The following is a 72089-nucleotide window of genomic DNA, read 5'->3' as shown; positions in this document are numbered from 1 at the left end:
ATGAGAGGTCATAGCAGTGTGTTGCTTGATGCTTGGAGGAGACTTTCTAGGCCTAAATGTCAATAAGAAGTGAGTAGCTACATATCTGCATAAAACCCCATGAGCTACCAATAATACTCTGCTAGCATAAACATCCTCTTCCATTTCATTCTTTTTCTCAATAAATTCTTTTCTTGCTTGGGGACAAGCAAGCTTTAAGTTTGGTGTTGTGATGACAAGTCATCTTAGCCTAGTTTTACTAGTCTTTTTTTTTATTCCAATAAGTTTTATGCACTTTCTTGCACTATAAGTTAGTAATTTGGATTGGAAGTGCATGGTTTCTTTGAATCAATCAACCACCCTTTAATTGATACAAAATCATGAGGTTTAAGCTAAATTTAATTGATAATTAATTGATTTATAAACCTTGTGAATTTTGTGATACTTTGATTGGTTGTTTTGATTACTTGTAGGTGAAGAAAAGAAAGAAACAAGAAAAGCATGGCCTAAGGAAGGAAAAAGTGTGGCCCATGATCATAAAATCTTGGCACATGCATCAATAACATATGCATGCATGCATGAAAAGTTTAATGCAATTGGCATTACGTTAATGCATTATAAGTAAATGGATGCATGCATGAAACAATTAATTACTAATGCTAATGAATGAAATGCATACGGCATTACTAATTAATTGAATCATGAAGCATGCATATTATATTATTAATGCAACTAAAGCCAATTGATTATTAAAGCATGCATGAACCAATCATTAAGCCAATGAAGGCAACGTTGGAGCCAACGTTTGACCTCAAATGTTGAGGCAAACGTTGGCTGAAGAAGAAGCTCCTGGAAGGCAACGTTGGAGCCAACGTTTGACCTCAAACGTTGAGGCAAACGTTGGCGACATAAAGAGGAAAAATGGCACTCCTGGAAGGTGAAGTTTGCGCCAACGTTTGACCTCAAACGTTGAGGCAAACATTGGCACCTAAGAGGAGGCAGAGTGAGCTTTTGGCAACGACGTTTGAGCCAACGTTTGACCTCAAACGTTGGGTCAAACGTTGGCTACATTTTGGCAAATAGGAGCATGGAAGAACACCCCTGATTGATGAGTTAATTGAGTCACGTTTGCGCCAACGTTTGACCTCAAACGTTGGGCCAAACGTTGGCCAAAAAGAATGCATGGGGGATCCACGTTTGAGCTCACGTTTGACCTCAAACGTTGAGCCAAATGTGGATGACAGCAAAATGAGGCCTGATGCACTATTTCACAAGGCAACGTTTGAGTTAACGTTTGACCTCAAACGTTAGCTCAAACGTGAGACTTGCATGGCCGGTTCATAAGTGGATTTCTTCCCAACACCAAGAGCAATCAACGGAGGCTACTATCAACCCAATTCCATCAAGGCCAAGGCCCAATTCAAGGCTGAAGATCATTAGAAGAAAGTGTATAAATAGATTAGAATTTAAGTTTTAGAGGGTTTTGGATTTGTGATTTTTGTTGAGAAACTTTTGAGAGAGCACTTGACATTTGAGAGAGTTTCTGGGAGGAGAATTGATTCTCTTCCTCTGGGTTTTCTTGTTTATTTTCCTGCAAAGTTTGTTTGAATCTTGGGTGTTGGAGAATTGAAGAAATTCTGTTTCAATTCCACCCTGAGATCTCTCTGTTTTATTTACTGCACTCTTGAGAAATTGAGATCTGAATTTAGTTCTTCTTCTGTTTGATTTTAATTCCTCTTGAAATTGAATTGTGGTTTTGATCTAGGAAGGCATTGAGATCTAGAATTGGTTATCTAGTCTCTTGGGTCCTGAGATCTATTGGTTTCCATTTTAATTTCCTTGTTTAATTTCTGCAATCCCACATCCCTGACCCATTTACAATTCAAGTCATTTACATTCCTTGCACTTTAAGTTTCTGCAATTTACATTACTTGTTCTTTAAGATTCAGCACTTTAAATTTCAGTTCTCTTTAATTTCATGCAATTCACCCATTCCCTTTACATTCTGTGCAATTTAAATTCTGTCAATACAAATTCACACAATCAACACTTATTTGCTTGACTAATTCAACCACTAAACTAAAGTTGCTCAATCCTTCAATCCCTGTGGGATCGACCTCACTCCCGTGAGTTTTATTACTTGATGCGACCCGGTATACTTGCCGGTGAGTTTTGTGTCGAATCGTTTTTCGCACATCAAAAGTGCAAAAAAAAGTCAACTGTCTAGGTGTAGCATTATCTGGTGAATAAAAAATAAAAATATTTTTAAAAAAATAAAAAATTTTAAAAAACTAAATTTTTTATTTTTGAATTTTTAAATTATATTATTAAATGTTTTTTATTTAAATAATAAAAATAAAATAAAGTCTACCAATATCTAATAAATAACAGATCTGTAAATTTATTATTTTTTTAAATTTTTAAACTAAAAAAATATCTTTTTCTAGTTGTAAAAATATTAAAAATTCCATATAATAAAAACTTAAAATATTAAATTTTTTAAAATAATTTATTCTTAATTTGTGAACAAGTCAACTATCTAGGTGTAGTATTAACCGGTGAATAAAAAAATAAAAAATATTTTTAAAAAAATAAAAAATTTTAGAAACTAAATTTTTTATTTTTGAATTTTTAAATTATATTATTAAATGTTTTTTATTTAAATAATAAAAAAATAAAGTCCAGCAATATCTAGTAAACAATAGATCTGTAAATATATTTTTTTTAATATTTAAACTAAGAAAAATATTTTTTTCTTATTTTAAAAAAATAAAAAATTCCAAAAATATCCATAAAATAAAAAAATTAAATTTTAAATTTTTTAAATTAATTTTTTTCTTAATTTGTGAACAAGTGCAGCAGAAAAGAAGTCAACTGTCTAGGTATAGCATTATCCGGTGAATAAAAAAATAAAAAATATTTTTAAAAAAATTAAAAATTTTAAAATAATAATTTTTTATTTTTGAATTTTTAAATTATTTTATTAAATGTTTTTTATTTAAATAATAAATAAATAAAGTCCAGCAATATCTAGTAAACAACATATCTGTAAATTTATTATTTTTTAATTTCTAAAATAAAAAAATATATTTTCTAATTGTAAAAAAATAAAAATTCCAAAAATATCCAAAAAAATTAAAATTTGAATTTTTTAAATTAATTTATTCTTAATTTGTGCACAAGTGCAGTAGAAAAAAGTCAATTATTTGGGTGTAGAATTATCTGGCGAATAAAAAATTAAAAAATATTTTTAAAAAAAACTTAAAAATTTTAAAAAACTAAATTTCTTATTTTTTAATTTTTTAATTATATTTTTAAATTTTTTTATTTAAATAATAAAAAAAGTCTAGCAATATCTAGTAAACAACAGATCTATAAATTTATTATTATTTTTTAATTTTAGACTAAAAAAATTTATTTTTCTAGTTGTAAAAAAAAGAATTCCAAAAATATCCAAAAAATAAAAAATTAAAATTTTAAATTAATTTATTCTTAATTTGTGAACAAGTGCAGCAAAAAAAAGGTCAACTGTTTCGGTGTAGCGTTATCCGGTGAATAAAAAATAAAAAATAACTTAAAAAAATTAAAAATTTTAAAAAACTAAATTTTTTATTTTTGAATTTTTAAATTACATTATTAAATGTTTTTTATTTAAATAATAAAAGAAAATTCTAGCAATATCTAGTAAATAACAGATTTGTAAATTTATTATTTTTTCAAAAATTTTAGACTAAAAAAATTTTTTTCCAGCTGTAAAAAAGTAAAGAATTCCAAAAATTTCCAAAAAAAATTAAATTTTAAATTTTTTAAATTAATTTATTCTTAATTTGTGAACAAGTAAAGTCAACTGTCTAGGTGTAGTATTAACCGGTGAATAAAAAAATAAAAAATATTTTTAAAAAAATAAAAAAATTTTAAAAAACTAAATTTTTTATTTTTGAATTTTTAAACTAAATTATTAAATGTTTTTTATTTAAATAATAAAAAAATAAAGTCCAGCAATATCTAGTAAACAATAGATCTGTAAATTTATTTTTTTTTTAATATTTAAAGTAAGTAAAAGATTTTTTTTCTTATTGTAAAAAAATAAAAAATTAAAATTTAAAATTTTTTAAATTAATTTTTTTCTTAATTTGTGAAAAAGTACAAAAAAAAGTCAACTGTCTATCTGGTGATAAAAAAATAAAAATGTTTTTAAAAAAATCAAAAATTTTAAAAAACTAAATTTTTTATTTTTGAATTTTTAAATTATATTATTAAATGTTTTTTATTTAAATAATAAAAATAAAATAAAGTATACCAATATCTAGTAAACAACAGATCTGTAAATTTATTATTTTTTAAATTTTTAAACTAAAAAATATCTTTTTCTAATTGTAAAAATATTAAAAATTCCATATAATAAAAATATAAAATATTAAATTTTTTAAATTAATATATTCTTAATTTGTGAACTAGTGCAGCAAAAAAAAGTCAACTGTCTGGGTATAGCATTATCCGGTGAATAAAAAAATAAAAAATATTTTTAAAAAAATTAAAAATTTTAAAAAAATAATTTTTTATTTTTGAATTTTTATATTATCTTATTAAATGTTTTTTTATTTAAATAATAAAAAAATAAAGTCCAGCAATATCTAGTAAACAATAGATCTGTAAATTTATTATTTTTTTAATTTCTAAAACAAAAAAATATTTTTTTCTAATTGTAAAAAAATAAAAAATTCCAAAAATATCCAAAAAAATTAAAATTTGAAATTTTTTAAATTAATTTATTCTTAATTTGTGAACAAGTGCAGCAGAAAAAAAGTCAATTGTTTGGGTGTAGAATTATCTAGTGAATAAAAAATTAAAAAATATTTTTAAAAAAATTAAAAATTTTAAAAAACTAAATTTCTTATTTTTAAATTTTTAAATTATATTTTTAAATTTCTTTTATTTAAATAATAAAAAAGTCCAGCAATATCTAGTAAACAACAGATCTGTAAATTTATTATTATTTTTTAATTTTAGACAAAAAAATTTATTTTTCTAGTTGTAAAAAAAAAGAATTCCAAAAATATCCAAAAAATAGAAAATTAAAATTTTAAATTTTTTAAATTAATTTATTCTTAATTTGTGAACAAGTGCAGCAAAAAAGGTCAACTATTTCGGCGTAGCATTATACGGTGAATAAAAAATAAAAAATATTTTAAAAAAATTAAAAATTTTAAAAAACTAAATTTTTTATTTTTGAATTTTTAAATTACATTATTAAATGTTTTTTATTTAAATATTAAAAGAAAAGTCGAGCAATATCTAGTAAATAACAGATTTGTAAATTTATTATTTTTTTTAAATTGGAGACTAAAAAATTTTTTTTCCAGCTGTAAAAAAGTAAAGAATTCCAAAAATATCCAAAAAAATAAAAAATTAAATTTTAAATTTTTTAAATTAATTTATTCTGAATTTGTGAACAAGTAAAGTCAACTGTCTAGGTGTAGTATTAACCGGTGAATTAAAAAATAAAAAATATTTTTAAAAAAATAAAAAAATTTTAAAAAACTAAATTTTTTATTTTTGAATTTTTAAATAATATTATTAAATTTTTTTTATTTAAATAATAAAAAAATAAAGTCCAGCAATATCTAGTAAACAATAGATCTGTAAATTTATTTTTTTAATATTTAAACTAAAAAAATATTTTTTTCTTATTGTAAAAAATAAAAAATTTCAAAAATATCCAAAAATAAAAAATATTAAAATTTTAAATTAATTTATTCTTAATTTGTGAACAAGTGCAGCAAAAAAAAGGTCAACTGTTTCGGTGTAGCATTATCCGGTGAATAAAAAATAAAAAATAACTTAAAAAAATTAAAAATTTTAAAAACTAAATTTTTTATTTTTGAATTTTTAAATTACATTATTAAATATTTTTTTATTTAAATAATAAAAGAAAAGTCTAGCAATATCTAGTAAATAACAGCTTTGTAAATTTTTTTTTTAATTTGAGACTAAAAAATTTTTTTCCAGCTGTAAAAAAGTAAAGAATTCCAAAAATATCCAAAAAATAAAAAATTAAATTTTAAATTTTTTAAATTAATTTATTCTTAATTTGTGAACAAGTAAAGTCAACTGTCTAAGTGTAGTATTAACGGTGAATTAAAAAATAAAAAATATTTTTAAAAAAATAAAAAAATTTTAAAAAACTGAATTTTTTATTTTTGAAATTTTAAATAATATTATTAAATGTTTTTTATTTAAATAATAAAAAAATAAAGTCCAGCAATATCTGATGACAAGTCATCTTAGCCTAGTTTCACTAGTCTTTTACTTTGTTTTCATTAGGTTTTATGCACTTTCTTGCATTCTAAGTAAGTGATTTGGAATGGAAATGCATGACTTCTTTGAATCAAACAACCACCATATAATTGATGCTAAGTCATGAGGTTTAGGCTAAATTTAATTGAGTTTTAATGATTTATAAACCTTGTGAATTTGGTGATACTTTGATTGGTAGTTTTAATTAATTGTAGGTGAAGAAAAGAAGAAAAGAAGAAAGCGTGGCCTAAGAAGTGTGGCTCAAGGAAGAAAAAGTGTGGCCAAGAAAGGAGGGAGTGTGGCGCAACAAACCATGAAGCTCTCCCCAAGAGCACCAAGCTCACTAAGTGAGCGCTATACTTACTCCAATGGAACCAAGGCACAATGCTCTGCTCACTTTGTGAGCTGAGCACAATATGAAGCCAAGAAACAAGGAAAGGAAAAACAATGCTCAGCTCACCAAGTGAGCATTATCGAGAGCACTAAAGAAATAATTCAAAGAAAATAAGTTGCAAGTGCATGCTCCAAGGCTTGAACTCATGACCAAGGGGATGAGGGAGGCGCTACTCAGAAGGAAAAATAAGCCAAAAATGGCCAAATGCATCCCCCAAGGTTCGAACCCCACACCTTGAGGAAGCAAGGAAGCAACGCAATCAAAGAAATGGGTAGCGCATGCTTCCCATGGGTTTCGAACCAAGGACCTCCCCTTGGAAGAGCCAATGCTCAGCTCACTTAGTGAGCAGAGCGCTATTCTTGGTGCAAGGGGGCACATCTTGGCACGGCCAGGAAGGAATGGAGCGCGCATGACACGGTCCAAGGGCAGCGCACAAATTGGAACCAAGGCACCAATGCTCAGCTCACAAGTTGAGCTGAGCATTCCCCTGATGCATTGCACGTTACAAAGGAATCAACACAAGGCCTCAATGCTCAGCTCAACTTGTGAGCTGAGCATCATCCTGGAACCACATTCTTCATGGGCTGAAAAATCAATCAAAAATCCAATTAAATTCAAATCTTCACCAAATCAAAAGCCCATCCAAATTCCAAAATCCAAGAATAGAAAGTGTATAAATAAGAGCTAGTTTGATGTAATTAGGACATCTAGAATCACTTTTGAATTTTCCTTTTTACTTCATTTTCATTTTAAGCTTTTACTTTTGAATTGAGATCTGAGAGAATTGGGAAGGAGAATTGATCTCTCTTCTTCCTTGTTCTTGCTTGAGCACTCTTTACTTTTTATTTTGAATCTTGGGTGAAGAATTGAAGAACTTCTGTTTCAATCTCACCTTGTGATCTCTGTTTTACTTTTCTGCATAATTGAATTTCAATCTCTATTTACTGCTTCATCTTCTACTCTTTCTGCAATCTACTTTCCTTAATTTCTTTTGCAATTGTTCTTGTTGGATCAAGGAAGGATTTGAGATCTAGACTTGTTATCTAGTCTCTTCCACTCCTGAGATATTCAATCCTCTTTTAAATTGCTACAAATTAAGCATCGCTCATTTTTTGTTTTTAGATCTTCAAAGCATTTTTACTTTTTCTATTGAGATCTATTTCCATTTAATCAATCCTATACTCTTCTGTTTGTTGCAATTTACCTTTGCTTGTTTAAATTCTGCAATCCCAACTTCCAATTCCTTTTATGATTCAAGCAATTTACATTTCTTGCACTTTAAGCTTCAGTTATTTACATTACTTGCAATCTAAGTTTCTGCAATTTACATTACTTGCTGATGTGTGGAAAATGATCCAACACAAAACTCACCGGCAAGTGTACCGGGTTGCATCAAGTAATAATAACTCACATGAGTGAGGTCGATCCCACAGGGATTGAAGGATTGAGCAACTTTAGTTTAGTGGTTGAATTAGTCAAGCAAACAAGTGTTGATTGTGTGAAATTGTGTTGACAGGAATTAACTTGCAGAAAATGTAAAGGGGGGTGGGTGATTTGCAGGAAATTAAAGGGAATAAAAAGAAAAAGAGATGAATCTTAAAGTGCAAGTAATATAAATTGCAGAAACTTAAAGTGCAAGAAATATAAATGACTTGAAAAATAAAAGGGGAATGGGAATTGGATCTGCAAGAATTAAACAAGGAAATTAAAATGGAGACCAATAGATCTCAGGACCTAAGAGACTAGATAACTAAGTCTAGATCTCAATGCCTTCCTAGATCCAAATTCAGAGAGCAAATGCCAAATTAAAGAAGATAGCAATGTAGAAATGTAAATCCAAGTTCAATTTCCAGAAGTTGCAGTAAGAAAAACAGAGAGATCTCAAGGTGAGATTGAGACAGAATTTCCTCAATTCTTCAACACCCAAGACTCAAGACAAGTGTAGATGAAATTGACAACAAGAAAACTAAGAGGAGGAGAATTCAACTCTCCTTCCCAAGACTCAGAATTCTGAAGGCAATAACCAAAAATGTAAAAGTGAGCTCTCTGCAACTATTCTCAAAATTATCAAAAGAAAACTCTTAAAGGAAAAAAACTCTCTCTAAAATTTCAAATCCTAAGCTATTTATACACTTTCTTCAAATGATCATAGAGCCTTCAATTGGGCCTTGGCCTTGATGGAATTGGGTTGATAGTAGCCTCCGTTGATTGCTCTTGGTGCTGGGAAAAAATCCACTGTGAACCGGGCCATGAATCATTCACGTTTGAGTCAACGTTTGAGGCAAACGTTGACTCAAACGTCCCTTGTGCTAATCATCATGCAGAAGGCCATTTGCTGTCATCCACGTTTGAGCCAACGTTTGAGGTGAAACGTGAGCTCAAACGTGGGTCTTCCCAAGCTCCTTTTTGGCCAACGTTTGGCCTAACGTTTGAAACAAACATTGGCGCAAATGTGGCTCATCTAAATCATCAATCAGGGGTGCTTTGCCATGCTCTTTCTTGCCAAAATGTAGCCAACGTTTGACCTCACGTTTGAGGCAAACGTTGGCTCAAACGTTGCCGTGCCCAGGAGCTCCAATTTCCTTCTTTTTGGCGCCAACGTTTGACCTCACGTTTGAGGCAAACGTTGGCGCAAACGTTGCCTTCCCCTGCTTTTTTTCTTAGCCAACATTTGCCTCAACGTTTGAGGCAAACATTGGCGCAAACGTTAAGGCTTCCCTGGGCTTTCTTGATCTGTTTCTCACGTTTGAGTTAACGTTTGAGGCAAACGTTAGCTCAAACGTGAATCCCTCTTTTTAAGCCTATTCTTGCAACCTTCTTCCAAGCTTTATTTCACCTATCATCAATCAATAATTGTATCAAAGCTATGCCATAATCATGAGAGTTATTCTTCTTCTTGTCATGTGAGCAATTATGGCACAAAAACTCATGAAAATGCATCAATTTATCCATGGTTGATTGAATCAAAGGAAACATGAATTTCAACCCAATTGGCTTACTTATGGCTTAAGAAAGTGCATGAAACTAAATGAAAACAAAGGAAAAAGACTAGTGAAACTAGGCTAAGATGACTTGTCATCACAACACCAAACTTAAAGCTTGCTTGTCCCCAAGCAAGAAAGGAATTATGCTCAAAGGTTCTTTCAATTAAGATGGATTGAAGAATAACTTGTAATGTGCTGTGAGTGAAGTGATTAAGTGACAGTGGGGTGAACTCTAAATTATATGCTCATGCAAGGGCTTCAGTGCTTACTAGTCCTTACATATTGGAAGTCTTAGGTCCTAGGACTTTCATCCAAATGATATCATGGAGATCTCTTTATAGGTAATCACCTTGAAGCAGCTTATAGTTGATGTGCTTTGACTTTGACTCTAAGTGTCATGTCTCAAAGCAGCTCTTTAGATAAGCTTTCAATCAATACTCCTAAACCAGTTGGTTTTAAGGTATTAGGTGTTAAAGCACCCCTAAGGATTTACTTACTCAAGCCTCTCTCTTTGACACAATTCGACCACAAGCATTTTACTAGGATAATAACTCTTTGAGTTCTTGTTTCTTTTTTTCTTTTCTGCCTAGTAATTGATGCTCAGAGCCTTGGGCCATGTTCTCTTTTCTTTTTTTTTTCTTTTTTTTTGCAGCTTCTTGGATCAATAGATGTTTGAGAATCTCCACAATACTTCTTTGAACTCTATATCCCCCCTATGAGCTCCCATGCAAGTTTTCATAAGCATGCAGCCTCAATACATAATCACACAACTAGAACCACCACTTCTCCTAATCTTTTGCTTGCCTCTAAATTGTTTAATTCCTCAATCTTTCTTTTCAAAGAACTGTCATGTGATGCCTTCTTGAGAAATTGAGTGCAAGCAAGTTTGGAGAGTATAAGGTTGTGATTATTCAAGCATCTCAGTTATTAGATTATAGAAAAACTATATTATGCAGACAGACAGGGGTACAATATCACTTCCAATCATAACAGTTTTGAATAGAAGACAGTCACTTAACAATACAACCTGTTGGAGTTCACTTGCTTCATTCCTTCTCAGCGCCATTGATGATCTTTGTATCCTTCTTTGTCTCTTTGGTTGATGGTGCTTAATCCTTTCTTAGATTCAAGTGACTGCCTACAATAAACTTTGAAAGTTGCTTGTTCCCCAAGCACTCTAAAATGGTTAGCATGCATGTATGTTTGTAGACTCTTGAACTTAGATTGGTGTGCGAACACCAAACTTAGTTCCTTGCCTTATATAGCAGTTTGTTCATATGCAGAAAACCACATGTGCTCTTAGTAAGAAAACACACTATAAACTAGAAAAGCAAGCTATGAACTAGAGAACAGATTTTGAACTAAAAACTAAACAATTGCTAAGTAGCTTCTCTGGTGTTTAGAGCTGGCACTGATTATGCAGAAGGTGAAAATGTGTTTTCAAATGAGATTTTTGGTGGAACACCAAACTTAGCATCCTTCACTCTTCCTCAAATTATTTTGGTGTGAAACACCAAACTCAGCTCTTTGCACTACAGATAAAACTACTCTACATTTTTTTATTGAAATAGCTATGAAAAGAAAACTACCTCAGGTTGGGTTGCCTCCCAACAAGCGCTTCTTTACTGTCACTAGCTTGACATCTTCCATTCTATGATTATGGAGGCTGAAGATCACAGTGCCTTAGCTTATCTTTCTTCACTGTGAATTTTCTTCCGGTTTCTTCTTTGATGATCTCTATGAGTTCTCGTGGAAGGATTCCAGTCACAATATAGTGATCAAACAGCTGTGGATACACCTTCGTGGATTGAGTGTTTAGCAGCACTTTATCCCCTAGTGCAAATTTTTCAGTAGGGATTTTCTGTTTCTCTCCAATTCTATCCTCTGTCCCTACTTGTGAAACTTCTTTGTTGTGTTTTTCTTGGTTGGTACCCTCTTTCTCCCTCATTTGTGAAAACTGCTTAGCCAACAGCAATACATGTTCTTCAAGCTTCTTAAGCGCTTCCTCATGGTGTTTGGTCTCCTGGACTTGAATTTCCATGAGTTTTTCCATCATCGATTCTAAATCAGTGATCCTCTTAGAATGGTTTAAATGTATGAGGTGGGTTGGTGGCTGTGGAAAACCTTACGAAGGACTTCCATATGTATTGTGTGGGTAAAATGTGGGTGTTGCAGAGGTGTTCTATTGATTTTGTGAGTTGTTATGAGATTGAGGGTGCATGTTTTGTGAGCATTGGTTTTGATTGGCATTATTGGATGGGTGATTTTGGTTGTTTGTGGTCATGAATTTGCCATGGTTGAAACTTCTTTGTTCTTGATGTTGGTACTCCCTCATTCTTAGATAAGAATGTAGCTTCCATGGTGGAAATTGTGTATTCACTGTAGCAGAATGTAGACAATCAATTTTTCCAGCTATCAACTCCAGTTGTTGCTGAGTTTGATAGTGTAGATGCTTGTTCTGATTCATGGCTGCTTTCACTCCTTCAAGATTCATCACTTCCTTTTCTGAAATTATATTCTCTGGTTTCTCAAACGAGTGTTGGTTGTTGACTCCTTTGTCATTGAAATTTGCAGTTCCTTGAGCGGTTGCTGTCGCTTTGAGTAGGCCATCTGAGAAGTAATCCACCGCTTTTCTTGTTTCTGGGGTTAATCCTTCATAAAAAGCTTGGAAACCCACTTTGTCACTTGCTTTCTTGTATCTTTCCCATGCTTTGAAGAGTGGTTCTTCCTCTCCTTGTATGAATGGATGTATTCCCTCTTTCATCTTGATGTTTTATTGGGATGAGGAGAATTTGGCTAGAAACTTGGCAACCAAATCATCCCAACTAGTGATACTTCCTTGGGGAAAGGTTTCAAGCCATTGTGCTGCTTCATCCCTCAGCGAGAAAGGAAATAACAAGAGCTTATAGGTATCCTGATTTACACCATCGAGATTAACAGCACCACAAGTCCTCAGAAAAATGGATATGTGCTGTTTAGGATCTTCCAATGGATTTTCACCATAGGAACAATTGTTCTTGATTAGTGTAATGAGTTGCGGCTTCATGTTGTGGTGTTCTTCTTTCTCAGAAACTCCTTCTTCAATGATAGCCTTCCCTCTGGCCTCTCTTCTTTCCTGTGACATATAAATCAACAAACGGAACACACAGTGGTACTTTTGAAAATTGAGTGTAGTCAGTTGAGACAAAACTTCAAACAGTTAGTGGGTTAGTAGAAGCAAATCTTCAAACAGTTAGTAGGTTAGTCAAAAATAAAGAAAAAGCGCTTGATCTAAACTACCACCTCACTTAATCATTGTCAATCTATTCAATCCCCGGCAACGGCGCCAAAAACTTGATGTGTGGAAAACGATCCAACACAAAACTTACCGGCAAGTGTACCGGGTCGCATCAAGTAATAACTCACATGAGTGAGGTCGATCCCACAGGGATTGAAGGATTGAGCAACTTTAGTTTAGTGGTTGAATTTGTCAAGCAAACAAGTGTTGATTGTGTGAAATTGTGTTGACAGGAATTAAATTGCAGAAAATGTAAAGGGGAGTGGGTGATTTGCAGGAAATTAAAGGGAATAAAAAGAAAAAGAGCTGAATCTTAAAGTGCAAGTAATGTAAATTGCAGAAACTTAAAGTGTAAGAAATATAAATGACTTGAAAAATAAAAGGGGAATGGGAATTGGATCCGCAAGAATTAAACAAGGAAATTAAAATGGAGACCAATAGATCTCAGGACCTAAGAGACTAGATAACTAAGTCTAGATCTCAATGCCTTCCTAGATCCAAATTCAGAGAGCAAATGCCAAATTAAAGAAGATAGCAATGTAGAAATGTAAATCCAAGTTCAATTTCCAGAAGTTGCAGTAAGAAAAACAGAGAGATCTCAAGGTGAGATTGAGACAGAATTTCCTCAATTCTTCAACACCCAAGACTCAAGACAAGTGTAGATGAAATTGACAACAAGAAAACTAAGAGGAGGAGAATTCAACTCTCCTTCCCAAGACTCAGAATTCTGAAGGCAATAACCAAAAATGTAAAAAGTGAGCTCTCTGCAACTATTCTCAAAATTATCAAAAGAAAACTCTCAAAGGAAAAAAACTCTCTTTAAAACTTCAAATCCTAAGCTATTTATACACTTTCTTCAAATGATCATAGAGCCTTCAATTGGGCCTTGGTCTTGATGGAATTGGGTTGATAGTAGCCTCCGTTGATTGCTTTTGGTGCTGGGAAGAAATCCACTGTGAACCGGGCCATGAATCATTCACGTTTGAGTCAACGTTTGAGGCAAACGTTGACTCAAACGTCCCTTGTGCTAATCATCATGCAGAAGGCCATTTGCTGTCATCCACGTTTGAGCCAACATTTGAGGTCAAACGTGAGCTCAAACGTGGCTCTTCCCAAGCTCCTTTTTGGCCAACATTTGAGGCAAACATTGGCGCAAACGTGGCTCAACTAAATCATCAATCAAGGGTGCTTTGCCATGCTCTTTCTTGCTAAAATGTAGCCAACGTTTGACCTCACGTTTGAGGCAAACGTTGGCTCAAACGTTGCCGTGCCCAGGAGCTCCAATTTCCTTCTTTTTGGCGCCAACGTTTGACCTCACGTTTGAGGCAAACGTTGGCGCAAACGTTGCCTTCCCCTGCTTCTTTTCTTAGCCAACGTTTGCCTCAACGTTTGAGGCAAACGTTGGCACAAACGTTGAGGCTTCCCTGGGCTTTCTTGATCTGCTTCTCACGTTTGAGTTAACGTTTGAGGCAAACGTTAGCTCAAACGTGAATCCCTCTTTTTAAGCCTATTCTTGCAACCTTCTTCCAAACTTTATTTCACCTATCATCAATCAATAATTGTATCAAAGCTATGCCATAATCATGAGAGTTATTCTTCTTCTTATCATGTGAGCAATTATGGCACAAAAACTCATGAAAATGCATCAATTTATCCATGGTTGATTGAATCAAAGGAAACATGAATTTCAACCCAATTGGCTTACTTATGGCTTAAGAAAGTGCATGAAACTAAATGAAAACAAAGGAAAAAGACTAGTGAAACTAGGCTAAAATGACTTGTCATCACTTGCACTTTAAGATTCAGTCTCTTTACTTTCTTGCTCTTTGATTTACTGCAATATTTCCTTCTCCCTTTACATTCCAAGCAATTTAGCTTCTGTTAATGATAAACCACTCAACCAATACTTGATTCGCTTGACTAAATCAACCACTAAACTAAAATTGCTCAATCCTTCAATCCCTGTGGGATCGACCTCACTCATGTGAGTTATATTACTTGATGCGACCCGGTACACTTGCCGGTGAGTTTTGTGTTGGATCGTTTTCCACACATTAAGTTTTTGGCGCCATTGCCGGGGATTGAAATAGATTGACAATGATTAAGTGAAGTGGAGGTCTAGATCAAGCACTTTTTCTTTTCTGTTTCTTTAATTTTTGATTGACCCACTAACTGTTTGAATTTTTGCTTAAACTAACTAAAACTTCACTTTAGCAATAGATTGAAGTGTCACTGGTTTTGTGTGTTTCTTATGTTTTGTTTATATGACAGATACAAGAAGAGCTACACCCACCTTTCATGAACAAGACGAACGAACCCTCAGGAGATTAAGAAGAGCTGAAAGAGGGAAAACTATTGTTGGAGAGGAGGAGTCAGAAGAAGAATTTCAAGACATGGAGGAACATTCAACCAATCCACCAGGAGGAGGAGCCAACAACAACAACAATCCACCACAGAGGAGAGTTTTGGCCTCCTATACTTTTGCAAATCCTAGACATTGTGGAAGCAGCATCTTAACTCCAAATGTCAATGCAAACAATTTTGAACTAAAGTCACAACTTATCACTCTAGTTCAAAATAATTGCTCTTATAGAGGAGGACCACTTGAAGACCCCAATCAACACTTGTCTACCTTCTTGAGAATTTGTGACACGGTTAAAATCAATGGTGTGCCTCCTGACAGCTACAAGCTACTACTCTTTCCATTCTCTCTCAGAGACAAAGCTACTCAATGGTTGGAATCCTTCCCAAGAGACAGCATCAACAATTGGGATGATTTGGTAACCAAGTTTCTTGCCAAATTCTACCCACCTCAAAGGATCATTAGGTTGAAGACTGAGGTACAAACATTCACACAAATGGAGGCTGAACCCATATATGAGGCATGGGAAAGATACAAAGCTCTAATCAGGAAGTGTCCTCCTGAAATGTTCATTGAGTGGGATAAGTTGCAGAATTTTTATGAAGGCTTAACATTGAAATCCCAGGAAGCATTGGATCACTCAGCTGGAGGCTCTTTGCAACTCATGAAAATTGCAGAGGAAGCCCAAAATCTCATTGATATGGTGGCCAACAACCAGTACTTCTTTGCTCACCAAAGGCAATGTCAACCATCACAAAGGAAAGGAGTGATGGAGTTGGAAGGAGTGGATTCAATCCTAGCTCAAAACAAAATGATGCAACAGCAGATTCAACAACAATTTGAGCAAATGGCTAAGAGGATTGACAATCTCCAAGTTGCAGCAGTCAACACAAGCCAACCATCAACCACTTAGGGGCAAAATGAAGAAATTTAAGAGGAGCAACAGCAAGAGCAAGTCCAGTACATGCACAACCAAAATTCTGGATCAAATGAAGTCTATGGTGATACTTACAATCCCTCTTGGAAAAACCATCCCAACCTCAGATGGGGAGACAACCACAATCAAACTCAGCAGCCATGGCAAAGAAACTCAACTCAAAACAATTGGAAAAACACAAACCACAACAACCAGCCAAACACTAACCAAAACACATACAGAAAACCACAAAACACTTACCCCAACTCTAACCATCATCCATCCAATAACCAACTCACTAACCAAAATACTTACCATCAATCATCAACACCCCACAACCAACCAATCTCCCAAGACTCTCAGAGAATCACTAATCTAGAGATGCTCATGGAGAAGATGATGAAGAACCAAGAATTGACCACAAAGAACCAGGAAGCCTCCATGAAGAACCTAGAGAGGCAGATTGGGCAAATCTCCAAGCAGATTTCTGTTGAGAAACCATCAAGCTCACTACCAAGTGATACCATTCCTAATCCAAAAGAGGAGTGCAAGGCAATACAGTTAAGGAGTGGAAAAATCTTGTTGAAAAATGAAGAAGCTACCATGAAGCCAAAGGAAAGTGACGAGAAACAAGCTGAAAAAGAGGCAGCCAATGATGAAGATGCAACAGCAAGCAATCAGCCTCAAGAAAAGGAAGATCAGGCACCAAAATTTAGAAAAGAGAAGGAAGCAATGGGAAAGTCAACAAAGGAACAAAAGCAGGAAGTGAACTTCACACCTCCATTGCCATATCCTCAAAGGTTCAGCAAAGAGACTAAGGACCAACACTTCCCAAAATTTCTTAAAGTCTTCAAGAAGTTGGAGATCAATATCCCCTTAGCCGAAGCACTTGAGCAGATGCCCCTATATGCAAAGTTCTTGAAAGAGCTTATCAACAAGAAGAGGAGTTGGCAAGTTAATAAAACCATACTGCTTACTGAAGAATGCAGAGCACTAATCCAGAAAGGACTTCCCCCTAAACTTGGAGATCTTGGAAGTTACCTTTTACCTTGCACCATTGGAAGTATGACTATCAACAAGGCGATGTGTGACTTAGGAGCTAGAATCAATCTAATGCCTGCCTCTCTAGTGAAAAAGCTGTGCATAAAAGAGGTGAAACCAGTACAAATGTCTCTAGAATTGGTGGACAAGTCAGTGATATATACCAGGGGTGTAATTGAGAATCTTCTAGTCAAGGTAGACAAATTCATCTTCCCTGCAGATTTTGTAATCTTAGAATCAGATCAAGACGAGGGTGACTCTATTATACTGGGAAGACCATTCTTGGCCACTGCTAGGGCCATTATAGACGTAAAGCAAGGAGAAGTAACCCTCAGAATGCATGATGAAAGTGTAACCTTGAGTGTACTGCCAGAAACACAGTTCAACAATGAAAAGAAGGAAAATACAGAAACTGACAGAGAAAATCTACAATGGAAGGAGGGAATCAGCAAGACAAACAACAGCTGCATCCCCAAGCAAGAGATAGATGATACAGCAGGTCAAAAAGAGAGAGAGCCTGTGCAAAATAATGAAGAAGTTCAAAAGGACATTGGAGTGTTGGCAACCAAGAAAAGAAATCTCAAGAAGAAGCATGTTGTAAAAGAAGAAGGATCGACAAAAGGAGGGAAGAAAGACAAGAATAGAATCAAAAAGGGATGGAAGAATAAAAAAATTCCAATAGTAGGGCTTTCCAAAGGTGACAAAGTGCAATTGGTCTATCAACAACTGGGAGCAAGTCAACAGACTGATGATTACTATACTGTGAGCAAAATATTCTCACTAGAGCATGCTGAAATAGAGCACCAAGGAACAAAGAAGAAGCTCACAATCAGAGGGGACAAGTTGAGGCATTACAGTCATCAACCACCTTAAAAGAGGGAGTCAATGTCAAGCTATTGACAATAAAAGAGCGCTTGTTGGGAGGCAACCCAACCTGAGGTAGTCTTCTTTTCATAGCTATTTTAATAAAAAGGTTAATTAGCTTTATCTGTATTGCAAGAAGCTAAGTTTGGTGTTGCACACCAAAACAAAATAAGGGAGAATGAAGGATTTTAAGTTTGGTGTTCCACCAATATCTCATCATAGAATATATTCTCACCTCCTGCATAATGCTAGCCTCACGCAATTAGATAAACTGGTTAACTATTCTGATGTTTTATAGTAATTAGCTTTATTGCTTTTGGAAAAGAAAAAAAGATTTCACATAGAATTTGTTGCATGAGAAACATTGGCAAGGAACTAAGTTTGGTATTCACATACCAAAGTAAGTTCAAGAGCCCACACATAAGCTTTGCAGATTAACCGGATACCAAAAGGAGTTGAAAAGCAGCAACATTTAAGGAGTATGCAGGAAAATAGCCAACAAATTAGGGAACATTTGCATGATGACTAACAAAGAGCAAACAGAAGGAAGAATGAAAAGCTACAACCCAACAGGTTGTATCTACACTTGATCTTTGTTGTTGTGTAATGACTCAATTCAGAGAGTCCTTTATGTCTAGCTGAAATGATTAATTAGTTGCAAATGGAAGTACATACTAGAAAAAGCTATCTGTATGATTTCTGCATAAGCAAATTGCATAATGATTGTCATCACGCATTAGCTTGAATACTATGTTTTGTTTTCCCTTTCTGTTTGAATAAAAGAGAGATATTTGATTTAGAAAAGTAATTGTTCAATGTTGTAAAAGTTAGAATGGGAGTTAGTGGTGGTATGTGTTTGATTAAATTGTTAGCTCATAGAATAAATGCTGCAAAATGACTTGTTACTTGAAGCCTAAGCTAGTTTGTTGCTATTATTTCTCAATTATTGGAAGTCCCTTGAAAATAAACCAAAACAGAAAGAAAAAGAAGAAGAAAAGCCAAAAGTTGGCAAAGAAACAAACAATAAGGCTAGACACCAATAGCTTGGACCCTAGGACATATGCCTGTGGTGTTTATGTACTAGGATATGCTTGGACAAGTAAGTTCTAAGGAGTATTTTAAAACTTGGCAACTTAGATCAACTGATTTGGGATTGCCAACTGAAAGTCCACAATAAAGAGCAACCTAGTTACAAAACATTTAGTTATCCAAAGAGATGCTGGGCATCAATGATCCTAGGAAGAAAGAGTGAGCCATGTGTCTATGGTGAAGAAATGTTGAGTGAAATTAAGCCAAAGGCCACTGCAACATTTGCCACCAAGTCTTTAATAAGTAATAAGCTCTTTATGCAAAAGAAAGAAGAAAAGCTAACAAGGGAAGTGATCAAAAAGTAAGACATTGTAGCAGCAACCTTAGTGGACCCTTAAGGAAACATTGTTTGTTTTGACAGCAAGTAATAAATGAGCTACTCTTGATCTGCATAAAATCCCATAGACCAAATTCAACTATCTGCTTAATAAGAACATATATACTTATCTATTTCATTTCATCTTCTCTTGTGTTTGATGCTTGCTTGGGGACAAGCAAGTTTTAAGTTTGGTGTTGTGATGACAAGTCATCTTAGCCTAGTTTCACTAGTCTTTTTCTTTGTTTTCATTAGGTTTTATGCACTTTCTTGCATTCTAAGTAAGTGATTTGGAATGGAAATGCATGACTTCTTTGAATCAAACAACCACCATATAATTGATGCTAAATCATGAGGTTTAGGCTAAATTTAATTGAGTTTTAATGATTTATAAACCTTGTGAATTTGGTGATACTTTGATTGGTTGTTTTGATTAATTGTAGGTGAAGAAAAGAAGAAAAGAAGAAAGCGTGGCCTAAGAAGTGTGGCTCAAGGAAGAAAAAGTGTGGCCAAGAAACGAGGGAGTGTGGCGCAACAAACCATGAAGCTCTCCCCAAGAGCACCAAGCTCACTAAGTGAGCGCTATACTTACTCCCATGGAACCAAGGCACAATGCTCTGCTCACTTTGTGAGCTGAGCACAATATGAAGCCAAGAAACAAGGAAAGGAAAAACAATGCTCAGCTCACCAAGTGAGCATTATCGAGAGCACTAAAGAAATAATTCAAAGAAAATAAGTTGCAAGTGCATGCTCCAAGGCTTGAACTCATGACCAAGGGGGATGAGGGAGGCACTACTCACAAGGAAAAATAAGCCAAAAATGGCCAAATGCATCCCCCAAGGTTCGAACCCCACACCTTGAGGAAGCAAGGAAGCAAGGCAATCAAAGAAATGGGTAGCGCATGCTTCCCATGGGTTTCGAACCAAGGACCTCCCCTTGGAAGAGCCAATGCTCAGCTCACTTAGTGAGTAGAGCGCTATTCTTGGTGCAAGGGGGCACATCTTGGCACGGCCAGGAAGGAATGGAGTGCGCATGACACGGTCCAAGGGCAGCGCACAAATTGGCACCAAGGCACCAATGCTCAGCTCACAAGTTGAGCTGAGCATTCCCCTGATGCATTGCACGTTATAAAGGAATCAACACAAGGCCTCAATGCTCAGCTCAACTTGTGAGCTGAGCATCCTCCTAAAACCACATTCTTCATGGGCTGAAAAATCAATAAAAATCCAATTAAATTCAAATCTTCACCAAATCAAAAGCCCATCCAAATTCCAAAATCCAAGAATAGAAAGTGTATAAATAGGAGCTAGTTTGATGTAATTAGGACATCTAGAATCACTTTTGAATTTTCCTTTTTACTTCATTTTCATTTTAAGCTTTTACTTTTGAATTGAGATCTGAGAGAATTGGAAAGGAGAAACAAGGGAAGCGTGGCCTAAGGAAGGAAAAAGCGTGGCCTGTGACCATTTGTTCCTTGGCATCATGAACTGACATGCATTAATGCATTTAACTATGGCCGAATGAAAGCATGCATTTAATGATTTTTCAACGTTAATGCAATTGGCTTTATTAATTAAAACATAATGAATGCATGCTTGAAATATTTAATTAGTAAAGCTAATGAAAGCATGCATTTCATTTTAATGCCGTTAAGACAAATTGGCCAATGCATTAACAACTAATTAACAAAGCCAATGATGCATGCATTATTAAGTTTTCTTTGCCAAAGGCATTAAAGCATGCAAAGCCAAAGCCAATGCAACGTTTGCGCCAACATTTGACCTCAAACGTTGAGGCAAACGTTGGCACTAAAAAGAAGAAAAATGGCACTCCTGGAAGGCAACGTTGGAGCCAACGTTTGACCTTAAACGTTGAGGCAAACGTTGGCGCCACAAAGAGGAAAAATGGCGCCCCTGGAAGGTGACGTTTGCGCCAACGTTTGACCTCAAACGTTGAGGCAAACGTTGGCACCTAAGAGGAGGCAGAGTGAGCTTTTGGCAACGACGTTTGAGCCAACGTTTGACCTCAAACGTTGGGTCAAACGTTGGCTACATTTTGGCAAATAGGAGTATGGAAGAACACCCCTGATTGATGAGTTAATTGAGTCACGTTTGCGCCAACGTTTGACCTCAAACGTTGGGCCAAACGTTGGCCAAAAAGAATGCATGGGGGATCCACGTTTGAGCTCACGTTTGACCTCAAACGTTGAGCCAAACGTGGATGACAGCAAAATGAGGCCTGATGCACTATTTCACAAGGCAACGTTTGAGTTAACGTTTGACCTCAAATGTTAGCTCAAACGTGAGACTTGCATGGCCGGTTTATAAGTGGATTTCTTCCCAACACCAAGAGCAATCAACGGAAGCTACTATCAACCCAATTCCATCAAGGCCAAGGCCCAATTCAAGGCTGAAGATCATTAGAAGAAAGTGTATAAATAGATTAGAATTGAAGTTTTAGAGGAGCTTTTGATTTGGGTGTTCTTGCTAAGGAACTTTTGGAGAGATCACTTGACATTTGAGAGAGTTTCTGGGAGGAGAATTGAATTCTCTTCCTCTGGGTTTTATTGTTTTCTTTTCTACAAAGCTTTAATTGAGTCTTGAGTGTGAAGAATTAAGGAATTTCTGTCTCAATTTCCATTTAAGATCTCTTTGATTTCTCTGCTGGATATTTGAGTTGAATCCCAATTCCTTTACTGCTTCCTCTTTAATTTCTTGTTAATTGTTTTGTGAGTTAGGATCTGGGAAGGCAATTGAGATCTAGACTTTGCTATCTAGTCTCTGGAGTCCTGAGATCCCAATTTCCTTTTGGTTCTTCTGTGAACCCTTATTGCGATTTAATTTCTCTTGCTTGAATTCTGAAATCCCAGTCCTCAAATCCCTTTTACATTCAAGCAGTTTATATTTCTTGCAATTTAAGTTACTGCAATTTACATTTCTTGCACTTTACGTTTCCGTCATTCAATTTCTTGTTCTTTAAGATTCAGCTCTTTTACTTTCAGTTCTTTTTAATTTCTGCAAATCACCCACTCTCCTTTACATTCTATGCAAGTTATATTCTGTCAACACAAATTCACACAATCAACACTTATTTGCTTGACTAATTCAACCACTAAACTAAAGTTGCTCAATCCTTCAATCCCTGTGGGATCGACCTCACTCCCGTGAGTTTTATTACTTGATGCGACCCGGTATACTTGCCGGTGAGTTTTGTGTCGGATCGTTTTCCGCACATCAAGTTTTTGGCGCCGTTGCCGGGGATTGAAATAGATTGACAATGATTAAGTGAGGTGGTAGTTTAGATCAAGCACTTTTTCTTTATTTTTGACTAACCCACTAACTGTTTGACATATTGTGTCACCTAACCCTCTAACCACATTCTAGCATTAGAATGTCCATGTTTCATTTGGTTTGTTTGTGATTCTTGCAGGTCATGGAGGCTGAGGTGCGTGAAGAGGGAGTAAGCAACAATACACAGCCTCAAAGAAGAGTCCTAGCCTCTTACACTTTTGCAAATCCAAGGCACTGTGGGAGCAGCATTCTCACTCCCAATGTCAATGCGAACAACTTTGAGTTGAAGCCACAACTCATTACACTTGTCCAGAACAATTGTTCCTATGGAGGAAGCCCATTGGAAGATCCCAATCAGCATTTATCCACCTTCTTAAGGATTTGTGACACTGTCAAATCCAATGGTGTGAATCCTGAGACATACAAGCTCCTGTTATTCCCATTTTCATTAAGGGATAAGGCTGCACAATGGCTTGAAACTTTTCCCAAAGGAAGCATCACTAGTTGGGATGATTTGGTCACTAAATTTTTAGCCAAATTCTATCCACCCCAAAGGATCATCAGGCTAAAAACTGAGGTGCAGACATTCACTCAATTAGATGTCGAATCCTTGTATGAAGCATGGGAGAGATACAAAGCCTTAATCAGAAAATGTCCCCCAGAGATGTTCAATGAATGGGATGTGCTGCAGAATTTCTATGAAGGCTTGACGTTGAAATCTCAAGAGGCATTAGACCACTCTGCTGGAGGTTCATTACAACTGATGAAAACTGCTGAAGAAGCCCAGAATCTTGTGGACATGGTGGCCAACAATCAATACTTCTTTGCTCATCAAAGAACCCGCCAACCATCACAGAGAAAGGGGGTACTAGAACTGGAAGGAGTGGATTCCATTTTGGCTCAAAACAAGATAATGCAGCAGCAAATTCAACAACAATTTGAGCAAATGGCCAAGAGGATTGATAGCCTCCAAGTTGCAACAGTCAACACAAGCCAATCATCAACCAAATAGGGACAAAATGAAGAAAACCAAGAAGATCAGCAGCAGGAACAACCTCAATATGTGCACAACCAAAGCTCCGGCCAAAATGAAGTCTATGGTGACACCTACAATCCATCTTGGAAGAACCATCCAAACATAAGATGGGGAGATAACCACACTCAAAATCAGCAACCATGGCAAAGAAACTCAAACCAAAACAACTCAAGAAATAACCAAAACCACAACCAGCAGAACACTAACCCCAATCCATATAGAAAACCCCAAAACAACCACCCAAATTCTAGCTACTATCCACCTAATAACCAAACCACTAACCAAAACACCTACCATCAACCTTCAACATCTCACACTCAGCTACAAGCGTCACAAGACACTCAAAGAATCTCCAATTTGGAGTTATTGATGGAAAAGATGATGAAGCACCAAGAGATAATGATGGAGAAACTCATAAAAAATCAAGAGATGGCAAAACAAGATCAGGAAGCAGCACGGAAGGATCAAGCCATAACAAGCAAAAACCAAGAAGCTATAATCAAAAACCAAGAGGCTTCAATCAGAAATCTTGAGAGGAATATGGAACAAATGGCTAAACAAATTACAGAGGCGGGTGAGAAGCAATCAAATACATCCCTTATTGCTACTCAAGACCACCCAAGGGACAAAGGAAAAGCTACAAAATGGGAGGAGTGCAAAGCAATCACAGTGGGAAGTGAGAAGACTATGAAGAAGGAAGCCATCAATCAGAACAAACACAACAAAGAAGTTCCACAAGAAGAGACAGAGGGGAAAAGTAAAGAGGATCAAGAAACCAAAAATGCACAATTTTCAAAGGGATACAAGAACATCCTTGAATCACAACTACAAGAGAAGAGGGAAGAAGCGAATCCTTGTGTCCCCAAACTTCCATACCCTCAGAGGTTTAAAAAAGAAAACGAGGATAAGCAATACTCAAAATTCCTAGACATATTCAAGACACTCAGCATCAATATTCCTTTTTTAGAAGCACTTGAACAGATGCCATTGTATGCCAAATTTATGAAAGAATTACTCACAAAGAAAAGATCCCTGAAGGAAGGACAAATTGTTGAGATGACGAAGGAATGTAGTGCTATCCTCCAAAGAGAGTTGCCAGAGAAGAAAGATGATCCTGGAAGTTTTTACATACCTTGCACCATAGGAAACATAACAATTGAGAAGTCATTCTGTGACCTCGGTGCAAGCATAAACTTGATGCCTTTGTCTCTAATGAGGAAACTTAAAATTTCTGAGCTAAAGTCCACACGAATAGTTCTCCAAATGGCTGACAAATCCACTAAGCAAGCACTGGGAGTTGTGGAGAATGTGTTGGTAAAAGTGGAAAAATTCTTTCTCCCTGCTGACTTTGTTATCTCAGATATAAAAGAGGACCCTGACACTCCCATCATCCTGGGGAGGCCTTTCCTAGCTACGGGCAGAGCATTGATAGATGTTGAAAAAGGGAAATTGTTGCTGAGAGTGCATGATGAGCACCTAGCATTCCATGTTTTTAAAACCCTGCATGAGCCCACTCAAGAAGAAGATTGTATGAAGGATAAGGCCAGAGATCAAAGCTTGAAGGAGGCATTCAATGAGTCAAATCCAAGACTTCTAAATCCACAATTGAAAGAAGTAGAGATGGTGCAACAGACCAAAGAAATCAGGGAGGAACTAGATCCAAAACCCCCAGATGAGAACCTCAACACCCCAAATAAAGAACCACCAATGCATGAATTATCTTCTGAGAAAGAAAAGAAGAAGAGGCCAAGAGGGTGGAGAAACAAGAAAATCCCTACTGAAGGCTTTTCACCAGGGGATAAAGTGGTGTTAAACACCCAACCAATGAAGGTGTCTCCACAATTATCTGAATACTTGATGAGCGGATAATTTATACACTTTTTGGCATTGTTTTTAGTATGTTTTTAGTATGATCTAGTTAGATTTTAGTATATTTTTATTAGTTTTTAGTTAAAATTCACTTTTCTGGACTTTACTATGAGTTTGTGTGTTTTTCTGTGATTTCAGGTATTTTCTGGCTGAAATTGAGGGACCTGAGCAAAAATCTGATTCTGAGACCAAAAAGGACTGCAGATGCTGTTGGATTCTGACCTCCCTGCACTCGAAGTGGATTTTCTGGAGCTACAGAAGCCCAATTGGCGCGCTCTCAACGGCGTTGGAAAGTAGACATTCTGGGCTTTCCAGCAATATATGATAGTCCATACTTTGCTCAAGATTTGATGGCCCAAACCGGCGTTCAAAGTCACCTCAAGAAATCCCAGCGTTAAACGCTGGAACTGGCACCCAAATGGGAGTTAAACGCCCAAACTGGCACTAAAGCTGGCGTTTAACTCCAAGAAGAGTCTCTGCACGAAAAATGCTTCATTGCTCAGCCCAAGCACACACCAAGTGGGCCCGGAAGAGGATTTTTATGTCATTTACTCATTTCTGTACACCTTAGGCTACTAGTTTTCTATAAGTAGGACCTTTGACTATTGTATTAGAAAGCTTTTGATCACTTGAGATCTCTAGATCATCTTTGGACATCTAGTTCTTAGATCACTGGGAGGCTGGCCATTCGGCCGTGCCTAGACCTTGTTCTTATGTATTTTCAACGGTGGAGTTTCTACACACCATAGATTAAGGTGTGGAGCTCTGTTGTACCTCGAGTATTAATGCAATTACTATTGTTCTTCTATTCAATTCCGCTTGTTCTTGTTCTAAGATATCACTTGTTCTTCAACTTGATGAATGTGATGATCCGTGACACTCATCATCATTCTCACCTATGAACGTGTGACTGACAACCACCTCCGTTCTACCTTCGATTGGGTGAATATCTCTTGGATTCCTGATACACGATGCATGGTTGATCGCCTGACAACCGAGTGCTCGCCTGACAAACGAGCCAGCCATTCCGTGAGATCAGAGTCTTCGTGGTATAGGCTAGAACTGATGGCGGCATTCAAGAGAATCTGGAAGGTCTAACCTTGTCTGTGGTATTCTGAGTAGGATTCAATGATTGAATGACTGTGACGTGCTTCAAACTCCTGAGGGCGGGGCGTTAGTGACAGACGCAAAAGAATCACTGGATTCTATTCCGGCCTGATCGAGAACCGACAGATGGATAGCCGTGCCGTGACAGGGTGCGTTGAACATTTCCACTGAGAGGATGGGAGGTAGCCACTGACAACGGTGAAACCCTTGCTTAAGCTTGCCATGGAAAGGAGTAAGAAGGATTGGATGAAGACAGTAGGAAAGCAGAGAGACGGAAGGGAAGGCATCTTCATGCGCTTATCTGAAGTTCCTACCAATGAATTACATAAGTATCTCTATCTTTATCTCTATGTTATTTTCGTTCATCACCATTATACATTTGAGTTTGCCTGACTAAGATTTACAAGATGACCATAGCTTGCTTCAATACTAACAATCTCCGTGGGATCGACCCTTACTCGCGTAAGGTTTATTACTTGGACGACCCAGTGCACTTGCTGGTTAGTTGTGCGAAGTTGTGTAATGCCATGGTATTGAGCTACCAAGTTTTTGGAGCCATTACCGGGGATTATGAGAGTTGTGAAAAAGTATTGTTCACAATTTCGCGCACTAAGTGTTTGGCGCCGTTGCCGGGGATTGTTCAAGTTTTGAGCAAGCTTTTGGTAACATCAGTGCCAAGATCCGACAATAACACCAAGTTTTTGGTGTTATTGCCAGGGATTGTTTAAGTTTGGACAACTGACGGTTCATCTTGTTGCTTAGATTAGGTATTTATTTTTTTTCGAAATTCTTGAAGATGAATTCTAGAGTTTCATGATGATTTATTGAAATCTGGCTGGCTGAGAAGCCATGTCTAATCTCATTGGACCGAGGTTTCAACTTATCACCACAAGAGCTTGTTGATTTTTTATCAATCTTGCTTTTGGAGCAGTGATCTGCTAAGGCTTGGCTGGCCTCTGGCCATGTCTAGTGTTTTGGACCGAAGCTTTCTTTGAAAGCTTGGCTGGCTGTAAAGCCATGTCTAATTTTTGGACCGGAGTCTTAGACTAGCATTGCACTGATTCCTGGAATTCTCATTAAGAATTTTGATACTTTTTCCACTTAATTTTCGAAAAACACAAAAAAAATTCAAAAAAATCATAAAATCCAAAAATATTTCTTGTTTGAGTCTAATGTCTCATCATAAGTTTGGTGTCAATTGCATGCATTCATATGTCTAAGTGATCTTCAAGATGTTCTTGATGATTTACTTGCTCTGATCTTTGAATTCAATTTGACTTGATTGTTTTGTGTGTCTCATATGCATTTTCATTTTGTTAGTGTCAGTAGTATACAAACTGCTAAGTTTGGTGTCTTGCATGCATTGTTATTTGATTCTTGTTGCATTTTGGTTTGTCCTTATTATTAAAAATCCAAAAATATTTTTAAATTGTGTCTTTTCAAGTCAATAATACAGAGAATTGAAGATTCAGAACATACAGCAGTGGAATTGCACAGAAAAAGCTGGGCGTTCAAAACGCCCAGTGAAGAAGGACAGACTGGCGTTTAAACGCCAGCCAGGGTACCTGGTTGGGCGTTTAACGCCCAAAAGGGTAGCATTTTGGGCGTTAAACGCCCAGAATGGATACCATTCTGGGCGTTTAACGCCAGGATGGCTAGAAGGAAGATTTTGTTTTCAAATCAAATTTTTTTTCTAAGTTTTCAAAATCAAATCTTTTTCAAATCAATTTTCCAATCAAATCTTTTTCAAAACCAATTTCTTTCCATTTTTAAAGATACTTACTATCAATCAATGATTTGATTCAACATTTCAAGTATGTTGCCTTTTCTGTTGAGAAAGGTTTAATGTTTGAATCATATCTTTTCTTGTTAGTCAAGTTTTTAATTTTCAAATCAAATCTTTTTAAAATGTTTTTCAAATTATATTTTCTCAATCACATTTTTTTATCAATTATATCTTCTTAACCACATCTTTTTCAAAATAGTTTTCAATCAAATCTTTCTGACTTCTAATTTCAAAATCTTTTTCAAAAATCACTTGATTTCTTTTCCATTTTCATTTTCGAAAATTAAGTAATGTTTTTCAAAAATGTTTTCAAAATTTTTCACTTAATTTTCGAAAATTACTTCCCTCCTTTTCACATCCTTCTATTTATGGACTAACACTATCCCTTAAGGCAAAATTCGAACTCTATCTTCTCTGTTAAGTTCGAATTTTCCAATTCTGTCTTCTACTCTTCTTTTCCTCTGACACCTTAAGGAATCTCTATACTGTGACATAGAGGATTCCACATTTTCTTGTTCCCTTCTCTTTCTTATGAGCAGGAGCAAAGACAAAGGCATTCTTGTTGAGGCTGATCCTGAACCTGAAAGGACCTTGAAGAGAAAGCTAAGAGAAGCCAAAGCACAACTCTCTTTAGAGAACCTGAACGAATTCTTCAAGGAAGAAGAACTCATGGCAGCCGAAAACAACAATAATGCCAACAATGCAAGGAAGGTGCTGGGTGACTTTACTGCACCTACTCCCGATTTCTATGGGAGAAGCATCTCTATCCCTGCCATTGGAGCAAACAACGTTGAGCTTAAGCCTCAATTAGTTTCTCTAATGCAACAAAATTGCAAGTTCCACGGACTTCCATTGGAAGATCCTCATCAGTTCTTAGCTGAATTCTTGCAAATTTGTGACACAGTCAAGACTAATGGGGTAGACCCTGAGGTCTATAGACTGATGCTATTCCCCTTTGTTGTAAGAGACAGAGCTAGAACATGGTTGGATTCTCAACCTAAAGAAAGCCTGGACTCTTGGGAAAAGCTAGTCAATGCCTTCTTGGCAAAGTTCTTTCCACCTCAAAAATTGAGTAAGCTTAGAGTGGAAGTCCAAACCTTCAGACAGAAGGAAGGAGAATCCCTTTATGAAGCTTGGGAAAGATACAAACAATTGATCAGAAAGTGTCCCACTGATATGCTTTCTGAATGGAGCATCATAGGTATTTTCTATGATGGTCTCTCTGAATTGTCCAAGATGTCTTTGGATAGCTCTTCTGGAGGATCTCTTCATCTGAAGAAGACGCCTACTGAAGCTCAAGAACTGATTGAAATGGTTGCAAATAACCAATTCATGTACACTTCTGAAAGAAATCCTGTGAACAATGGGAGTAGTCAGAAGAAAGGAGTTCTTGAGATTGACACTCTGAATGCCATATTGGCTCAGAACAAAATATTGACTCAACAAGTCAATTTGATTTCTCAAAGTCTGTCTGGAATGCAAAATGCACCAAGCAGTACTAAGGAAGCTTCATCTGAGGAAGAAGCTTATGATCCTGAGAACCCTTCAATAGAAGAGGTGAATTACATGGGAGAACCCTATGGAAACACCTACAATCCTTCATGGAGGAATCATCCAAATCTTTCATGGAAGGATCAACAGAGACCTCAACAAGGTTTCAATAACAATAATGGTGGAAGGAACAGGTTTAGCAATAGCAAGCCTTTTCCATCATCTTCTCAGCAACAGACAGAGAGCTCTAAGCAGAATACCTCTGACTTAGCAACCATGGTCTCTGATCTAATCAAAACCACTCAAAGTTTCATGACTGAAACTAGGTCTTCCATTAGAAACTTGGAAGGACAAGTGGGTCAGCTGAGCAAGAAAATTACTGAACTCCCTCCAAGTACTCTCCCAAGCAATACAGAAGAAAATCCAAAAGGAGAGTGCAAAGCCATCAACTTGGCCGAATCCTGGGAGGGAGAAGAGGCAGTGAACGCCACTGAGGAAGGCCTCACTGGGCGTCCACTGGCCTCCAATGAGTTCCCCAATGAGGAACCATGGGAATCCGAGGCTCAAGATGAGACCATAGAGATTCCATTGGACTTACTTCTGCCATTCATGAGCTCTGATGAGTATTCTTCCTCTGAAGAGGATGAGTATGTCACTGAGGAGCAAGTTGCTAAATACCTTGGAGCAATCATGAAGCTGAATGACAAGTTATTTGGAAATGAGACTTGGGAGGATGAACCCCCTTTGCTCACCAAAGAACTGGATGACTTGTCTAGGCAGAAACTGCCTCAAAAGAGGCAGGATCCTGGGAAGTTTTCTATACCTTGTACCATAGGCACCATGACCTTCAAGAAGGCCTTGTGTGACTTAGGGTCAAGTGTAAACCTCATGCCCCTCTCTGTAATGGAGAAATTAGGGATCTTTGAGGTGCAAGCTGCAAAAATCTCACTAGAGATGGCAGACAACTCAAGAAAACAAGCCTATGGACTTGTAGAGGATGTTCTGGTCAAAGTTGAAGACCATTACATCCCTACTGATTTCATAGTCCTAGAGACTGGGAAGTGCATGGATGAATCCATCATCCTTGGCAGACCCTTCCTAGCCACAGCAAAGGCTGTGATTGATGTTGATAGAGGAGAGTTGATCATTCAAGTGAATGAAGAATCCTTGGTGTTTAAGGCCCAAGGATATCCCTCTGTCATCATGGAGAGGAAGCATGAAGAGCTTCTCTCAAAACAGAGCCAAACAGAGCCCCCGCAGTCAAACTCTAAGTTTGGTGTTGGGAGGCCACAACCAAACTCTAAGTTTGGTGTTGAACCCCCACATTCAAACTCTAAGTTTGGTGTTGGGAGGTTCCAACACGGTTCTGAGCATTTCTGAGGCTCCATGAGAGTCCTCTGTCAAGCTACTGACATTAAAGAAGCGCTTGTTGGGAGGCAACCCAATGTTTTATAATTAACTATTTTCTTTGTTATTTTATCTTTTTTTGTAGGTTGATGATCATAAGAAGTCACAAAAACAATGAAAAAAAGCAAAAACAGAATGAAAAACAGGAAGAAAAATAGCACACCCTGGAGGAAGATGCTGCTGGCGTTTAAACGCCAGTAAGCCTAGCAGTTGGGCGTTTAATGCCCAGTCTGGCACCATTCTGGGTGTTTAACGCCAGAAAGGGGCACCAGACTGGCGTTAAACGCCAGGAAAGGGCAAGAACCTGGCGTTAAACGCCAGGAATGGGCACCAGCCCGGCGTTTAACGCCAGAATTGGCTCAAAACGTGAATTTTGATGCCATTTGGTGCAGGGATGACTTTTCCTTGACACCACAGGATCTGTGGACCCCACAGGACCCCACCACCACTCTCTCTTCTTCCCCCATTCACCAATCACCTCAACACCTCTTCCCCAAAAACCCCTCACCTATCAAATCCCATCTTTCTCTTCACCACTCACATCCATCCTTCATAAATCCCCACCAACCTCACCCTTCAAATTCAAACCACTTTCCCTCCCAAACCCACCCATAATAGCCGAACCATTACCCCCCTCTCTCCTATATATACCCTTCTTCAACCCTTCATTTTCACACAACCTAAACACCACTTCTCCCCCTCTTTGGCCGAACACACCACCATCTCCCTCTTCCTCATTTCTTCTTCTTCTACTCTCTTCTTTCTTCTTTTGCTCGAGGACGAGCAAACATTTTAAGTTTGGTGTCGTAAAAGCATTGCTTTTAGTTTTTCCATAACCATTATGGCATCCAAGGCCGGAGAAACCTCTAGAAAGAGGAAAGGGAAGGCAAAAGCTTCCACCTTCGAGTCATGGGAGATGGATAGATTCATCTCAAGGGTGCATCAAGACCACTTCTATGAAGTTGTGGCCTTGAAGAAGGTGATCCCCGAGGTCCCTTTTTCACTCAAGAAGGGTGAATATCCGGAGATCCGACATGAGATTCAAAGAAGAGGTTGGGAAGTTCTTACCAACCCCATTCAACAAGTCGGAATCTTGATGGTTCAAGAGTTCTATGCCAATGCATGGATCACCAAGAACCATGACCAAAGTGTGAACCCAAATCCAAAGAATTATCTTACTATGGTTCGGGGGAAATACTTGGATTTTAGTCCGGAAAGTGTGAGGGTGGCGTTCAACTTGCCTATGATGCAAGGAGATGAACATCCTTACACTAGAAGGGTCAACTTTGATCAAAGGTTGGACCAAGTCCTCACAGTCATATGTGAAGAGGGCGCCCAATGGAAGCAAGATTCAAGAGGAAAGCCGGTTCAATTAAGAAGGCATGACCTCAAACCCGTGGCTAGAGGATGGTTAGAGTTCATACAACACTCAATCATTCCCACTAGCAACCGGTCCGAAGTTACCATAGACCGGGCTATCATGATCCATAGCATCATGATTGGAGAAGAAATAGAAGTTCATGAGGTTATAGCCCAAGAACTCTATAAGGTGGCGGATAAGTCCTCTACCTTGGCAAGGTTAGCCTTTCCTCATCTCATTTGTCACCTCTGTTATTCAGTTGGAGTTGACATAGAGGGAGACACCCCCATTGAAGAAGACAAGCCCATCACTAAGAAGAGGATGGAGCACACAAGAGATCCCACTCATCATGAGATCCCTGAGATTCCTCAAGGGATGCACTTTCCTCCAAAAAACTATTGGGAGCAATTGAACACCTCCCTAGGAGAATTGAGTTCCAACATGGGACAACTAAGGGTGGAGCATCAAGAACACTCCATCATCCTTCATGAGATTAGAGAGGATCAAAGAATCATGAGGGAGGAGCAACAAAGACAAGGAAGAGACATTGAGGAGCTCAAGCACTCCATAGGATCTTCAAGAGCAAGAAAGAGCCGCCATCACTAAGGTGGACCCGTTCCTTGATTTCCTTGTTCTTTATTCTTCTGTTTTTTTCGAATTTTTTTTATGCTTATGTTTATCCATGTTTGTGTCTTGTGATCATTAGTGTCTTAGTGTCTATGCCTTAAAGTTATGAATGTCCTATGAATCCATCACCTTTCTTGAATAAAAATGTGCTTAATTGAAAAAGGAAGAATTGCATGAATTTTGAATTTTATAACAGTTTAATTGTTTTGATGTGGTGGCAATATTTTTGTTCTCTGAATGTATGATTAAACAGTGCATATGTCTTTTGAATTTGTGGTTCATGAATGTTGGCTCTTGAAAGAATGATGAAAAAGGAGACATGTTACTGAGGATCTGAAAAATCATTAAAATGATTCTTGAAGCAAGAAAAAGCAATGAAAAAAAAAACCGAAGAAAAAAAAAGAGAAAACGAAAAAAAAAAAAGAGAGAAAGAAAGAAATAAGCGTTGTGATCCAAGGCAAATAAGAGTGTGCTTAAGAACCCTGGACACCTCTAATTGGGGACTTTAGCAAAGCTGAGTCACAATCTGAAAAGGTTCACCCAATTATGTGTCTGTGGCATGTATGTATCCGATGGTAATACTGGAAGACAGAGTGCTTTGGGCCACAGCCAAGACTCAATAAATAGCTATGTTCAAGAATCATCATACTCTACTAGGAGAATCATTAACACTATCTGGATTCTAAGTTCCTAAAGAAGCCAACCATTCTGAATTTCAAAGGATAGAGTGAGATGCCAAAACTATTCAGAGGCAAAAAGCTAAAAGCCCCGCTCATCTAATTAATACTGATCTTCATAGATGTTTTTGGAATTCATTGCATATTCTCTTCTTTTTTTTATCTTATTTGATTTTCAGTTGCTTGGGGACAAGCAACAATTTAAGTTTGGTGTTGTGATGAGCGGATAATTTATACACTTTTTGGCATTGTTTTTAGTATGTTTTTAGTATGATCTAGTTAGATTTTAGTATATTTTTATTAGTTTTTAGTTAAAATTCACTTTTCTGGACTTTACTATGAGTTTGTGTGTTTTTCTGTGATTTCAGGTATTTTCTGGCTGAAATTGAGGGACCTGAGCAAAAATCTGATTCTGAGACCAAAAAGGACTGTAGATGCTGTTGGATTCTGACCTCCCTGCACTCGAAGTGGATTTTCTGGAGCTACAGAAGCCCAATTGGCGCGCTCTCAACGGCGTTGGAAAGTAGACATCCTGGGCTTTCCAGCAATATATGATAGTCCATACTTTGCCCAAGATTTGATGGCCCAAACCGGCGTTCAAAGTCACCTCAAGAAATCCCAGCGTTAAACGCTGGAACTGGCACCCAAATGGGAGTTAAACGCCCAAACTGGCACTAAAGCTGGCGTTTAACTCCAAGAAGAGTCTCTGCACAAAAAATGCTTCATTGCTCAGCCCAAGCACACACCAAGTGGGCCCGGAAGAGGATTTTTATGTCATTTACTCATTTCTGTACACCTTAGGCTACTAGTTTTCTATAAGTAGGACCTTTGACTATTGTATTAGAAATCTTTTGATCACTTGAGATCTCTAGATCATCTTTGGACATCTAGTTCTTAGATCACTGGGAGGCTGGCCATTCGGCCATGCCTAGACCTTGTTCTTATGTATTTTCAACAGTGGAGTTTCTACACACCATAGATTAAGGTGTGGAGCTCTGCTGTACCTCGAGTATTAATGCAATTACTATTGTTCTTCTATTCAATTCCGCTTGTTCTTGTTCTAAGATATCACTTGTTCTTCAACTTGATGAATGTGATGATCCGTGACACTCATCATCATTCTCACCTATGAACGTGTGACTGACAACCACCTCCGTTCTACCTTCGATTGGGTGAATATCTCTTGGATTCCTGATACACGATGCATGGTTGATCGCCTGACAACCGAGTGCTCGCCTGACAAACGAGCCAGCCATTCCGTGAGATCAGAGTCTTCGTGGTATAGGCTAGAACTGATGGCGGCATTCAAGAGAATCCGGAAGGTCTAACCTTGTCTGTGGTATTCTGAGTAGGATTCAATGATTGAATGACTGTGACGTGCTTCAAACTCCTGAGGGCGGGGCGTTAGTGACAGACGCAAAAGAATCACTGGATTCTATTCCGGCCTGATCGAGAACCGACAGATGGATAGCCGTGCCGTGACAGGGTGCGTTGAACATTTCCACTGAGAGGATGGGAGGTAGCCACTGACAACGGTGAAACCCTTGCTTAAGCTTGCCATGGAAAGGAGTAAGAAGGATTGGATGAAGACAGTAGGAAAGCAGAGAGACGGAAGGGAAGGCATCTTCATGCGCTTATCTGAAGTTCCTACCAATGAATTACATAAGTATCTCTATCTTTATCTCTATGTTATTTTCGTTCATCACCATTATACATTTGAGTTTGCCTGACTAAGATTTACAAGATGACCATAGCTTGCTTTAATACTAACAATCTCCGTGGGATCGACCCTTACTCGCGTAAGGTTTATTACTTGGACGACCCAGTGCACTTGCTGGTTAGTTGTGCGAAGTTGTGTAATGCCATGGTATTGAGCTACCAAGTTTTTGGAGCCATTACCGGGGATTATGAGAGTTGTGAAAAAGTATTGTTCACAATTTCGCGCACCAATACTACACTGTGAACCGAGTCCTTTCACTTGAACACCTAGAGATCATCAAAGAGGAGACTGGAAGGAAGTTCACAGTAAGAGGAGAAAAGCTGAGGCACTATGATTTTCAACCTCCATGATCAAAGAATGAAGGATGTCAAGCTAGTGACATTAAAAGAGCGCTTGTTGGGAGGCAACCCAACATGAGGTAGTTTTCTTTTCATAGCTTTTTCAATAAAAAGGTTGAATAATTGATATGTATCGCAAGGAGCTAAGTTTGGTGTTCCACACCAAAACAAATTAAGAGAGAATGAAGCATTCTAAGATTGGTGTTCCACCAAAATCTCACTTAAAAGCACATTCTCACTTCCTGCACAAAGCTAGCTCCAAGCAATCAGACAAATCATTCAACCATTTAATTGCTTTCTAGTTTTAGTTTAATAACCTTTAGCAAGGACACAAGATTTTACATATAGTTAATCTGTTGCATCAAAGGAAGTGGCAAGGAATTAAGTTTGGTGTTCCCACACCAAATTAAATCCAAAAGCCACATTCAATTCATGCATACTAACCAGTCACCTAAGGGCTTGAGAAGCAAGCAACTTTTGAGAATTGTGCAGGGAACTAACAACCATTTGAAGATATTATGCATCATAACTCAAAAGGAGCACAACAGAAGGAAGGACAAGAGGACTGCAAACCAATAGGTTGTATCTATACTTAACTCTTGCTCTTGAGAAATGTTTTGACTTATGTCTTGCTAAAGTGTTCATTTAGTACAAGTAGAATCACTCTTTGCAACAAGTAAGCTAGTCTAAGTGTGTGCTTGTGTGTTTACTTTCACTTAACTAAATGCATGCTTTGTCCCCTGCATCTTTAATTCAATAAAAAGAAATGTTTGAAACATGAAGTAAGATGGTTCATTGCTAGCTAGAAGTCAAATAATAGTAAGTGGTGGCATGTATGTGTGATTGTATGGTAGCTCACTTTTAGTGAATAAAAGAACTAGACTGTTCTCCTTTTAAGTAGAAAGTAGCTCATTGTCTATGAATCTCGAAAATAAAAGTCCATTGGTTGAAAAGAAAAACAAGTAGGAATGAGAAAAGCCAAAAGTGGCAGCAAGAAAAATAAAAAGAAGAAAGAATAAAGCTAGACACCAATAGCTTGAACCTTAGAATATATGCCTGTGGTGTTTTTGTACTAGGATCTGCTTGGATTATTAAGTTCTTTGGAGTGAATCAACACTTGGTAACTTGGGTTAACTAACCCGGGATTATCAACTGAAAGTCCACTATCAAGAGCAACCTAACTACAAGGCATTTAGTAACCCAAAGAGGTGCTGGGCATCAATGTTCTAAGAAGGAATGTGAGCCAAGTGTCTATAGTGAATAATGTGTCAAGCATAAATAAAGAAAAAAAAGAGCTTGCTACACATGACACTGAACTAAAGCTTATAAAAAAAATAGTAACCAAGGACAAAGGAATAATGAGAGGTCATAGCAGTGTGTTGCTTGATGCTTGGAGGAGACTTTCTAGGCCTAATTGTCAATAAGAAGTGAGTAGCCACATATCTGCATAAAACCCCACGAGCTACAAATAATACTCTGCTAGCATAAACATCTTCTTCTATTTCATTATTTCTTCTTAATAAATTCAATACTTGCTTGAGGACAAGCAAGCTTTAAGTTTGGTGTTGTGATGACAGGTCATCTTAGCCTAGTTTCACTAGTCTTTTTCCTTTGTTTTCAATAGGTTTTATGCACTTTCTTGAGCCATAAGTAAGCCATTTGGGTAGAATTTCATGTGTACTTGGATTCAATCAACCATCCTTTAAATTGACACAAAATCATGAGGTTTAAGCTAAAATTAATTGGTTTTTAAATGAATTTTAAGCTTTATGAATTTTGTGATACTTTGATTGGTTGTTTTGATTACTTGTAGGTGAAGAAAAGAAAGAAACAAGGGAAGCGTAGCCTAAGGAAGGAAAAAGCGTGGCCTATGACCATTTGTTCCTTGGCATCATGAACTGACATGCATTAATGCTTATGCATACATGCATTTAACTATGGCCGAATGAAAGCATGCATTTAATGATTTTTCAACGTTAATGCAATTGGCTTTATTAATTAAAACATAATGAATGCATGCTTGAAATATTTAATTAGTAAAGCTAATGAAAGCATGCATTTCATTTTAATGCCGTTAAGACAAATTGGCCAATGCATTAACAACTAATTAACAAAGCCAATGATGCATGCATTATTAAGTTTTCTTTGCCAAAGGCATTAAAGCATGCAAAGCCAAAGCCAATGCAACGTTTGCGCCAACGTTTGACCTCAAACGTTGAGGCAAATGTTGGCGCTAAAAAGAAGAAAAATGGCACTCCTGGAAGGCAACGTTGGAGCCAACGTTTGACCTCAAACGTTGAGGCAAACGTTGGCGCCACAAAGAGGAAAAATGGCGCCCCTGGAAGGTGAAGTTTGCGCCAACGTTTGACCTCAAACGTTGAGGCAAACGTTGGCACCTAAGAGGAGGCAGAGTGAGCTTTTGGCAACGACGTTTGAGCCAACGTTTGACCTCAAACGTTGGGTCAAACGTTGGCTACATTTTGGCAAATAGGAGCATGGAAGAACACCCCTGATTGATGAGTTAATTGAGTCACGTTTGCGCCAACGTTTGACCTCAAACGTTGGGCCAAACGTTGGCCAAAAAGAATGCATGGGGGATCCACGTTTGAGCTCACGTTTGACCTCAAACGTTGAGCCAAACATGGATGACAGCAAAATGAGGCCTGATGCACTATTTCACAAGGCAACGTTTGAGTTAATGTTTGACCTCAAACGTTAGCTCAAACGTGAGACTTGCATGGCCGGTTCATAAGTGGATTTCTTCCCAACACCAAGAGCAATCAACGGAAGCTACTATCAACCCAATTCCATCAAGGCCAAGGCCCAATTCAAGGCTGAAGATCATTAGAAGAAAGTGTATAAATAGATTAGAATTGAAGTTTTAGAGGAGCTTTTGATTTGGGTGTTCTTGCTAAGGAACTTTTGGAGAGATCACTTGACATTTGAGAGAGTTTCTGGGAGGAGAATTGAATTCTCTTCCTCTGGGTTTTATTGTTTTCTTTTCTACAAAGCTTTAATTGAGTCTTGAGTGTGAAGAATTGAGGAATTTCTGTCTCAATTTCCATTTAAGATCTCTTTGATTTCTCTGCTGGATATTTGAGTTGAATCCCAATTCCTTTACTGCTTCCTCTTTAATTTCTTGTTAATTGTTTTGTGAGTTTGGATCTGGGAAGGCAATTGAGATCTAGACTTTGCTATCTAGTCTCTGGAGTCCTGAGATCCCAATTTCCTTTTGGTTCTTCTGTGAACCCTTATTGCAATTTAATTTCTCTTGCTTGAATTATGAAATCCCAGTCCTCAAATCCCTTTTGCATTCAAGCAGTTTATATTTCTTGCAATTTAAGTTACTGCAATTTACATTTCTTGCACTTTACGTTTCTGTCATTCAATTTCTTGTTCTTTAAGATTCAGCTCTTTTACTTTCAATTCTTTTTAATTTCTGCAAATCACCCACTCCTTTACATTCTATGCAAGTTATATTCTGTCAACACAAATTCACACAATCAACACTTATTTGCTTGACTAATTCAACCACTAAACTAAAGTTGCTCAATCCTTCAATCCCTGTGGGATCGACCTCACTCCCGTGAGTTTTATTACTTGATGCGACCCGGTATACTTGCCGGTGAGTTTTGTGTCGGATCGTTTTCCGCACATCAATTATCCGGTGAATAAAAAATACAAAATATTTTTAAAAATTAAAAATTTTAAAAAACTAAATTTTTTATTTTTTAATTTTTAAATTACATTATTAAATGTTTTTTATTTAAATAATAAAAAAAGTCTAGCAATATCTAGTAAACAATAGATCTGTAAATTTATTATTTTTTTTAATATTTAAACTTAAAAAAATAGTTTTTTCTAATTGTAAATTTATTATTTTTTTCCAGTTGTAAAGAAATAAAAAATTCCAAAAATATACAAAAAAATAAAAAAATTAAAATTTTAAATTTTTTAAATTAATTTATTCATAATTTGTGAACAAATGCAGCAAAAAAGTCAACTGTATTGGTGTAGCATTATCTGGTGAATAAAAAATAAAAAATATTTTTAAAAAAAGTAAAAATTTTAAAAACTAAATTTTTTAATTTTTTAATTTTTTAATTATATTATTAAATGTTTTTATTTAAATAATAAAAAAATAAAGTCCAGTAATATCTAATAAACAACAGATCTGTAAATTTATTATTTTTTAATTTTTAAAATATAAAAATATTTTTTTTAATTGTAAAAAAGTAAAAAATTTAAAATTTGGAATTTTTTAAATTAATTTATTCTTAATTTGTGAACAAGTGCAGTAAAAAAAAGTCAATTGTTTTGGTGTAGCATTATCCGGTGAATAAAAAATAAAAAATATTTTTTAAAAAAATTAAAAATTTTAAAAAACTAAATTTCTTATTTTTGAATTTTTAAATTATATTATTAAATATTTTTTATTTAAATAATAAAAAAGGTCCAGCAATATCAAGTAAGCAACAAATTTATAAATTTATTATTTTTTTAAATTTTAGACTAAAAAAAATAAAGAATTCCAAAAATATCAAAAAATAAAAAAATTAAAATTTTAAATTTTTTAAATTAATTTATTCTTAGTTTGTGAACAAGTGCAGTAAAAAAAACTCAACTATTTCGGTGTAGCATTATCCGGCGAATAAAAAATAAAAAATATTTTTAAAAAAATTAAAAATTTTAAAAATCCAAATTTTTTATTTTTGAATTTTTAAATTACATTATTAAATTTTTTTATTTAAATAATAAAAAAAATCCAGCAATATCTAGTAAACAACAGATATGTAAATTTATTATATTTTTTAAATTTTAGACTAAAAATTTTTTTTCCAGTTGTAGAAAAATAAAGAATTCCAAAAATATCCAAAAAATAATAAAAATTAAAATTTTAAACTTTTAAATTAATTTATTCTTAATTTGTGAACAAGTGTAGCAAAAAAAATTCAACTGTTTTGGTGTAGCATTATCCGGTGAATAAAAAATACAAAATATTTTTAAAAAATTTAAAAATTTTAAAAAACTAAATTTTTTATATTTGAATTTTTAAATTACATTATTTAATGTTTTTTATTTAAATAATAAAAAAAAGTCCAGCAATATCTAGTAAACAACAGATCTGTAAATTTATTTTTTTTAATATTTAAACTTAAAAAATCTTTTTTTCTAATTGTAAATTTATTATTTTTTTCCAGTTGTAAAGAAATAAAAAATTCCAAAAATATAAAAAAATAAAAAATTAAAATTTTAAATTTTTCAAATTAATTTATTCTTAATTTGTGAACAAATGCAACAAAAAAAGTCAACTGTATTGGTGTAGCATTATCCGGTGAATAAAAAATAAAAAATATTTTTAAAAAAATTAAAAATTTTAAAAACTAAATTTTTTAATTTTTTAATTTTTTAATTATATTATTAAATGTTTTTATTTAAATAATAAAAAATAAAGTCCAGTAATATCTAGTAAACAACAGATCTGTAAATTTATTATTTTTTTAATTTTTAAAATATAAAAATATTTTTGTCTAATTGTAAAAGAATAAAAAATTTAAAATTTGGAAGTTTTTAAATTAATTTATTCTTAATTTGTGAACAAGTGCAGTAAAAAAAAGTCAACTGTTTTGGTGTAGCATTATCCGGTGAATAAAAAATAAAAAATATTTTTAAAAAATTTAAAAATTTTAAAAAACTAAATTTCTTATTTCTAAATTTTTAAATTATATTGTTAAACGTTTCGTATTTAAATAATAAAAAAGGTCCAGCAATATCAAGCAAGCAACAAATTTGTAAATTTATTATTTTTTTAAATTTTAGACTAAAAAAATTTTTTTTCCAGTTGTAAAAAAATAAAGAATTCCAAAAATATCCAAAAATAAAAAAATTAAAATTTTAAATTTTTAAATTAATTTATTCTTAGTTTGTGAACAAGTGCAGTAAAAAACTCAACTATTTCGGTGTAGCATTATCCGGCGAATAAAAAATAAAAAATATTTTTAAAAAAATTAAAAATTTTAAAAAACCAAAATTTTTATTTTTGAATTTTTAAATTACATTATTAAATTTTTTTATTTAAATAATAAAAAAAATCCAACAATATCTAGTAAACAACAGATATGTAAATTTATTATATTTTTAAATTTTAGATTAAAATTTTTTTTTTCCAGTTGTAAAAAAATAAAGAATTCCAAAAATATCCAAAAAATAATAAAAATTAAAATTTTAGAATTTTAAAATTAATTTATTCTTAATTTGTGAACAAATGCAGCAAAAAAAATTCAACTGTTTCGGTGTAGCATTATCCGGTGAATAAAAAATACAAAATATTTTTAAAAAATTAAAAATTTTAAGAAACTAAATTTTTTATTTTTGAATTTTTAAATTACATTATTAAATGTTTTTTATTTAAATAATAAAAAAGTCCAGCAATATCTAGTAAACAACAGATCTGTAAATTTATTATTTTTTTAATATTTAAACTTAAAAAAATATTTTCTTCTAATTGTAAATTTATTATTTTTTTCCAGTTGTAAAGAAATAAAAAATTCCAAAAATATAAAAAAAAATAAAAAAATTAAAATTTTAAAATTTTCAAATTAATTTATTCTTAATTTGTGAACAAATGCAGCAAAAAAAGTTAACTGTATTCGTGTAGCATTATCCGATGAATAAAAAATAAAAAAGTATTTTTAAAAAAATTAAAAATTTTAAAAACTAAATTTTGTTATTTTTTAATTTTTAAATTATATTATTAAAAGTTTTTTTTTAAATAATAAAAAAATAAAGTCCAATAATATCTAGTAAACAACAGATCTGTAAATTTATTATTTTTTAATTTTTAAAATATAAAAATATTTTTGTCTAATTGTAAAAAAATAAAAAATTTAAAATTTGGAATTTCTAAATTAATTTATTCTTAATTTGTGAACAAGTGCAGTAAAAAAAAGTCAACTGTTTTGGTGTAGCATTATCCGGTGAATAAAAAATAAAAAATATTTTTAAAAAAATTAAAAATTTTAAAAAACTAAATTTCTTATTTCTGAATTTTTAAATTATATTGTTAAACATTTGTTATTTAAATAATAAAAAAGGTCCAGCAATATCAAGTAAGCAACAAATTTGTACATTTATTATTTTTTAAATTTTAGACTAAAAAAAAATTTTTCCAGTTGTAAAAAAATAAAGAATTCCAAAAATATCCAAAAATAAAAAAAATTAAAATTTTATATTTTTAAATTAATTTATTCTTAGTTTGTGAACAAGTGCAGTAAAAAAAACTCAACTATTTGGTGTAGCATTATCCGGCAAATAAAAAATAAAAAATATTTTTAAAAAATTAAAAATTTTAAAAAACTAAATTTCTTATTTTTGAATTTTTAAATTATGTTGTTAAACATTTTTTATTTAAATAATAAAAAAGGTCCAGCAATATCAAGTAAGCAACAAATTTGTAAATTTGTTATTTTCTTAAATTTTAGACTAAAAAAAAATTTTCCAGTTGTAAAAAAATAAAGAATTCCAAAAATATCCAAAAAATAATAAAAATTAAAATTTTAAATTTTTTAAATTAATTTATTCTTAATTTGTGAATAAGTGCAGCAAAAAAAATTCAACTTTTTTGGTGTAGCATTATCCGGTGAATAAAAAATACAAAATATTTTTAAAAAAATTTAAAATTTTAAAAAAGTAAATTTTTTATTTTTGAATTTTTAAATTACATTATTAAATGTTTTTTATTTAAATAATAAAAAAAGTCCAGCAATATCTAGTAAACAATAGATCTGTAAATTTATTATTTTTTTAATATTTAAACTTAAAAAAAATATTTTATTTCTAATTGTAAATTTATTATTTTTTCCCAGTTGTAAAAAAATAAAAAATTCCAAAAAATATCCAAAAAATAAAAAAATTAAAATTTGGAACTTTTTAAATTAATTTATGCTTAATTTGTGAAAAAGTGCAGCAAAAAAAAGTCAACTATTTCGGTGTAGCATTATCCGGCGAATAAAAAATAAAAATACTTTTAAAAAATAAAAAATTTTAAAAAAATAAATTTTTTATTTTTGTATTTTTAAATTACATTATTAAATGTTTTGTTATTTAAATAATAAAAAAATCCAGCAATATCTAGTAAAAATCAGATATGTAAATTTATTATATTTTTTAAATTTTAGACTAAAAAAATTTTTTTTCCAGTTGTAAAAAAATAAAGAATTGCATAAATATCCAAAAAAATAAAAAATTTAAAATTTAAAATTTTAAAATTAATTTATTCTTAATTTGTGAACAAGTGTAGCAAAAAAAGTCAACAGTTTCGGTGTAGCATTATCTGGTGAATAAAAAATAAAAAATATTTCTGAAAAAATTAAAAATTTTAAAAACTAAATTTTTTATTTTTGAATTTTTAAATTACATTATTAAATGTTTTTTATTTAAATAATAAAAAAAAGTCCAGCAATATCTAGTAAACAACAGATCAGTAAATTTCTTAATTTTTTAATATTTAAACTAAAAAAATATTTTTTCTAATTGTAAAAAAAAATTAAAATTTTAAATTTTTAAATTAATTTATTCTTAATTTGTGAACAAGTGCAGAAAAAAGTCAACTATCTAAGTGTAGTATTATCCAGTAAATAAAAAAATAAAAAATATTTTTTAAAAAATTAAAAATTTTAAAAAACTAAATTTTTTATTTTTGAAATTTTAAATTATATTATTAAATGTTTTTTATTTAAATAATAAAAAAATAAAGTCCAGCAATATCTAGTAAACAACAGATCTATAAATTTATAATTTTTTTAATATTTAAACTAAAAAAATATTTTTTTCAAATTGTAAAAAATAAAAAATTCCAAACATATCGAAAAAATAGAAAATTAAAATTTGGAATTTTTTAAATTAATTTATTCCTAACCTGTGAACAAGTGCAGCAAAAAAAGTTAATTGTTTTGGTGTACCATTATCCGGTGAATAAAAAATAAAAATATTTTTTAAAAATTAAAAATTTTAAAAAACTAAATTTCTTATTTTTGAATTTTTAAATTATATTATTAAATTTTTTTATTTAAATAATAAAAAAAGTCCAACAATATCAAGTAAACAACACATCTGTAAATTTATTATTTTTTAAATTTTAGACTAAAAAAAAATTTTTTTCAGTTGTAAAAAAATAAAAAATTCCAAAAGTATCCAAAAAAATAAAAAAATTACAATTTTAAATTTTTAGTCAACTATTTCGGTGTAGCATTATCCGGCGAATAAAAAATAAAAAATATTTTTAAAAAATTAAAAATTTTAAAAAACCAAATTTTTATTTTTGAATTTTTAAATTACATTATTAAATTTTTTTATTTAAATAATAAAAAAATCCAACAATATCTAGTAAACAACAGATATGTAAATTTATTATATTTTTTAAATTTGAGACAAAAAAAAAATTTTCCAGTTGTAAAAAAAAAAAAGAATTCCAAAAATATCCAAAAAATAATAAAATTAAAATTTTAAATTTTTTAAATTAATTTATTCTTAATTTGTGAACAAGTGCAGCAAAAAAAATTCAACTGTTTTGGTGTAGCATTATCCGGTGAATAAAAAATACAAAATATTTTTTAAAAATTTAAAATTTTAAAAAAGTAAATTTTTTATTTTTGAATTTTTAAATTACATTATTAAATGTTTTTTATTTAAATAATAAAAAAAGTCCAGCAATATCTAGTAAACAATAGATTTGTAAATTTATTATTTTTTTTAATATTTAAACAAAAAAAATATTTTATTTACTATTGTAAATTTATTATTTTTTCCAGTTGTAAAAAAATAAAAAATTCCGAAAAATATCCAAAAAATAAAAAAATTAAAATTTGGAACTTTTTAAATTAATTTATGCTTAACTTGTGAACAAGTGCAGCAAAAAAAGTCAACTATTTCGGTGTAGCATTATCCGGCAAATAAAAAATAAAAATACTTTTAAAAAATAAAAAATTTTAAAAAAATAAATTTTTTTTTGAATTTTTAAATTACATTATTAAATGTTTTGTAATTTAAATAATAAAAAAATCCAGCAATATCTAGTAAACAACAGATATGTAAATTTATTATATTTTTTAAATTTTAGACTAAAAATTTTTTTTTCCAGTTGTAAAAAAATAAAGAATTGCATAAATATCCAAAAAATAAAAAATTTAAAATTTAAAATTTTAAAATTAATTTATTCTTAATTTGTGAACAAGTGTAGCAAAAAAAGTCAACAGTTTCGGTGTAGCATTATCTGGTGAACAAAAAATAAAACATATTTCTAAAAAAATTAAAAATTTTAAAAAACTAAATTTTTTATTTTTGAATTTTTAAATTACATTATTAAATGTTTTTTATTTAAATAATAAAAAAGTCCATCAATATCTAGTAAACAACAGATTAGTAAATTTCTTATTTTTTTAATATTTAAACTAAAAAAATATTTTTTCTAATTGTAAAAAAATAAAAAATTAAAATTTTAAATTTTTAAATTAATTTATTCTTAATTTGTGAACAAGTGCAGAAAAAAGTCAACTGTCTAGGTGTAGTATTATCCATAAAATAAAAAAATAAAAAATATTTTTAAAAAATTAAAAATTTTAAAAAAATAAATTTTTATTTTTGAATTTTTAAATTATATTATTAAATGTTTTTTATTTAAATAATACAAAATAAAGTCCAGCAATATCTAGTAAACAACAGATCTATAAATTTATAATTTTTTAATATTTAAACTAAACAAAATATTTTTTTCTAATTGTAAAAAAGTAAAAAATTCCAAACATATCGAAAAAATAAAAAAATTAAAATTTGGAATTTTTAAATTAATTTATTCTTAATTTGTGAACAAGTGCAGCAAAAAAGGTCAACTGTTTTGGTGTAGTATTATCTAGTGAATAAAAAAATAAAAAATATTTTTAAAAAAATTAAAATTTTTAAAAAACTAAATTTTTTATTTTTGAATTTTTAAATTATATTATTAAATTTTTTATTTAAATAATAAAAAATAAAGTCCAGCAACATCTAGTAAACAATAGATCTATAAATTTATTATTTTTTTAATATTTAAACTAAAAAATATTTTTTTTCTAATTGTAAAAAAATCCGGTGAAAAAAATTAAAAATATTTTAAAAATATTAAAAATTTTAAAAAACTAAGTTTTTTTTTGAATTTTTAAATTATATTATTAAATGTTTTTCATTTAAATAAGAAAAATAAAATAAAGTCCACGAATATCTAGTAAACAACAGATCTGCAAATTTATTATTTTTTTAAATTTTAAACTAAAAAAATATTTTTTCCAGTTGTAAAAAAATAAAAAATTCCAAAAATATCCAAAAAAATAAAAAAAATTTAAATTTTAAATTTTTTAAATTAATTTATTCTTAATTTGTGAACAAGTGTAGAAAAAAAAGTCAAACTGTCTAGGTGTAGTATTATCTGGTGAATAAAAAAATTAAAAATATTTTTAAAAAATTAAAAATTTTAAAAAGCAAATTTTTTATTTTTGAATTTTTAAATTATATTATTAAATGTTTTTTGTTTAAATAATAAAAATAAAATAAAGTCTACCAATATCTAATAAACAACAGATTTGTAAATTTATTATTTTTTTAAATTTTTAAACTAAAAAAATATCTTTTTTCTAATTGTAAAAATATTAAAAATTCCATATAATAAAGAAATTAAAATATTAAATTTTTTAAATTAATTTATTCTTAATTTGTGAATAAGTGCAGCAAAAAAAAAGTCAACTGTCTGGGTATAGCATTATCCGGTGAATAAAAAAATAAAAAATATTTTTAAAAAAATTAAAAATTTTAAAAAACTAATTTTTTATTTTTGATTTTTTAAATTATTTTATTAAATGTTTTTTTATTTAAATAATAAAAAAATAAAGTTCAGCAATATCTAGTAAACAATAGATCTGTAAATTTATTATTTTTTTAATTTCTAAAATAAAAAAAATATTTTTTTCAAATTCTAAAAAAATAAAAATTCAAAAAATATCCAAAAAATAAAAAAAATTAAAATTTGAAAATTTTTAAATGAATTTATTCTTAATTTGTGAACAAGTGCAGCAAAAAACGTCAAAATTGTTTGGGTGTAGAATTATCTGGTGAATAAAAAATTAAAAATATTTTTAAAAAAATTAAAAATATTAAAAAACTAAATTTCTTATTTTTGAATTTTTAAATTATATTATTAAATTTTTTATTTAAATAATACAAAAAAGTCCAGCAATATCTAGTAAACAACATATTTGTAATTTATTATTATTTTTTAATTTTAGACTAAAAAAATTTATTTTTCCAGTTGTAAAAAAATAAAGAATTCCAAAAATATCCAAAAAAATAAAAAAATTAAAATTTTAAATTTTTTAAATTAATTTATTCTTAATTTGTGAAAAAGTGTAGCAAAAAAAAGGTCAACTGTTTCGGTGTAGCATTCTCCGGTGAATAAAAAATAAAAAATATTCTTAAAAAAATAAAAAAATTTAAAAAACTAAATTTTTATTTTTGAATTTTTAAATTACATTATTAAATGTTTTTTTAAATAATAAAAGAAAAGTCCAGCAATATCTAGTAAATAACAGATTTAAATTTATTATTTTTTTAAATTTTAGACTAAAAAAATATTTTCTTCTAATTGTAAATTTATTATTTTTTTCCAGTTGTAAAGAAATAAAAAATTCCAAAAATATACAAAAAATAAAAAAATTAAAATTTTAAAATTTTAAAATTAATTTATTCTTAATTTGTGAACAAATGCAGCAAAAAAAGTCAACCGTATTCGTGTAGCATTATCCGATGAATAAAAAATAAAAAAGTATTTTTAAAAAAATTAAAAATTTTAAAAACTAAATTTTTTAATTTTTTAATTTTTAAATTATATTATTAAAAGTTTTTATTTAAATAATAAAAAATAAAGTCCAATAATATCTAGTAAACAACAGATCTGTAAATTTATTATTTTTTAATTTTTAAAATATAAAAATATTTTTGTCTAATTGTAAAAAAATAATAAATTTAAAATTTGGAATTTCTAAATTAATTTATTCTTAATTTGTGAACAAGTGCAGTAAAAAAAAGTCAACTGTTTTGGTGTAGCATTATCCGGTGAATAAAAAATAAAAAATATTTTTAAAAAATTTAAAAATTTTAAAAAACTAAATTTCTTATTCCTGAATTTTTAAATTATATTGTTAAACATTTTTTATTTAAATAATAAAAAAAATTAAAATTTTATATTTTTAAATTAATTTATTCTTAGTTTGTGAACAAGTGCAGTAAAAAAAACTCAACTATTTGGTGTAGCATTATCCGGCAAATAAAAAATAAAAAATATTTTTAAAAAATTAAAAATTTTAAAAAACTAAATTTCTTATTTTTGAATTTTTAAATTATGTTGTTAAACGGTTTTTATTTAAATAATAAAAAAGGTCCAGCAATATCAAGTAAGCAACAAATTTGTAAATTTGTTATTTTCTTAAATTTTAGACTAAAAAAAAATTTTCCAGTTGTAAAAAAATAAAGAATTACAAAAATATCCACAAAATAATAAAAATAAAAATTTTAAATTTTTTAAATTAATTTATTTATAATTTGTGAATAAGTGCAGCAAAAAAAATTCAACTTTTTTGGTGTAGCATTATCCGGTGAAAAAAAAATACAAAATATTTTTAAAAAAATTTAAAATTTTAAAAAAGTAAATTTTTTATTTTTGAATTTTTAAATTACATTATTAAATGTTTTTTATTTAAATAATAAAAAAAGTCCAACAATATCTAGTAAACAATAGATCTGTAAATTTATTATTTTTTTAATATTTAAACTTAAAAAAATATTTTATTTCTAATTGTAAATTTATTATTTTTTCCCAGTTGTAAAAAAATAAAAAATTCCAAAAAATATCCAAAAAATAAAAAAATTAAAATTTGGAACTTTTTAAATTAATTTATGCTTAATTTGTGAACAAGTGCAGCAAAAAAAAGTCAACTATTTCGGTGTAGCATTATCCGGCGAATAAAAAATAAAAATACTTTTAAAAAATAAAAAATTTTAAAAAAATAAATTTTTTATTTTTGTATTTTTAAATTACATTATTAAATGTTTTGTTATTTAAATAATAAAAAAATCCAGCAATATCTAGTAAAAATCAGATATGTAAATTTATTATATTTTTTAAATTTTAGACTAAAAAATTTTTTTTTTTCCAGTTGTAAAAAAATAAAGAATTGCATAAATATCCAAAAAATAAAAAATTTAAAATTTAAAATTTTAAAATTAATTTATTCTTAATTTGTGAACAAGTGTAGCAAAAAAAGTCAACAGTTTCGGTGTAGCATTATCTGGTGAATAAAAAATAAAAAATATTTCTAAAAAAATTAAAAATTTTAAAAACTAAATTTTTTATTTTTGAATTTTTAAATTATATTACTAAATGTTTTTTATTTAAATAATAAAAAAATAAAGTCCAGCAATATCTAGTAAACAACAGATCTATAAATTTATAATTTTTTTAATATTTAAACTAAAAAAATATTTTTTTCTAATTGTAAAAAATGAAAAAATTCCAAACATATCAAAAAAATAAAAAAATTAAAATTTGGAATTTTTAAATTAATTTATTCTTAATTTGTGAACAAGTGCAGCAAAAAAAGTCAACTGTTTTGGTGTAGCATTATCCGGTGAATAAAAAATAAAAATATTTTTTAAAAATTAAAAATTTTAAAAAACTAAATTTCGTATTTTTGAATTTTTAAATTATATTATTAAATATTTTTTATTTAAATAATAAAAAAAGTCCAGCAATATCAAGTAAACAACAGATCTGTAAATTTGTTATTTTTTTAAATTTTAGACTAAAAAAAATTTTTTTCCAGTTGTAAAAAAATAAAGAATTCCAAAAGTATCCAAAAAATAAAAAAATACAATTTTAAATTTTTTAGTCAACTATTTCGGTGTAGCATTATCCGGCGAATAAAAAATAAAAAATATTTTTAAAAAAATTAATAATTTGAAAAAACCAAATTTTTTATTTTTGAATTTTTAAATTACATTATTAAATTTTTTTATTTAAATAATAAAAACATCCAGCAATATCTAGTAAACAACAGATATGTAAATTTATTATATTTTTTAAATTTTAGACTAAAAAAGTTTTTTTCCAGTTGTAAAAAAATAAAGAATTCCAAAAATATCCAAAAAATAATAAAAATCAAAATTTTAAATTTTTAAAATTAATTTATTCTTATTTTGTGAACAAGTATAGCAAAAAAATTCAACTGTTTCGGTGTAGCATTATCCGGTGAATAAAAAATACAAAATATTTTTAAAAAAGTTTAAAATTTTAAAAAAGTAAATTTTTTATTTTTGAATTTTTAAATTACATTATTAAATGTTTTTTATTTAAATAATAAAAAAAGTCTAGCAATATCTAGTAAACAACAGATCTGTAAATTTATTATTTTTTTAATATTTAAACTTAAAAAAATATTTTATTTCTAATTGTAAATTTATTATTTTTTTCCAGTTGTAAAAAAATAAAAAATTTCGAAAAATATCCAAAAAATAAAAAAATTAAAATTTGGAACTGTTTAAATTAATTTATGCTTAATTTGTGAACAAGTGCAGCAAAAAAAAGTCAACTATTTCGGTGTAGCATTATCCGGCGAATAAAAAATAAAAATACTTTTAAAAAATAAAAAATTTTAAAAAAATAAATTTTTTATTTTTGAATTTTTTAATTACATTATTAAATGTTTTGTTATTTAAATAATAAAAAATCCAGCAATATCTAGTAAACAACAGATATGTAAATTTATTATATTTTTTAAATTTTAGAATAAAAAAAAATTTTTTTCCACTTGTAAAAAAATAAAGAATTGCATAAATATCCAAAAAAATAAAAAATTTAAAATTTAAAATTTTAAAATTAATTTATTCTTAATTTGTGAACAAGTGTAGCAAAAAAAGTCAACAGTTTCGGTGTAGCATTATCTGGTGAACAAAAAATAAAAAATATTTCTAAAAAAATTAAAAATTTTAAAAAACTAAATTTTTTATTTTTGAATTTTTAAATTACATTATTAAATGTTTTTTATTTAAATAATAAAAAAGTCCATCAATATCCAGTAAACAACAGATTAGTAAATTTCTTATTTTTTTAATATTTAAACTAAAAAAATATTTTTTCTAATTGTAAAAAAATAAAAAATTAAAATTTTAAATTTTTAAATTAATTTATTCTTAATTTGTGAACAAGTGCAGAAAAAAGTCAACTGTCTAGGTGTAGTATTATCCATAAAATAAAAAAATAAAAAATATTTTTAAAAAAATTAAAAATTTTAAAAAAATAAATTTTTATTTTTGAATTTTTAAATTATATTATTAAATGTTTTTTATTTAAATAATACAAAATAAAGTCCAGCAATATCTAGTAAACAACAGATCTATAAATTTATAATTTTTTAATATTTAAACTAAACAAAATATTTTTTTCTAATTGTAAAAAAGTAAAAAATTCCAAACATATCGAAAAAATAAAAAAATTAAAATTTGGAATTTTTAAATTAATTTATTCTTAATTTGTGAACAAGTGCAGCAAAAAAAGTCAACTGTTTTGGTGTAGTATTATCTAGTGAATAAAAAAATAAAAAATATTTTTAAAAAAATTAAAATTTTTAAAAAACTAAATTTTTTATTTTTGAATTTTTAAATTATATTATTAAATTTTTTTATTTAAATAATAAAAAATAAAGTCCAGCAACATCTAGTAAACAATAGATCTATAAATTTATTATTTTTTTAATATTTAAACTAAAAAATATTTTTTTTCTAATTGTAAAAAAATCCGGTGAAAAAAATTAAAAATTTTTTAAAAATATTAAAAATTTTAAAAAACTAAGTTTTTTTTTGAATTTTTAAATTATATTATTAAATGTTTTTCATTTAAATAAGAAAAATAAAATAAAGTCCACGAATATCTAGTAAACAACAGATCTGCAAATTTATTATTTTTTTAAATTTTAAACTAAAAAATATTTTTTCCAGTTGTAAAAAAATAAAAAATTCCAAAAATATCCAAAAAAATAAAAAAATTTAAATTTTAAATTTTTTAAATTAATTTATTCTTAATTTGTGAACAAGTGTAGAAAAAAAAGTCAAACTGTCTAGGTGTAGTATTATCTGGTGAATAAAAAAATTAAAAATATTTTTAAAAAATTAAAAATTTTAAAAAGCAAATTTTTTATTTTTGAATTTTTAAATTATATTATTAAATGTTTTTTGTTTAAATAATAAAAATAAAATAAAGTCTACCAATATCTAATAAACAACAGATTTGTAAATTTATTATTTTTTTAAATTTTTAAACTAAAAAAATATCTTTTTTCTAATTGTAAAAATATTAAAAATTCCATATAATAAAGAAATTAAAATATTAAATTTTTTAAATTAATTTATTCTTAATTTGTGAATAAGTGCAGCAAAAAAAAAGTCAACTGTCTGGGTATAGCATTATCCGGTGAATAAAAAAATAAAAAATATTTTTAAAAAAATTAAAAATTTTAAAAAACTAATTTTTTATTTTTGATTTTTTAAATTATTTTATTAAATGTTTTTTTATTTAAATAATAAAAAAATAAAGTTCAGCAATATCTAGTAAACAATAGATCTGTAAATTTATTATTTTTTTAATTTCTAAAATAAAAAAAATATTTTTTTCAAATTCTAAAAAAATAAAAATTCAAAAAATATCCAAAAAATAAAAAAAATTAAAATTTGAAAATTTTTAAATGAATTTATTCTTAATTTGTGAACAAGTGCAGCAAAAAACGTCAAAATTGTTTGGGTGTAGAATAATCTGGTGAATAAAAAATTAAAAATATTTTTAAAAAAATTAAAAATATTAAAAAACTAAATTTCTTATTTTTGAATTTTTAAATTATATTATTAAATTTTTTATTTAAATAATACAAAAAAGTCCAGCAATATCTAGTAAACAACATATTTGTAATTTATTATTATTTTTTAATTTTAGACTAAAAAAATTTATTTTTCCAGTTGTAAAAAAATAAAGAATTCCAAAAATATCCAAAAAAATAAAAAAATTAAAATTTTAAATTTTTTAAATTAATTTATTCTTAATTTGTGAAAAAGTGTAGCAAAAAAAAGGTCAACTGTTTCGGTGTAGCATTCTCCGGTGAATAAAAAATAAAAAATATTCTTAAAAAAATAAAAAAATTTAAAAAACTAAATTTTTTTTTTGAATTTTTAAATTACATTATTAAATGTTTTTTTAAATAATAAAAGAAAAGTCCAGCAATATCTAGTAAATAACAGATTTAAATTTATTATTTTTTTAAATTTTAGACTAAAAAAATATTTTCTTCTAATTGTAAATTTATTATTTTTTTCCAGTTGTAAAGAAATAAAAAATTCCAAAAATATACAAAAAATAAAAAAATTAAAATTTTAAAATTTTAAAATTAATTTATTCTTAATTTGTGAACAAATGCAGCAAAAAAAGTCAACCGTATTCGTGTAGCATTATCCGATGAATAAAAAATAAAAAAGTATTTTTAAAAAAATTAAAAATTTTAAAAACTAAATTTTGTTATTTTTTAATTTTTAAATTATATTATTAAAAGTTTTTATTTAAATAATAAAAAAATAAAGTCCAATAATATCTAGTAAACAACAGATCTGTAAATTTATTATTTTTTAATTTTTAAAATATAAAAATATTTTTGTCTAATTGTAAAAAAATAATAAATTTAAAATTTGGAATTTCTAAATTAATTTATTCTTAATTTGTGAACAAGTGCAGTAAAAAAAAGTCAACTGTTTTGGTGTAGCATTATCCGGTGAATAAAAAATAAAAAATATTTTTAAAAAATTTAAAAATTTTAAAAAACTAAATTTCTTATTCCTGAATTTTTAAATTATATTGTTAAACATTTTTTATTTAAATAATAAAAAAGGTCCAGCAATATCAAGTAAGCAACAAATTTGTACATTTATTATTTTTTAAATTTTAGACTAAAAAAAATTTTTCCAGTTGTAAAAAAATAAAGAATTCCAAAAAGATCCAAAAATAAAAAAAAAATAAAATTTTATATTTTTAAATTAATTTATTCTTAGTTTGTGAACAAGTGCAGTAAAAAAAACTCAACTATTTGGTGTAGCATTATCCGGCAAATAAAAAATAAAAAATATTTTTAAAAAATTAAAAATTTTAAAAAACTAAATTTCTTATTTTTGAATTTTTAAATTATGTTGTTAAACGTTTTTTATTTAAATAATAAAAAAGGTCCAGCAATATCAAGTAAGCAACAAATTTGTAAATTTGTTATTTTCTTAAATTTTAGACTAAAAAAAAATTTTCCAGTTGTAAAAAAATAAAGAATTCCAAAAATATCCACAAAATAATAAAAATAAAAATTTTAAATTTTTTAAATTAATTTATTTATAATTTGTGAATAAGTGCAGCAAAAAAAATTCAACTTTTTTGGTGTAGCATTATCCGGTGAAAAAAAAAATACAAAATATTTTTAAAAAAATTTAAAATTTTAAAAAAGTAAATTTTTTATTTTTGAATTTTTAAATTACATTATTAAATGTTTTTTATTTAAATAATAAAAAAAGTCCAACAATATCTAGTAAACAATAGATCTGTAAATTTATTATTTTTTTAATATTTAAACTTAAAAAAATATTTTATTTCTAATTGTAAATTTATTATTTTTTCCCAGTTGTAAAAAAATAAAAAATTCCAAAAAATATCCAAAAAATAAAAAAATTAAAATTTGGAACTTTTTAAATTAATTTATGCTTAATTTGTGAACAAGTGCAGCAAAAAAAAGTCAACTATTTCGGTGTAGCATTATCCGGCGAATAAAAAATAAAAATACTTTTAAAAAATAAAAAATTTTAAAAAAATAAATTTTTTATTTTTGTATTTTTAAATTACATTATTAAATGTTTTGTTATTTAAATAATAAAAAAATCCAGCAATATCTAGTAAAAATCAGATATGTAAATTTATTATATTTTTTAAATTTTAGACTAAAAAAATTTTTTTTCCAGTTGTAAAAAAATAAAGAATTGCATAAATATCCAAAAAAATAAAAAATTTAAAATTTAAAATTTTAAAATTAATTTATTCTTAATTTGTGAACAAGTGTAGCAAAAAAAGTCAACAGTTTCGGTGTAGCATTATCTGGTGAATAAAAAATAAAAAATATTTCTAAAAAAATTAAAAATTTTAAAAACTAAATTTTTTATTTTTGAATTTTTAAATTACATTATTAAATGTTTTTTATTTAAATAATAAAAAAAGTCCAGCAATATCTAGTAAACAACAGATCAGTAAATTTCTTAATTTTTTAATATTTAAACTAAAAAAATATTTTTTCTAATTGTAAAAAAAAATTAAAATTTTAAATTTTTAAATTAATTTATTCTTAATTTGTGAACAAGTGCAGAAAAAAGTTAACTATCTAAGTGTAGTATTATCCAGTAAATATAAAAATAAAAAATATTTTTTAAAAAATTAAAAATTTAAAAAAACTAAATTTTTTATTTTTGAAATTTTAAATTATATTATTAAATGTTTTTCATTTAAATAATAAAAAAATAAAGTCCAGCAATATCTAGTAAACAACAGATCTATAAATTTATAATTTTTTTTAATATTTAAACTAAAAAAATATTTTTTTCAAATTGTAAAAAATAAAAAATTCCAAACATATCGAAAAAATAGAAAAATTAAAATTTGGAATTTTTTAAATTAATTTATTCCTAACTTGTGAACAAGTGCAGCAAAAAAAGTTAATTGTTTTGGTGTACCATTATCCGGTGAATAAAAAATAAAAATATTTTTTAAAAATTAAAAATTTTAAAAAACTAAATTTCTTATTTTTGAATTTTTAAATTATATTATTAAATTTTTTTATTTAAATAATAAAAAAAGTCCAGCAATATCAAGTAAACAACAGATCTATAAATTTATTATTTTTTAAATTTTAGACTAAAAAAAAAATTTTTTCAGTTGTAAAAAAATAAAAAATTCCAAAAGTATCCAAAAAAATAAAAAAATTACAATTTTAAATTTTTAGTCAACTATTTCGGTGTAGCATTATCCGGCGAATAAAAAATAAAAAATATTTTTAAAAAATTAAAAATTTTAAAAAACCAAATTTTTATTTTTGAATTTTTAAATTACATTATTAAATTTTTTATTTATATAATAAAAAAATCCAGCAATATCTAGTAAACAACAGATATGTAAATTTATTATATTTTTTAAATTTAAGACAAAAAACATTTTTCCAGTTGTAAAAAAATAAAGAATTCCAAAAATATCCAAAAAATAATAAAAATTAAAATTTTAAATTTTTTAAATTAATTTATTCTTAATTTGTGAACAAGTGCAGCAAAAAAAAATTCAACTGTTTTGGTGTAGCATTATCCGGTGAATAAAAAATACAAAATATTTTTTAAAAATTTAAAATTTTAAAAAAGTAAATTTTTTATTTTTGAATTTTTAAATTACATTATTAAATGTTTTTTATTTAAATAATAAAAAAAGTCCAGCAATATCTAGTAAACAATAGATTTGTAAATTTATTATTTTTTATAATATTTAAACATAAAAAAATATTTTATTTACTATTGTAAATTTATTATTTTTTCCAGTTGTAAAAAAATAAAAAATTCCGAAAAATATCCAAAAAATAAAAAAATTAAAATTTGGAACTTTTTAAATTAATTTATGCTTAACTTGTGAACAAGTGGAGCAAAAAAAGTCAACTATTTCGGTGTAGCATTATCCGGCGAATAAAAAATAAAAATACTTTTAAAAAATAAAAAATTTTAAAAAAATAAATTTTTTTTTGAATTTTTAAATTACATTATTAAATGTTTTGTAATTTAAATAATAAAAAAATCCAGCAATATCTAGTAAACAACATATATGTAAATTTATTATATTTTTTAATTTTTAGACTAAAAATTTTTTTTTTCCAGTTGTAAAAAAATAAAGAATTGCATAAATATCCAAAAAATAAAAAAATTTAAAATTTAAAATTTTAAAATTAATTTATTCTTAATTTGTGAACAAGCGTAGCAAAAAAAGTCAACAGTTTTGGTGTAGCATTATCTGGTGAATAAAAAATAAAAATATTTCTAAAAAAATTAAAAATTTTAAAAAACTAAATTTTTTATTTTTGAATTTTTAAATTACATTATTAAATTTTTTTTATTTAAATAATAAAAAAAGTCCAACAATATCTAGTAAACAACAGATCAGTAAATTTCTTATTTTTTTAATATTTAAACTAAGAAAATATTTTTTCTAATTGTAAAAAAATAAAAAAATTAAAAGTTTAAATTTTTTAAATTAATTTATTCTTAATTTGTGAACAAGTGCAGAAAAAAAGTCAACTGTCTAGGTGTAGTATTATCCAGTAAATAAAAAAATAAAAAATATTTTTAAAAAAATTAAAAATTTTAAAAAACTAAATTTTTTATTTTTGAATTTTTAAATTATATTACTAAATGTTTTTTATTTAAATAATAAAAAAATAAAGTCCAGCAATATCTAGTAAACAACAGATCTATAAATTTATAATTTTTTTAATATTTAAACTAAAAAAATATTTTTTTCTAATTGTAAAAAATGAAAAAATTCCAAACATATCAAAAAATTAAAAAAATTAAAATTTGGAATTTTTTAAATTAATTTATTCTTAATTTGTGAACAAGTGCAGCAAAAAACGTCAACTGTTTTGGTGTAGCATTATCCGGTGAATAAAAAATAAAAATATTTTTTAAAAATTAAAAATTTTAAAAAACTAAATTTCGTATTTTTGAATTTTTAAATTATATTATTAAATATTTTTTATTTAAATAATAAAAAAAGTCCAGCAATATCAAGTAAACAACAGATCTGTAAATTTATTATTTTTTTTAAATTTTTGACTAAAAAAATTTTTTTCCCAGTTGTAAAAAAATAAAGAATTCCAAAAGTATCCAAAAAAAATAAAAAAATACAATTTTAAATTTTTTAGTCAACTATTTCGGTGTAGCATTATCCGGCGAATAAAAAATAAAAAATATTTTTAAAAAAATTAATAATTTGAAAAAACCAAATTTTTTATTTTTGAATTTTTAAATTACATTATTAAATTTTTTTATTTAAATAATAAAAACATCCAGCAATATCTAGTAAACAACAGATATGTAAATTTATTATATTTTTTAAATTTTAGACTAAAAAAGTTTTTTTCCAGTTGTAAAAAAATAAAGAATTCCAAAAATATCCAAAAAATAATAAAAATCAAAATTTTAAATTTTTAAAATTAATTTATTCTTATTTTGTGAACAAGTGCAGCAAAAAAATTCAACTGTTTCGGTGTAGCATTATCCGGTGAATAAAAAATACAAAATATTTTTAAAAAAGTTTAAAATTTTAAAAAAGTAAATTTTTTATTTTTGAATTTTTAAATTACCTTATTAAATGTTTTTTATTTAAATAATAAAAAAAGTCCAGCAATATCTAGTAAACAACAGATCTGTAAATTTATTATTTTTTTAATATTTAAACTTAAAAAAATATTTTATTTCTAATTGTAAATTTATTATTTTTTCCAGTTGTAAAAAAATAAAAAATTTCGAAAAATATCCAAAAAATAAAAAAATTAAAATTTGGAACTGTTTAAATTAATTTATGCTTAATTTGTGAACAAGTGCAGCAAAAAAAAGTCAACTATTTCGGTGTAGCATTATCCGGCGAATAAAAAATAAAAATACTTTTAAAAAATAAAAAATTTTAAAAAAATAAATTTTTTATTTTTGAATTTTTTAATTACATTATTAAATGTTTTGTTATTTAAATAATAAAAAATCCAGCAATATCTAGTAAACAACAGATATGTAAATTTATTATATTTTTTAAATTTTAGAATAAAAAAAAAATTTTTTTCCACTTGTAAAAAAATAAAGAATTGCATAAATATCCAAAAAAATAAAAAATTTTAAATTTTAAATTTTAAAATTAATTTATTCTTAATTTGTGAACAAGTGTAGCAAAAAAAGTCAACAGTTTCGGTGTAGCATTATCTGGTGAACAAAAAATAAAAAATATTTCTAAAAAAATTAAAAATTTTAAAAAACTAAATTTTTTATTTTTGAATTTTTAAATTACATTATTAAATGTTTTTTATTTAAATAATAAAAAGGTCCATCAATATCTAGTAAACAACAGATTAGTAAATTTCTTATTTTTTTAATATTTAAACTAAAAAAATATTTTTTCTAATTGTAAAAAAATAAAAAATTAAAATTTTAAATTTTTAAATTAATTTATTCTTAATTTGTGAACAAGTGCAGAAAAAAGTCAACTGTCTAGGTGTAGTATTATCCATAAAATAAAAAAATAAAAAATATTTTTAAAAAAATTAAAAATTTTAAAAAACAAAATTTTTTATTTTTGAATTTTTAAATTATATTATTAAATGTTTTTTATTTAAATAATACAAAATAAAGTCCAGCAATATCTAGTAAACAACAGATCTATAAATTTATAATTTTTTAATATTTAAACTAAAAAAATATTTTTTTCTAATTGTAAAAAAGTAAAAAATTCCAAACATATCGAAAAAATAAAAAAATTAAAATTTGGAAGTTTTTAAATTAATTTATTCTTAATTTGTGAACAAGTGCAGCAAAAAAAGTCAACTGTTTTGGTGTAGTATTATCTAGTGAATAAAAAAATAAAAAATATTTTTAAAAAAATTAAAATTTTTAAAAAACTAAATTTTTTATTTTTGAATTTTTAAATTATATTATTAAATTTTTTTATTTAAATAATAAAAAATAAAGTCCAGCAACATCTAGTAAACAATAGATCTATAAATTTATTATTTTTTTAATATTTAAACTAAAAAAATATTTTTTTTCTAATTGTAAAAAAATCCGGTGAAAAAAATTAAAAATTTTTTTAAAAATATTAAAAATTTTAAAAAACTAAGTTTTTTTTTGAATTTTTAAATTATATTATTAAATGTTTTTCATTTAAATAAGAAAAATAAAATAAAGTCCACGAATATCTAGTAAACAACAGATCTGCAAATTTATTATTTTTTTAAATTTTAAACTAAAAAAATATTTTTTCCAGTTGTAAAAAAATAAAAAATTCCAAAAATATCCAAAAAATAAAAAAATTTAAATTTTAAATTTTTTAAATTAATTTATTCTTAATTTGTGAACAAGTGTAGAAAAAAAGTCAAACTGTCTAGGTGTAGCATTATCTGGTGAATAAAAAAATTAAAAATATTTTTAAAAAATTAAAAATTTTAAAAAGCAAATTTTTTATTTTTGAATTTTTAAATTATATTATTAAATGTTTTTTGTTTAAATAATAAAAATAAAATAAAGTCTACCAATATCTAATAAACAACAGATTTGTAAATTTATTATTTTTTAAATTTTTAAACTAAAAAAATATCTTTTTTCTAATTGTAAAAATATTAAAAATTCCATATAATGAAGAAATTAAAATATTAAATTTTTTAATTAATTTATTCTTAATTTGTGAATAAGTGCAGCAAAAAAAAAGTCAACTGTCTGGGTATAGCATTATCCGGTGAATAAAAAAATAAAAAATATTTTTAAAAAAATTAAAAATTTTAAAAAACTAATTTTTTATTTTTGATTTTTTAAATTATTTTATTAAATGTTTTTTTATTTAAATAATAAAAAAATAAAGTGCAGCAATATCTAGTAAACAATAGATCTGTAAATTTATTATTTTTTTAATTTCTAAAATAAAAAAAATATTTTTTTCAAATTCTAAAAAAATAAAAAATTCAAAAAATATCCAAAAAATAAAAAAAATTAAAATTTGAAAATTTTTAAATGAATTTATTCTTTATTTGTGAACAAGTGCAGCAAAAAAGTCAATTGTTTGGGTGTAGAATTATCTGGTGAATAAAAAATTAAAAATATTAAAAAACTAAATTTCTTATTTTTGAATTTTTAAATTATATTATTAAATTTTTTATTTAAATAATACAAAAAAGCCCAACAATATCTAGTAAACAACATATTTGTAATTTATTATTATTTTTTAATTTTAGACTAAAAAAATTTATTTTTCCAGTTGTAAAAAAAATAAAGAATTCCAAAAATATCCAAAAAAATAAAAAAATTAAAATTTTAAATTTTTTAAATTAATTTATTCTTAATTTGTGAAAAAGTGTAGCAAAAAAAAGGTCAACTGTTTCGGTGTAGCATTCTCCGGTGAATAAAAAATAAAAAATATTCTTAAAAAAAATAAAAAAATTTAAAAAACTAAATTTTTATTTTTGAATTTTTAAATTACATTATTAAATGTTTTTTTAAATAATAAAAGAAAAGTCCAGCAATATCTAGTAAATAACAGATTTAAATTTATTATTTTTTTAAATTTTAGACTAAAAAATATTTTTTTCCGATTGTAAAAAATAAAGAATTCCAAAAATATCCAAAAAAATAAAAAATTAAAATTTTAAATTTTTAAATTAATTTATTCTTAATTTGTGAACAAATGTAGTAAAAAAAGTCAACTGTCTGAGTGTAGCATTATTCGGTGAATAAAAAAATAAAAAATATTTTTAAAAAAATTAAAAATTTTAAAAAACTAATTTTTTATTTTTGATTTTTTAAATTATTTTATTAAATGTTTTTTATTTAAATAATAAAAAAATAAAGTTCAGCAATATCTAGTAAACAGTAGATCTGTAAATTTATTATTTTTTTAATTTCTAAAATAAAAAAAATATTTTTTTCAAATTCTAAAATAATAAAAATTCAAAAAATATCCAAAAAATAAAAAAAAATTTAAATGAATTTATTCTTAATTTGTGAACAAGTGCAGCAAAAAACGTCAATTGTTTGGGTGTAGAATTATCTGGTGAATAAAAAATTAAAAATATTTTTAAAAAAATTAAAAATATTAAAAAACTAAATTTCTTATTTTTGAATTTTTAAATTATATTATTAAATTTTTTATTTAAATAATACAAAAAAGTCCAGCAATATCTAGTAAACAACATATTTGTAATTTATTATTATTTTTTAATTTTAGACTAAAAAAATTTATTTTTTCCAGTTGAAAAAAATAAAGAATTCCAAAAATATCCAAAAAATAAAAAAATTAAAGTTTTAAATTTTTTAAATTAATTTATTCTTAATTTGTGAACAAGTGTAGCAAAAAAAAGGTCAACTATTTCGGTGTAGCATTCTCCGGTGAATAAAAAATATTCTTAAAAAAAATAAAAAAATTTAAAAAACTAAATTTTTTATTTTTGAATTTTTAAATTACATTATTAAATGTTTTTTAAATAATAAAAGAAAAGTCCAGCAATATCTAGTAAATAACAAATTTAAATTTATTATTTTTTTAAATTTTAGACTAAAAAATATTTTTTTCCAATTGTAAAAAATAAAGAATTCCAAAAATATCCAAAAAAATAAAAAATTAAAATTTTAAATTTTTTAAATTAATTTATTCTTAATTTGTGAACAAATGCAGTAAAAAAAGTCAACTGTCTGAGTGTAGCATTATTCGGTGAATAAAAAAATAAAAAATATTTTTAAAAAATTAAAAATTTAAAAAAAATAAATTTTTTATTTTTGAAGTTTTAAATTATATTATTAAATGTTTTTTATTTAAATAATAAAAAAATAAAGTCCAGCAATATGTAGTAAACAACAGATCTATAACTTTATTATTTTTTGAAACTTTAAACTAAAAATTTTTTTCTAGTTGTAAAAAAATAAAAAATTCTAAAAATATCAAAAAAATTCAAAAATTAAAATTTTAAATTTTTTAAATTAATTTATTCTTATTTTGTGAACAATTGCAGCAAAAAATGTCAATTGTTTGGGTGCAGCATTATCCGGTGAAAAAAATTAAAAATATTTTTTAAAAAATAAAAAATTTTAAAAAACTAAATTTTTTTTTTGAATTTTTAAATTATATTATTAAATGTTATTCATTTAAATAAGAAAACTAAAATAAAGTCCAGCAATATATAGTAAACAACAGATGTACAAATTTAGTTTTTTTTTTTAAATTTTAAACTAAAAAAATATTTTTTTCTAGTTGTAAAAAAATAAAAAATTTCCAAAATATCCGAAAAATAAAAAAATTAAAATTTTAAATTTTTTTAAATTAATTTATTCTTAATTTGTGAACAAGTGCAGCAAAAAAATCAACTGTCTAGGTGTAGCATTATCCGGTGAATAAAAAATAAAAAATATTTTTAAAAAATTAAAAATTTTAAAAAAGTAATTTTTTATTTTTGAATTTTTAAATTATGTTAGTAAATTTTTTTATTTAAATAATAAAAATTAAATAAAGTCTAGCAATATCTAATAAACAACAGATCTGTAAATTTATTTTTTTCTTAATTTTTAAACTAAAAAATATCTTTTTCTAATTGTAAAAAGATAAAAAATTCCATATAATAAAAAAATTAAAATATTAAAATGTTTAAATTAATTTATTCTTACTTTGTGAACAAGTGTAGCGAAAAAAGAGTCAACTGTTTGGGTATAGCATTATCCAGTGAATAAAAAAATAAAAAATATTTTTGAAAAAATTAAAAATTTTAAAAAACTAAATTTTTATTTTTGAATTTTTAAATTATATTATTAAATGTTTTTTATTTAAATAATAAAAAAATAAAGTCCAGGAATATCTAGTAAACAACAGATTTTTAAATTTATTATTTTTTAATTTTTAAACTAAAAAAATAATTTTTTTCTAATTGTAAAAAAATAAAAAATTCTAAAAATATCATGAAAATAAATAAAATTAAAATTTTAAATTTTTTAACTTAATTTATTCTTAATTTGTGAGCAAGTGCAGCAAAAAAAAGTCAGCTGTCTAGGTGTAGCATTATCCGGTGAATAAAAAAATAAAAAATATTATTAAAAAATAAAAAATTTAAAAAACAAAATTTTTTATTTTTGAATTTTTAAATTATATTATTAAATGTTTTTTATTTAAATAATAAAAAAATAAAGTCCAACAATATCTAATAAATAATAGATTTGTAAATTTATATATTTTTTTAATATTTAAACTTAAAAAATATTTTTTTATAATTGTAAAAAAAATTCCAAAAATATCCAAAAAATAAAAATTTTAAATTTTAAATTTTTTAAATTAATTTATTCTTAATTTGTGAACAAGTGCAGCAAAAAAAGTCAATTGTCTAGGTGTAGAATTATCCGGTGAATAAAAAAATAAAAATATTTTAAAAAAAATTAAAAATTTGAAAAAACTAAATTTTTTATTTTTGAATTTTTAAATTATTTTATTAAATGTTTTTTACTTAAATAAGAAAAAAATAAAGTCCAGCAATATCTAGTAAACAACAAATCTATAACTTTATTATTTTTTTAAATTTTAAGCTAAAATTTTTTCTAGTTGTAAAAAAATAAAAATTTCAAAAATAAAATAAAGTCTAGCAATATCTAATAAACAACAGATCTGTAAATTTATTATATTTTTAAAATTTTTAAACTAAAAAAAGATCTCTTTCTAATTGTAAAAAGATAAAAAATTCCATATAATAAAAAATTAAAATATTAAAGTTTTTAAATTAATTTATTCTTAATTTGTAAATAAGTGCAGCAAAAAAAAGCCAACTATTTGGGTGTAGCATTCTCCAGTGAATAAAAAAATAAAAAATATATTTAAAAAAATTAAAAATTTGAAAAAACAAAATTTTTTATTTTTGAATTTTAAATTATTTTATTAAATGTTTTTTATTTAAATAATAAAAAAATAAAGTCCATCAATATATAGTAAACAACAGATTTTTAAATTTATTATTTTTTTAATATTTAAACTAAAAAAAGTATTCTTTCTAATTGTAAAAAAATAAAAAATTCCAAAAATATCCAAAAAATAAAAAATTAAAATTTTTAATTTTTTAATTTAATTTATTCTTAATTTGTGAACAAGTGCAGCAAAAAAAAGTCAATTGTTTCGGTGTAGCATTATCCGGTGAATAAAAAATAAAAAATACTTTTAAAAAATTAAAAATTTTAAAAAACTAAATTTTTTATTTTTGAATTTTTAAATTACATTATTAAATGTTTTTTATTTAAATAATAAAAAAAGTCCAGTAATATCTACTAAACAACAGATCTGTAAATTTATTATTTTTTTTAAATTTTAGACTAAAAATTTTTTTTCCAGATGTAAAAGAATAAAGAATTCCAAAAATATCCAAAAAATAAAAAATTAAAATTTTAAATTTTTTAAATTAATTTATTCTTAATTTGTGAACAAGTGCAGCAAAAAGAAGTCAACTATCTAAGTGTAGCATTATCCGGTGAATAAAAAAATAAAAAATATTTTTTAAAAAAGTTAAAACTAAATTTTTTTATTTTTGAATTTTTAAATTATATTATTAAATGTTTTTATTTAAATAATAAAAAAATATAGACCAGCAATATCTAATAAAAAACAGATCTATAAATTTATTTATTTTTTTAATATTTAAACTTAAAAAATATTTTTTCTAATTGTAAAAAATAAAAAATTCCAAAGATATTCAAAAAATTAAAATTTTGAATTTTTTAAATTAATTTATTATTAATTTGTGAACAAGTGCAGCAAAAAAAAGTCAATTGTCTAGGTGTAGAATTATCCGATGAATAAAAAAATTAAAAAATTTGAAAAAACAAAATTTTTTATTTTTGTATTTTAAATTATTTTATTAAATGTTTTTTATTTAAATAATAAAAAAATAAAGTCCAGCAATATCTAGTAAACAACAGATCTGTAACTTTATTATTTTTTTAAATTTTAAACTAAAAAATTTTTTCTAGTTGTAAAAAAATAAAAAATTCTAAAAATAAAATAAAGTCTAGCGATATCTAATAAACAATAGATCTATAAATTTATTATTTTTTAAAATTTTTAAACTAAAAAAATATCTTTTTCTAATTGTAAAAAGATAAAAAAATTCCATATAATAAAAAAATTAAAATATTAAATTTTTTAAATTAATTTATTCTTAATTTGTGAACAAGTGCAGCAAAAAAAAAAGTCAACTGTCTAGGTGTAGCATTATCTGGTTAATAAAAAATAAAAAATATTTTTAAAAAAATTAAAAATTTTAAAAACTAAATTTTTTATTTTTGAATTTTAAAGTATATTATTAAATGTTTTTTCTTTAAATAAAAAAAGTCCAGCAATATCTAGTAAACAACAGATCTGTAAATTTATTATTTTTTTAATTTTTAGAATAAAAAAATTTTTTTCCTATTGTAAAAAAAATAAAGAATTCCAAAAATATCCAAAAAATAAAAAAAATTAAAATTTTAAATTTTTAAATTAATTTATTCTTAATTTATGAACAACTGCAGCAAAAAAAGTCAACTATTTCGGTGTAGCATTATCCGGTGAATAAAAAATAAAAAATATTTTTAAAAAAATAAAAAATTTTACAAAACTAAATTTTTTATTTTTGAATTTTTAAATTATATTTTTAAATTTTATTATTTAAATAATAAAAAAATCCAGCAATATCTAGTAAACAACAGATCTGTAAATTTATTATTTTTTTAATTTCTAAAATAAAAAAATATTTTTTTCTAATTGTAAAAAAAATAAAAAATTCCAAAAATATCCAAAAAATAAAAAAATTAAAATTTGAAAATTTTTAAATGAATTTATTCTTAATTTGTGAACAAGTGCAGCAAAAAAAGTCAATTGTTTGGGTGTAGAATTATTTGGTGAATAAAAAATTAAAAATATTTTTAAAAAAATTTAAAATATTAAAAAACTAAATTTCTTATTTTTGAATTTTTAAATTATATTTTTAAATTTTATTATTTAAATAATAAAAAAATCCAGCAATATCTAGTAAACAACAGATATGTAAATTTATTATATTTTTTAAATTTTAGACTAAAAAAAATTTTTTTCCAATTGTAAAAAATAAAGAATTACAAAAATATCCAAAAAAATAAAAAATTAAAATTTTAAATTTTTTAAATTAATTTATTCTTAATTTGTGAACAAATGCAATAAAAAAAGTCAACTGTCTGAGTGTAGCATTATTCGGTGAAAAAAAAATAAAAAATATTTTTAAAAAATTAAAAATTTTAAAAAACTAAATTTTTTAATTTTTAATTTTTAAATTATATTATTAAATGTTTTTTATTTAAATAATAAAAAAATAAAGTCCATCAATATGTAGTAAACAACAGATCTGTAACTTTATTATTTTTTTAAACTTTAAACTAAAAATTTTTTTCTAGTTGTAAAAAAATAAAAAATTCTAAAAATATCAAAAAAATTAAAAAATTAAAATTTTAAATTTTTTAAATTAATTTATTCTTATTTTGTGAATAATTGCAGCAAAAAAAGTCAACTGTTTGGGTGTAGCATTATCCAGTGAATAAAAAAATAAAAAATATTTTTGAAAAAATAAAATTTTTAAAAAACTAAATTTTTTATTTTTGAATTTTTAAATTATATTATTAAATGTTTTTTATTTAAATAATAAAAAAATAAAGTCCAGCAATATCTAGTAAACAACAGATTTTTAGATTTATTATTTTTTAATTTTTAAACTAAAAAAAATATTTTTTTTCTAATTGTAAAAAAAATAAAAAATTCTAAAAATATCATGAAAATAAATAAAATTAAAATTTTAAATTTTTTAACTTAATTTATTCTTAATTTGTGAACAAGTGCAGCAAAAAAAAGTCAGCTGTCTAGGTGTAGCATTATCCGGTGAATAAAAAAATAAAAAATATTATTAAAAAAAATAAAAAAAGTAAATTTTTTATTTTTGAATTTTTAAATTATATTATTAAATGTTTTTTATTTAAATAATAAAAAAATAAAGTCCAACAATATCTAGTAAATAATAGATTTGTACATTTATTTATTTTTTTAATATTTAAACTTAAAAAATACTTTTTTATAATTGTAAAAAAATTCCAAAAATATCCAAAAAATAAAAATTTTAAATTTTAAATTTTTTAAATTAATTTATTCTTAATTTGTAAACAAGTGCAGCAAAAAAAGTCAATTGTCTAGGTATAGAATTATCCGGTGAATAAAAAAATAAAAAATATTTTTAAAAAAATTAAAAATTTGAAAAAACTAAATTTTTTATTTTTGAATTTTTAAATTATTTTATTAAATGTTTTTTACTTAAATAACAAAAAAATAAAGTCCAGCAATATCTAGTAAACAACAAATCTATAACTTTATTATTTTTTAAATTTTAAGCTAAAATTTTTTCTAGTTGTAAAAAAATAAAAATTTCAAAAATAAAATAAAGTCTAGCAATATCTAATAAACAACAGATCTGTAAATTTATTATATTTTTAAAATTTTTAAACTAAAAAAAGATCTCTTTCTAATTGTAAAAAGATAAAAAATTCCATATAATAAAAAATTAAAATATTAAAGTTTTTAAATTAATTTATTCTTAATTTGTAAATAAGTGCAGCAAAAAAAAGCCAACTATTTGGGTGTAGCATTCTCCAGTGAATAAAAAATAAAAAATATATTTAAAAAAATTAAAAATTTGAAAAAACAAAATTTTTTATTTTTGAATTTTAAATTATTTTATTAAATGTTTTTTATTTAAATAATAAAAAAATAAAGTCCAACAATATATAGTAAACAACAGATTTGTAAATTTATTATTTTTTAATATTTAAACTAAAAAAAGTATTTTTTTCTAATTGTAAAAAAATAAAAAATTCCAAAAATATCCAAAAAATAAAAAAATTAAAATTTTTAATTTTTTAAATTAATTTATTCTTAATTTGTGAACAAGTGCAGCAAAAAAAGTCAATTGTTTCGGTGTAGCATTATCCGGTGAATAAAAAATAAAAAATATTTTTAAAAAATTTAAAATTTTAAAAAACTAAATTTTTTATTTTTGAATTTTTAAATTACATTATTAAATGTTTTTTATTTAAATAATAAAAAAAGTCCAGTAATATCTACTAAACAACAGATCTGTAAATTTATTATTTTTTTTAAATTTTAGACTAAAAATTTTTTTTCCAGATGTAAAAAAATAAAGAATTCCAAAAATATCCAAAAAATAAAAAATAAAAATTTTAAATTTTTCAAATTAATTTATTCTTAATTTGTGAACAAGTGCAGCAAAAAAAAGTCAACTATCTAAGTGTAGCATTATCCGGTGAATAAAAAAATAAAAAATATTTTTTAAAAAAGTTAAAACTAAATTTTTTATTTTTGAATTTTTAAATTATATTATTAAATGTTTTTATTTAAATAATAAAAAAATATAGACCAGCAATATCTAATAAAAAATAGATCTGTAAATTTATTTATTTTTTTAATATTTAAACTTAAAAAATATTTTTTCTAATTGTAAAAAATAAAAAATTCCAAAGATATTCAAAAAATTAAAATTTTGAATTTTTTAAATTAATTTATTATTAATTTGTGAACAAGTGCAGCAAAAAAAAGTCAATTGTCTAGGTGTTGAATTATCCGGTGAATAAAAAAATAAAAATTATTTTTAAAAAAATTAAAAAATTTGAAAAAACAAAATTTTTTATTTTTGTATTTTAAATTATTTTATTAAATGTTTTTTATTTAAATAATAAAAAAATAAAGTCCAGCAATATCTAGTAAACAACAAATCTGTAACTTTATTATTTTTTAAATTTTAAACTAAAAATTTTTTTCTAGTTGTAAAAAAATAAAAATATCTAAAAATAAAATAAAGTCTAGCGATATCTAATAAAAAATTAATTTATTCTTAATTTGTGAACAAGTGCAGCAAAAAAAAAAGTCAACTGTCTAGGTGTAGCATTATCTGGTGAATAAAAAATAAAAGATATTTTTAAAAAAATTAAAAATTTTAAAAACTAAATTTTTTATTTTTGAATTTTTAAAGTATATTATTAAATGTTTTTTCTTTAAATAAAAAAAGTCCAGCAATATCTAGTAAACAGCAGATCTGTAAATTTATTATTTTTTTAATTTTTAGACTAAAAAAATTTTTTTCCTGTTGTAAAAAAAATAAAGAATTCCAAAAATATCCAAAAAATAAAAAAAATTAAAATTTTAAATTTTTAAATTAATTTATTCTTAATTTATGAACAACTGCAGCAAAAAAAGTCAACTATTTCGGTGTAGCATTATCCGGTGAATAAAAAATAAAAAATATTTTTAAAAAAATTAAAAATTTTACAAAACTAAATTTTTTATTTTTGAATTTTTAAATTACATTATTAAATGTTTTTTATTTAAATAATAAAAAAATCCAGCAATATCTAGTAAACAACAGATATGTAAATTTATTATATTTTTAAATTTTAGACTAAAAAAAATTATTTTCCAGTTGTATAAAAAATAAAGAATTCAAAAAATATCCAAAAACATAAAAATAAAAATTTTAAATTGTTTAAATTTATTTATTCTTAATTTGTGAACAAATACAGCAAAAAAAGTCAACTGTTTCGGTGTAGCATTATCCGGTGAATAAAAAATAAAAAATATTTTTAAAAAAATAAAAAATTTTACAAAACTAAATTTTTTATTTTTGAATTTTTAAATTACATTAGTAAATGTTTTTTATTTAAATATTAAAAAAATCCAGCAATATCTAGTAAACAACAGATATGTAAATTTATTATATTTTTTAAATTTTAGACTAAAAAAAAATTTTTTTTCCAGTTGTAAAAAAATAAAAAATTACAAAAATATCCAAAAAATAAAAATAAAAATTTTAAATTTTTTAAATTTATTTATTCTTAATTTGTTAACAA

The sequence above is a fragment of the Arachis hypogaea genome, chromosome 10 (genome assembly GCF_003086295.3).
Source record: "Arachis hypogaea cultivar Tifrunner chromosome 10, arahy.Tifrunner.gnm2.J5K5, whole genome shotgun sequence".
Lineage (NCBI taxonomy): Eukaryota > Viridiplantae > Streptophyta > Magnoliopsida > Fabales > Fabaceae > Arachis > Arachis hypogaea.
Note: the sequence above shows the minus strand (reverse complement) of the source record.